Source organism: Oryzias latipes, chromosome 9 (assembly GCF_002234675.1).
Source record: "Oryzias latipes chromosome 9, ASM223467v1".
In the NCBI taxonomy this organism is placed as follows: domain Eukaryota; kingdom Metazoa; phylum Chordata; class Actinopteri; order Beloniformes; family Adrianichthyidae; genus Oryzias; species Oryzias latipes.
In genome coordinates, this window is record NC_019867.2 from 32274337 (window position 1) to 32346425 (window position 72089).

General features: G+C 43.7%; 2 protein-coding genes across 2 annotated transcripts; one reads left to right on the forward strand and one right to left on the reverse strand.

Annotated features, from left to right (window-relative positions):
- The first annotated feature begins 4242 nt into the window (after positions 1–4242).
- On the forward strand, positions 4243–43423 carry prkg2 (protein kinase, cGMP-dependent, type II). The gene is made up of 19 exons (XM_023958898.1): positions 4243–4414; positions 4804–5325; positions 19589–19755; positions 20292–20405; positions 23590–23695; positions 24060–24123; positions 27411–27488; positions 32259–32353; positions 32437–32505; positions 32597–32695; positions 35573–35723; positions 36883–37019; positions 38122–38211; positions 38321–38462; positions 40013–40176; positions 41062–41184; positions 41300–41362; positions 41633–41699; positions 41788–43423. Exons 2-19 carry the CDS (start codon positions 4841–4843, stop codon positions 41881–41883), a joined length of 2310 nt encoding a protein of 769 aa, XP_023814666.1. The 5' UTR covers positions 4243–4414; positions 4804–4840; the 3' UTR covers positions 41884–43423.
- A 3089-nt stretch (positions 43424–46512) lies between these two features.
- On the reverse strand, positions 46513–52697 carry bmp3 (bone morphogenetic protein 3). The gene is made up of 3 exons (XM_004073002.4): positions 51865–52697; positions 50052–50971; positions 46513–48359 (listed from the first exon to the last, which is right to left on the reverse strand). Exons 1-3 carry the CDS (start codon positions 52139–52141, stop codon positions 48168–48170), a joined length of 1389 nt encoding a protein of 462 aa, XP_004073050.1. The 5' UTR covers positions 52142–52697; the 3' UTR covers positions 46513–48167.
- Positions 52698–72089: the final 19392 nt, after the last annotated feature.

Consider the following 72089-nt stretch of genomic DNA (forward strand, 5'->3'; position numbering starts at 1 on the left):
GGGGTCATCTAAGATAGCACAAGGGTTAAGCTTATTTCAGGTTCAGTTCTTCGCTTTCTTCACGTTTTCTCTGGGTTTGGTTTGGTTTTCTGCTGCAGCCTCTCGTCTGAGAAGCTCCTTTTTACTGACCTCAGCAGGATGGACCAGAGAACCAGCATGTCATCTGGATTAAAACTGCAGATTTAGATCAGGCTTTACTCTTTACATAACTGGCTGTGTTCGCTCTGGCAGCTTCCACAAAAACCCAGTTTGGAGAAAAGCAGGAACAACCCTAAAGAAGGTTTGACTGGAAATGCTGAAATGTGACACAAAAAAGGTTTTGTAAGAGTGATAAGTGGAAAACAACATAAGAGTTACTGATGTTTTGATGGTTGGAGTTTCAAAGCAGAAAAACGTTGACATCTGGCGCCACCTATTGTCAAAATGTAGAAAGTGGAACTGCTGATGTGAGGAAATTGAAGCACATACTGTCAACGTTTCCATGGTTTCATGATGTAACATACACAGATGAGCCCCCCCCGGATGAGTCAGACAGTAGAAAGATGCGTCTGCAGACATGCAAACATGGAGAGCCGCTCTGCAAACCTGAATGCAGAGCTGCAGCATGTGAAGTACGTGGGATGCCTGCTGCCAGAGTACCCTTGAGCAACGCACGGCGATGTCCTGGTGAAGGGCTTCCCTGTCAGTGCGTTCCCCCACTGAGGTCCCTGTTGGGTTCTGGTTCAGTGACCTGGATTGGTGTTCAGCAGCTTCGGCCACCAGCTGCTGTCGATGGAATCTGCTGCAGGCCAGGCTGCTCATCACAGGAAAACCGATGAATCATTCCAGGGTGTTAAGAGTCCAGACATTAGCCTGCCCCAGAACCAAAGCGCATGACGGATGGATGCATCAGAAACCTCTCCCTGTGTTCGTCTCTAGTGTTTTCACACAGCCCAAATTTTGAGACAGTTTAGCGACATAAAAACGGAAAAGCATGATGGGGGACAGGGATATCCGGAAACCCAGCAGGACAACAGCCTCAGGACTGGAGGTCTACATCCATGATTACATTTTACTGTTTGGGCAAAAAAGCTAGTAAAAAAAATCAAAATCTTTGTTTTATTCATTTTGTTACATTACAGTGCAAAAGCTATGTTCAGCCAGTTAATCTGCATCAAGCTGAACGAGGATTACATTTCCTGACAAAACTCCATCTCTGCACCAATCATCTCCTCCCCCATGTGGAAGTTTCTCTCACAGATCAAATCTGATGATCTGGTTTTAAACTAAGATCCACAACCTGTAAGTAGAAAAAGGATCCACAAGCTGCTCATTTACAGGGATCTTCATCAGGGATCTTCATCAGTGTGCAGAGGTTTTTGACAAGAGAAAGAGATCAGCACATAAACATCATCTCCTAACAGAAAAAGTGTTTGTCAGTTTTCCCACACGTGGGGCCAGTTGTTCAAAGGTAAGCTGATCGGATTCTGGTGATCGGATTGGATCAAATCTAGAAAATGGGTTGTTCAAAAGGGAAAGAAGGAATCTGAAATCAGATTAGATCACAGAATCCAATCCTAGTTCTAATCTGGATCAGACCTTCAGTTTGTGTTGTTCAAAACTTGTCAGTAGGATTTGGATAACTTTGATCCAACAAAACTGGATTATCCTGATCCCAACAGGGGGTCGGATTTAAAGGTGGATTCCAGGAGGGAAATGTAGAAAAACTTTAAAATTGGTCAAATAATACAATTGTTTCATTTAGTGTTTATACTTTTATTTATATTTTGCACTTGACTTGTGTAACCGTTGTAACAGTGATAGTAGATACAGTAGACATAGGCTACCAGTTAAGCTATTCAGTAAAGTAAAAACAATGAAATAATCCCCGAAACAGATTTCAATAACAAACAAAAATAATATATTCAATTCATCACCGTATATTAATTTCAAAGAAACAATCATCAAAGATGAGCCTGTCAAAAATAATGTCTACCAATTGCATCCCTTCCTATACGTCCACTCAGTCCCTCCTGACAGAATGCCAGAGGCTGGTCTGGTTCTTCAAATGGCTCAGCTGCATCATGAACATCATCACACAGAGGGACATTGCGCCTGGTAGAGATGTTGTGCAGGATGATACATGCTAGTATTATGGTGCATGCTCCCTGTGGTTCCACTAAGTAGCTAAGGCATGCAGAGCGCCTCTGTAGAACTCCATTTAAACGCTCAATTGCACATCTTGTTTTGCAATGAGCAGTGTTGAAGCCTGCCTGCGCTGGTGTGGATGCTGCAAGAAAAGGAGTTATCAGCCATGGTAGGATGGGTACCTGTCTCCTAATGTTATGCCATCCGGTCGGTTGGTTTGGAGCTCTCTGTATAAAGCACTCTCTCTCAGGATACGTGCATCATGAACAGACCCAGGCCACAGTTTGTGATGATGAGGTCAGCATCGCCCACAAGTTTTGTGATTTGCTGTCCCATTTAGAGCACAGGTAATCTGGATTTGGTAATCTTGAAAACTGTGTATCTGGATCAGGGTGATCCAGTCCAATGTTGCTTTGAAAAACTGGCATAAAACTAAGACGGATTACCTGATCCTGCATAGGAGGAAATGTGATTTCCAAATCCGGATCATTTTGATCCAGATTAAACTTTTTGAACAACTGGCCCGTGGATTCTCGTTCAACAGCCAGAGCTCACTTAGAAGAAACATGAAATCAAAGAGTCCTGGAAGAAATCCAACAGGACCGAGGTGAAGATGACGGTCCAAGTGTGAAGGTTTGGTGTTGTTTGCAATGACAAACAGGTGTGTGAAAACCACAACTGACTCTAGTCAGTTTCTTACTGCAGACACCCAGACGATAACTGATGAGTGGAGAGATGAGGGAAAGAAGGCATAGACGATCTGATGGATGGATGGAGGGGAAGAGCATCCATGGAATAAGTGACAAGGACAGAGATTGGTGGGACAAAGAAGAGTTGGAGATGAAGAACCCTAATCTCACCTTTAGCACCTAGGGCCAGTTGTTCAAAAAGTGTAATCTGGATCAAAATGATCCGGATTTGGACATCACATTTCCTCCTATGCAGGATCAGGTAATCCGTCTTACTTTTATGCCAGTTTTTCAAAGCAACATTGGACTGGATCACCCTGATCCAGATACACGGTTTTCAAGATTACCAAATCCAGATTACCTGTGCTCTAAATGGGAGAACATATCACAACACGGGCTACCAGCTATGTGAAGAACAGGTAGAAGAGCCAACATGGGGTCACTGTGAGAGTTTGTTATTCTGAGACAAAACACAAAAATTACAAACATCCACTTCCATTCATAATTTCTTTTATGACCCCTCATCTGAGTCACAAAAAATAAAAACAAATATACATTAACAAATACATTGTGGATATTTTGAAAACGTCTTAGATAAAATGGCTAAATGTCCAATAGTTAACAAAATAAAGAATGTTCAGGGAGTTTTTTAATCTGAGGAGGAGAGAGCAGCATTTCCAGGCTCTGCTTTTAGGAGGATCTGCAGTTCTGCTTTGGTTGTTTTTACTTTACTGAATAGCTTAACTGGTAGCCTATGTCTACTGTGTCTACTTTATCACTGTTACAACGGTTACACAAGTCAAGTGCAAAATACGAATAAAAGTATAAACACTAAATGAAACAATTGTATTATTTGACCAATTTTAAAGTTTTTCTACATTTCCCTCCTGGAATCCACCTTTAAATCCGACCCCCTGTTGGGATCAGGATGATCCAGTTTTTTGGATTCTGTGATCTAATCTGATTTCAGATTCCTTCTTTCACTTTTGAACAATCCATTTTCTAGATTTGATCCAATCCGATCACCAAAATCCGATCAGCTTACCTTTGAACAACTGGCCCTTAAAGCTAGCCTAAATACTTTCAGCAAAGTCTTAGTAGGAACTTATCATTGTGGGCGTGGCCTGTGGTCAAGAAAAGGCAGTAAAACGCAATGATCAGGTTTGTGTTTGATCAGAAATCTAAACCAAAGAGGGTTACTCTAAAGTTGATCAAATAATAATATTGACTCCAGTAATGTAAGGAACTACAGTGTCAATTGTTCAAAGTCTGTTTTTCTAGTTGGTCTGACATGACAGGATGGAAAACATTTGAAAAGGATTTTAAAACTTTGGAGGTAAAAAGTTGACCAAACTGCGTTAGGTAAGAAACGCAGAGAATCTTGTTTCCCTGAAATTGTCTCAGAAAACGAAAAAACGAACAAGAGGTGGTTGTGACGTCACGTGCGCAGGAGGGTGCACCGAGCCGCATGTTGGTGAGCAGACAGCGCGAGCCCGGAGAGAGGATGCGACGTGGCGCGTGGCCCTGCTGAATCTCCCGCAAGCCAAAATTCCTTTCCAGCTGGATCCGTCCTCACCTGGAGGCCCTTGACTCCCAAGGTGAGGTTTGTTTTTTTTCATGAGCACGCGGAGCTGCGGGCGCGCGCTCATGACATGAGCATCGCAGAGTTCCTGGCTGGAGCCGCTGCAGTTGGAGTCTGCGCAGAAGACAATCTGGAGAACAGGAGGATGCCTGACTCTCTCTTAAAGAACAGAAAAGTTCCTCAGAGCTGCTGTGTGAGCGCGTGCGTGCGTGCATGTGTGTGTTGGTTGTTGTTGGACGTTTTTATCCGTCAGTTTGACTGTGAAGTGGAGAATAAACAGCTTTTAAAGGTTTTGATTCGGATTTCGTTCAGTCTGACTGTAACTGAATATTTCCTGCCTCCTGAATAATAAATGCAGATTGATGCTGCTTTTGCTCTGTGCTTCCATCTCCTCTTTGGCGGCAGAGCTCCAGTCTGATGCTGTTGTCCGTTCAGCAGAAGCATGGGGAACGCTTCCATCAGGTCCAAGTGCTGCAAGAGCACCGAAGGCTCTGTTTCCACGTCCACCAAGGACCAGCAGGCCAAACAGCCCACCCGGGATTCGCTCAGGGTCCGAGTGGAGGAGCTGGAGCGAGAGGTCAAGTTGAAGGACGAGGAGCTCGGGGCCAGAGAGCAGCACATCAAAGCTCTTCAGGAGCAGCTCGCCAAGCAGACGCAGGTTCTGTCTGAGCTGAGCGAGGAGCTTCACGCCAAGAGCATCACACTCAACATGCTGCAGGACGCCATGAGGAGCGAACCCTCCACCGGGCTGGCTTTTCGACCCGCCTCTGTGAGAGCCAGCGGGAAGAGCAGCCCCAACCTCAGCGTTCGCACCAAGGACACTCCCAACAGGAGAAAAGGGGCTAAATCCGGGGTGTCGGCCGAGCCCACGTCCAGCAGCCTGCAGAAGTTCTCCTTCGAGAAAGCCCGGGTCCCAAAGGATGCGAGGTGAGAGCTTTTTCAGGAAGCGGTTTGGGGCTCACAATGTCCTCCTGAGTCCACTGGGCTCAACAGAACCAGCTTCAAAAAGGCATTCAGATCAACATCTGCAGTACTGTAACTGTTCAGTACAGTACAGTGATGAGGATTACATCTGATGAGATAATACCAGCTTCATATCAAAGTCTTCAAGGAAATTCAGTTCCACTAAAACTGAAAACTATCATCCATCCATCCCTTCCTCCCTCCCTCCCTTTTTAAATGTCAAAGCATAGACGGAAGTATTGATAAATGATTTTGTTAGTGGATCTACTGCCCTCTTGTGGCTGTGATTTCACCATCCTTCATGAATGTAACTTTATGGTGTCTGTTTTGAGCAGACACATGTTACATGGTAAGAGCCCACTTAATGCTTGCCTGTAGTGTGGAGGGCATGTGTTGGGTTTGTGAGTGACCCATGAACTGCTTCAGCATCCAACAGAGCAGAGCTCTTCGTGAGCAGACATGCATCCAAATGACAGGGAAGCAGAGATTTTCAACAGGAAACAGGCCGTTTTCCAAAAACTTGCATTTTCTCTAGGCAGGTTTATTTGTGTAGCACAATTCCTACACAAAGTCATTCAAAGTGCTTCACAAAACAGGAAAATGCATTAAAATCATAAAACATAACAGTGCAAAGTTTTAAAACATACATAATCATTATAAAATTGACTTTAAAGAAGTAAAGAGAAAAGAACATGAACAGAGGTGAGGATGAGGACCCTTCAGGTATATAACGGCTAAACAGGAATGTTCTGAGTCTGGATTTGAACCTTAACACAGTAGAGGTCTGTCTCGCAGCCTCAGAGAGACTGTTCCAGCTTTTAGCTGCATGAAGGCCCGTACACACCGGGACGAATATTCGCCAGGCGTTATTCGCCACGTTTTTTGTGTTCACACCCAGGCGATTTTCACTGACGGTGAGCCGAGCGAACATGCAATTTCATTCCCTGACATTAGATGGCGCTTAATGTAAACAGAAATACTCCTGTACACAAGGTGGCGCTGCGCAACTTTACGCTTCTTAAAGTCGCTTTTCACTCAGAAGAAGAGAGCAAGTATTTACGCGCTTGTCAGAATAATACAAAGAAAACATGAATATTTCAAGCACCAGTAGCTCCAACTGGTGCTTGGTTCGGGATATTTTAGAATGTCCGTCATTATTTCTTTGCGGCAGCGTAGACGCTACTTGGCGTCTATCTTCTTCGCTGGTATGTGTGCTCAGCAAGGCAGTTTTGTGTTTGAGCGCCCCCAAGTTGTGTTTTACTGTAACTTCAGAAGCTCCAGACACGTGTGCAAAAGCGCCGTTCTCATTGGTCGAATAGATTTCGACGCAGTTCGTTTTCCAAAAAAACGAACCTGGGGCGTTTTTTAAAAAGTGACGCTTTGACGCGTGCCGTTTTTTCGCGTCAGTGTGCACACTCACATTGGTGCCTTTTGTTTAGTCACGAGGCGTTAAACGTCGGCGAAAATCGCCCCGGTGTGTACGGCCCTTAAGACTGAAACGCTGATTCCCCTTGTTCAGTCCTGACTCTGGGCCCCCGCAGGAGGCCGGTCCCTGAGGTCCTCAGAGTCCCAGATGGTTCATATGGCGCTAACATGTCAGAGATGTACTTTAAGGCCATGGAGAGACTTGGAAACAAGCAGAGCTGCTTAAAAGTCGTTACTTTGAGCGACAGGAAGCCAGAGCAGAGACCTGATGTGACGGTACTTCCTGGTTCTGGTCAGGACTCCAGCAGCAGCGTTCTGGATGTACTGAAGATGTTTTACAGCTGGTTTGGGGAGGCCAGTGAGCCGGCTGGTACAGTGATCTAACCTACTGGAGACAAATGCAGGAATAAGTAGCTCCAAGTCTGGCTTTGACACTATGGTTTTGATTTTTGGCAATGTTTTTTAGATCAGAATTAGAATCAGCTTTCTTGCCCAAGTACAGTGCATGTTTAAGGAATTTGGCTTTGGTGTCTTGTGCTCTCGTGCAAACTAAAAAGATATGAAAAAAGTTTAAAGGAGTAAGACAGGAGAGGATAAATAATAAGTACTATGGGGTACACGCGGGGCATACAACAAACAGGTAGAGAGGCGGGGCTTAGACTCCCCGCTTATGATTCCAGACCCGCGACAAACTATCAGCTGCTTCCTAATACTTAATAATAATTAATAACTAATGATAGTTGTCATCCGTAAAATCAATATCATTTATTGGGTTAACTGGATTTAAAGAAAAATAAATGGAGTTGGCAAAATAGAAAGGAGTCTGCATCAAAGTGAGTTTGTTTCCATCATTTAACTTAACTTAACTTAACTCTGGTGTTTGACAGACAGAAACGTCTATTCAAGGTTGTGGAAAATGGACAAAAGATCAAATGAAACATCACACTCATAAATAATAAAAAGAATTAGATTAAATAATTAAATAAATATTCTGTCTGGAACATTCTCATGTATAAAGTAAAATGTTTTGTTAAAAAAAACAATGCTGTTGCATAGTGAGGAAATAAAACACTTTATGTTCTTAATTTGTTATTTATTTATTTTTTTTCGTCCTCAAAAAGTACCGATAAGAGTACCGGATCGATAAGCAGCATCGATAAGAGTAGTAGTATCGTTAAAACCTTAACGATACCCATCCCTACCAATGACTGTGGTGTCGTCTGCAAACTTCAAGTAGTTTCACAGAGGGGGCTTCTGATCTGCAGTCATTGGTGTGGAGGGAAAAGAGCAGAGGGGACAGAACACACCCCTGGGGGGCACCAGTGTTAAGGATCCAGGTGCTGGATGTGAAGCGTCCCAGTTTCACCTGCTGCCTCCTGTCGGTGAGGAAACTGGTGATCCACTGGGGGGGGGGCACACGGTGAGCTGGGACAGCTTGTGATGGAGGAGCTTTGGAACGATGGTATTAAATGCAGAGCTATAGTCCACGAATAGGACCCGTGCGTAGGTGTCTGCAGAGTCCAGGTGGTGCAGGATGTAGTGGAGAGCCATGTTGACTGCGTCCTCCCCTGACCTGTTTGCTCTGTAGGCAAACTGCAGGGGGTCTAGCAGAGGGTCAGTGATGACCTTCAGGTGGTGCAGCACCAGTCGTTCAAAGGATTTCATGACTACCGAGGTCAGGGCGACTGGTCTGTAGTCATTTAGTCCTGTGACTGGGGACTTCTTGGGGACTGGGATGATGGTGGAGAGTTTGAGGCATGCAGGTACCACACACATCTTCAGGGAGCTGTTGAAGATCCTGGTGAAGATGGGAGCTAGCTGGTCAGCACAGACTTTCAGGCAGAAGGGAGAGACTCCATCGGGGCTGGAGCCTTCCTGATCTTCTGCTTCTGGAACTGTTGACGCACATCTCATTCACAGATCATCAGTGCGGATGAGGGGGCAGGTGTGGGGGAGGTTGGGATTGCAGGTAGGTCCTGTGTGATGGAAATGGTGGCTGAGGGAGAAGGGGAAGTTCTTTCAAACCTTGATTAGGAGTCGTTAAGCTCCTCAGCCAGGCGGTAACTTTCTGAGGGGCGTGGGGGGATGGTCTCCGGTAGTTGGTGAAGGTCTGCAGGCCTTTCCAAACTGCAGTAGAGTCGTTGGTAGAAAACTGGTCCGTCAGTTTTGCAGTGTAGGTCCTCTTTGCGGATTTGATCTTCTTTGTCAGCTTATTCCTGGCTTGCTTGTACCGGTCCCGATCTCCACTCCTGTAGGTGGTCTTCTTTGTCCTGACGTAGTTGCCTCAGCTTAGCAGTGAACCATGGTTTGTTGTTGTTGAATGTGCAGAAGGTTTTAGTCTGCACACACATGTCCTCACAAAAACTGATGAAGTTCCAGTCAGTGCAGTCAAAGCAGGCTTGCAGTTGCATCTGTGACTTATTTGTCCATCTCTTCACTGTCCTCACTATGGGCTTAGCTGATTTCAGCTTTTAGATGGTAAAATGCTGCTGATGTTACTGTTAAAGTTCAGGTCAGAGTCCATGATGACCCCTAGGTTTCTGACTTGATTTGAAGTTTTTAGAGACAGAGAGTGAAGGGAACTGCTGACACTTTCTCTCTGTTTCTCTGGACCAAAGAGGATGACTTCACTCTTGTTTGAGTTTAGCTGGAGAAAGTTGTTCTGCATCCACGCACTGATCTGTTGGATGCAACAACTGAGGGAATCCACCGGCCCATATTCACCTGCTGTCAGTGACACATAGATCTGAGTATCGTCTGCATAGGTGTGATAAGACATGTTATTACTGCGAATTAACTGACCTAGTGACAGCATGTAGAGTAGGGGTGCTCATTACGTCGATCACGATCGACCGGTGGATCGTTAAGGACATGACGGTAGATCGCGGGACAGAAAAGATTAAAAAAAAAAAAAGTACTTCTTAAAAATCCACCAGCCAATCAAAATCCTCACCGAGAAGTACAGGACTCGATTGACATGCAGAACGGCCAATCGGACATCCTCTGAAGCAGACATCGCTGCAGACGTGTATTTAAAAACACTGAGCGTGAACTCTCTGTCATAAGAGAGCTGCTCTCTGCCCCACGTCACGTCAAGTTCCCGGCAGAAGACCGATCCGCACAAGCGGAGTGTTTATTGAAGCCGCCCGGCGTGTCTCCTCCTGCTATCAGCTCTGCAGTTCTCGCCTGATAAATACGAGCTCATAAGGAAGCTGTTATGTCTGAGGCAGGCGCTTCGTACGGAGCCAGCAGCGCCTTTGAAACGCCATGATGCTCCCCCCATTGCACGGTTTACAGCAGAGCATGACATCCGATGGTTGCTGCTTTCTGTCTTTGTAATAAAACGCCTCATCTGTTAATACAAAAGTATCTTTGTGTAATCTGACTGTGTAGTTTTTAATCATCAGTACATAAACATTATAAAAAACATTTACTAATAGTACTTATATATACTTATATATATATATATATATATATATATATATATATATATATATATATATATATATATATATATATATATATATATATATACACACTGAACAAAAATATAAACACTTTTGTTATTGCTCCCATTTTTTATGGTATGAACTCAAAGATGTGAAACATTTTCCACATACACAAAATAACCAGTTCTCTGAAATATTGTTCACAAATCTGTCTAAATCTGTGATAGTGAGCACTTCTCCTTTGCCAAGACAATCCATCCCACCTCACAGGTGTGCCATATCAAGATGCTGATTAGACAGCATGATTATTGCACAGGTGTGCCTTAGACTGGCCACAAGAAAAGGCCACTCTGAAATCTTCAGGTTTGTTTTATTGAGGGGGTCAGGGGACCCAGACCACCAGTCAGTATCTGGCGTGACCACCATTTGCCTCATGAAGTGCGACACATCTCCTTCACATAGAGTTGATCAGGTTGGATGACCTGGAGGATTGATCCCTGGGGCACACCACAGTTCAAGGCCATGCAGTCTGAGACACAACTACCAGTTTCAACTAAATGCATGCAGGATTCATCAAAACACCACAACAGTTCACTGAACTTCCACCTCAGGGCAACACACACGTTCCAGGGTCTCCAGCTGTCTGTAGAGTTAAAGGCCAAAAATGAATTTTGTGTTGCTCTCTTTTGAGTTTTAAAAATAGCCCCCCCCCCAATAATATAAAATAAATTAAAATAGTATGAAAATTCAGAAAATGTTCAGTTCTTAACATTAAACATTGAGTCAAAAATGTGCTTGATCTCTAAATCTTCAACATTTCACCCTTAAAAACCTGCTTATCTTTTTAATATTTTTTATTTTTTAAGTGTCACAGCGGGACAATCTGCAGATGTGATTGGCTCACTGGTCTCAGAAGGACCTGCCTTGGATCAAACTGGATCTTTAAGGGCAGGACACTTTTCCAAATGTTAATACTAAATACAAGCAGTTGTTACCTTTTCTGTGTTTGTAAGAGCGTAGTGCTGACTGCACTGGCTCCGCCCACTGCAAACATCAGCCACAGCCTGCGTGAGCTCAGGAAGTCATGTTTTTTTTTAAATATAACTTTATTGAACAAATGCAAGTATACAACATGAAGTACAATCAATGCAGTATACAACATACAATCAATATACAACACAAACAATGTTAAACAGCCAGGGGAGTCGATTCATTAAGTATTTGCAGAGAATTACAAATTTCAATAGTTCTGAGAGCTTTTTTGTTGGAGGAAAAGGATATTGATTTTATGTAAAAAGTTACATCTTTAATGAATTGTGAGAAGTATGGTGTTTTATTATTAAATTTACATTTATGTATGTAGAATTTTGCCAGAAGAATTAATAAATTAATTATAAAAAACACCTTTTGTTTTTTGGGGGTCCTGAAAAAACAAAGTAATACATTTTCCCATTTCAAGGAGAAATCTTTGAAGACATGAATAATGATGAATCTACTGAACTCCTTCCAAAATCTCTGTGTGGACAAACAGTGCCAGAAAAGATGAGTTACTGTTTCTGGGTGATCTCCACAGAAACTACAATCAGTATTAATATCTTTTTTAAATTTTATCATATAATGTTTGGCAGGGTAAATTTTACGGAGAATTTTAAAGGATACTTCTTTTACCTTATTTATTATTAAATACTTATGAGGGATCGTCCAGACTGCTTTCCAGTTGATATCTGGAACAAATTGATTCCAATAATTTAAAATATACGGGGGAGAGGTATAAATCTTTTGAAATAATCTGCGTATTTTTATATTAGTAGTACGCTCATAAGAGAAGCATATTTTTCCTACCGGTGACTCATCCGCATTGGATATTGTATTTTGATTAGGTATCAAATTATCAGTGTTCTTAAATAACATTACTATTCCTGAGGGGATAGCCTTCTGCACCATTGAAAACTCTTGTAAAGTAATAGGTAAATTATACTGTGATAGGAATTCGTTATAGTTTAACAGCTGCCCCTCCTTATTAAATAGTTGAGCCACCAGTAGGATCCCATTCTGGATCCAGGTCTCTAAATAGAGCGACGTATTTTTGTATAAAATATCTCTGTTGTTCCAGATGATGTACTTGTGTGGAGAAAAATTATGTTTGTAGATAAGGTTCCATGCTAAGAGAACCTGCTTATGGAAGGAAGAGAGTTTTGTGGGGAGTTTCTCAACATTATAGTGACAATTTAAAATAAATTTAAAGCCTCCAAAACGGGAGAAAATCTGAAATGGTATGATGTTCCAGATAGAGGTGGGGTTCTTCAAAAAGTTTTTGGCCCAATTAATTTTAAAAGTATTATTGAGAGAGTTAAAGTCTAGAAAGTTAAGTCCACCTGATTCATAGTCATTCATAAAGACAGATTTTCTTATGTAATGTGTTCGATTTTTCCAGATAAAATTAAGAAGTGTGCGATCAATTTCTTTACAAATGTTGTTGTCAAGGTGTAAGCAGATGGCAACATAAGTTAGACGGGAGATTCCTTCTGCTTTGGTTAGCAGTACTCTACCTCTTAAGGATAAGTCCCTTTGTAGCCATTGATTAAGCTTCTTTTTGGTTTTCTGTATGATTGGAGTAAAGTTAGATGAACATCTTTGTTTTTGATTATTAATATGAATACCCAAGTACTTAATTTCTTGTTTAACAGGGATCGAGCAGATAACATCAACTGAGCAGTCTTTAATAGCTAGTAATTCACATTTGTTTAAGTTTAATGTTAAACCAGAAGTTTGAGAGAAAATATTAATTACGTCTAAGATTAGAGGAATCTGGCTTCAGTTTTTTAAAAAGAGTGTAGTGTCATCAGCCAATTGGCTAATGATAAGCTCTTTGCCAGCTATGGTAATGCCCTGCACATTACTAGAACAAATGTGGTTCGTTAGGATTTGAGTGCAGAGAAGAAACAGATGTGGTGAGATTGGGCAACCTTGGCGAATGCCTCGTTTTAGGTCAAATCTAGGGGTGGAGCCATGTCTCATTTTTATAGAGCTGTTACCATTCGAATATAAAGTTCTAACAGCATTACAGAAAAAATCTCCAAAGCCGAATAATTTTAATGAATTGAAAATAAATTGGTGTTCGATTGTGTCGAATGCTTTATAAAAGTCTAGGAAAAGAATAAAGCTGTCATCAGGCACCAAATCAGAGTAATCAAGTAGATCTAGCCCCAATCTGATATTATTAGAGATATGCCTATTTTTCATGAAACCTGACTGCGTTTCATCGATGATTAACTGTAATACTTTTTTGATTCTATTAGCAAATATTAAAGCCATAATTTTATAATCACAATTAAGCAAGCAGATGGGTCTCCAGTTTTCAATTAAGAGTATGTCTTTATTTGGTTTTGGAATGAGAGTTATTAGACCTTGAGAAAGTGTCGAAGGGAGAGCATTTCTTTCTATACTTTCTAGAAAAGTTTGTTGTAGGAACGGAGCTAAATTATTAGAGAATGCCTGGTAAAATTCTGCAGATAAACCATCTGTGCCGGGAGATTTGTTGGACTTCAGCGCGAGAATGGAATTAAGTACTTCCTCCAGAGTTAGAGGGCTGTCGCACTGACTCCTGTCCTCCTCGTCAATAGTACGGAGGTTTTGAATATTGTTAAAAAATAAGGAGGAAATGTCCTCATTGTATCTGGAGCTGTATAGATTAGAATAGAAATTAGCACAAAATTTTGAAAGATGTATCGGATTGTTGGAAATAGTGCCATTGATACTTAAGCGGTTAATAAAGTTGTTTGTTGATCTGTTTTTTTCCAGTCTAAAGAAGTAGGCAGAGTTTTGCTCTCCCTCCTCCAGCCATTTTTTCCTGGATCTAAAAAAGGCACCTTCAGCTTTGTGTTGATATATTTGGTCTAATTTGTTTTGAAGGTCAATTAAAGTTAATTTATCCTCCTCCTCAACCTCTTCTGGTCTTTTTTGATAATAAGACATCATTTTGCGTACCACTTCTTCCTCTTCAGCTTTTCTTAATTTGGCATTTTGACTTCCATATTTTCTTAAGAATTTACAAATTTCAAATTTAAAAAGTTCCCAATTGGTGCAAAAAGATTTTTCTTTATTGGCCTTATTCCAATAAAAATTAATCAATTTTGTAATTTCAATTTTGACTGCTTCATGCCTTAGTAAAGAATTATTTAGCTTCCAGTAATTGAATTTCCGAGTAGTACTGTCAGGAGTAATAATTTGGATATTAATGTAAATAGCTCTATGATCCGTCAGAGGGGTTGGCAAAATATTCACAGTGATGTTATCTTTATTTATACAGCTTGAAACAAGCCAGAAATCAATGCGAGATTGTTTGGAACCGGTTTTATTACTCCAGGTGAAACGTTTGTCATTGGGAAATTTCTCTCTCCAAACATCCACAATATCGAACTTATTCATAAATCTTTTGAGATTGGTGCTATATGAAGTTTCCCGTCTTGGAGGCCATCTATCAAGTGTATTATTGATAGCAATATTAAAATCCCCCCCAACAAAAAGTATGGAGTCTGGGTATCTGGATAACCAGAAGCTTATTTTTTCTTCTAAGGAGTTCAGTAGTTTGTCGTTGTCACTTTTATTGTTGTAACCATATATATTAACAATGATAAAATTGTAAATATCATTTTTAACTGCCATACAGATGTAGTGGCCAAGAGTGTCACAATCAGAGTCTAATATGTAACCAGAAAAGTTGTTCTTAAGTGTGGTGACACCAGATGAACGTTCAGAACCATGAGATAACCAAATATCGTTGCCCCATTGTGATTTCCAAAAATTTGCATCAGTAGATGTGGAATGACTCTCTTGCAAAAAACAGAAATTTGTTTTAAATTGTTTAAGAAATAAAAATAGAGCTTTGCGCTTGTATGTTTGCCTTAGTCCCCTGGCATTGAGAGAAACGAGTGAAAAAGACACGTTTAAAGAACTGATCTAACAAAGATAGAATAGATTTACAGAAGAGAAGGGGACCGAGCACTGCACGAATCATACAAAAATAGTGTAATAATCCTGACTAACTAAATAAAAATAGAATAACATCCAACCCGTTTTGGTTTAGAAAATAAAATAAAATAAAAAGTGCAGCCAAAATAAGAAGAGGGCTATAATTTTTTTTTTTCTCTTCTTCTTCTTCTAAGAAATGAAGGTTTAAAATAAGGTTATGGCCCCGGAAAATATGTTTTCAGAAAATGATATATGGACAGTAAACATCAACCAATTCGTAATTAAGAAAAAGTGTTAATAGTCTCACCGAAGCAGTCAGCTTTTAAATGTAGGATGAGCGTTTCTATGAAGGAGGGAGCACTTCTGATCCATTGATGAAGCCGCGGGCTCCAACCAAGTATGCCGACTTCCCCTCCTTGCGTGCTTTGTCTATTAATGGCCACAATTTGGCACGACAACTTCTGTCTTCCTGGGATAAATCTTCAGCGAATTTCAAGTGATTCTCTCGCAGGTAAGAGGATGTTTTGGCTGCTTTCCAGACAGCATCCCTGGAGACACGTGAGGTGAACTGTATGATGATGCCTCTCGGATTGGTGTTGCCTTGCTTCCTGGGTCCCAGTCGATGCACGGTATCGATGACGTCAGGTAGCTTCTGTTTCTGTTCAGGTAAAACCGATTGGCAAATTTCTATCACCTTTCTTCGTGTGTCTTCTTTCTCAGTTTCCATGGCACCGTGTAGTTTGAGGTTCCATCTTCTGGAGTATCTTTCCAGATCAGACAGTCTCAGCTGGTGGTTATCCAGTTGGTCTTTGCCTCTTTTTACTTTTCTTTCAAGGTCATTCACTTTTTCCTTTACATCTTTCATTTCAGCATGCATAAAGTCAATCGATTTTTTGAGACCTTCAATCTTCAGAGCATTTTCTTTCACCATACTTGAATTCTCTTTCACCATGATTTCCAGACTGTCCGATCTTCTGTTTATCAATGCTGAAAGATGGGATATGATCTCGTTTGAAGTGGGTGGATCGTTGCTGCCGGAGTCGTACATCACTTTTTTTGACGCTGGAGATTTGAGAGGTGTAGCAGGGAGGGATGGAAAGTCATCCATATCTTCAACATTTGGAGCAACCGATGACTGGGATGCAGCGTAGTTGTGGCAGTTGTCCACAAGTATGTTGCCTGAGGTAGCGGTAGCTTCGACAGCCTCTCCAGATGCTAGCTTGGATTTTGATACATCTAATCCTCTCTTTGCACCTTTTGAAGTCGGCATTCTGCTTCTTATCTCTTAGAGGTCAATGTATTCTTGTTTATAAAGAGATTTGTTGGTGTTTTAAAGAATAAAGTCAGGGTTTTACCGTATTTCAAGAACTTTTTGTGCAGAACTCGGTAAAGAGCGTCTACTCACTCCGCCATCTTGGTCGCCCCTCCATTCTCAAGTGATGGTGTAGATGAGGCCTCAAGAAGCAGTTTGGTACATGAACCAAACCGTATTGATAATGTGTCACTCAATACTGACTCCTGCTGGACCAAAAACGTCATTGCAGGCCACCAAGTTAGGAAACTCCACTGATATACTTATTAAATTTAATCTAAACACAATATTTGTTATTGTAGTTCCTCATTTCCAGGTCTCGCTCTATAATGCCCCAGAAGTGAGGAGGGGCTTTTAATTTTGACAGTTCTGCTGAACAAATGCCACATTTAACCTCCAAAACATAAAAGGATTAATTTTTAATAAGAGTCCGTTTGAAATGGAATTGCATTCTGCTAGATCAAGCAGAAACCGAGTGGAATGGGGGGACAGAAGACCAAAAACACTGTTAAAACTATTAAATAATCCCACAAACCTCATTAAAATACCACATTCAACAGCTTGAGTAAAGATTCAGTCAAATAAAACGTCAAACACAGGTGGGCGGGGAAAACGGGGGCGCACGAGCGCGAGAATCGTTCAACAGCTGGAAGCTGGGGGCACATCCGAGGCATCAGAAATGGTTTTTTCCTACTCTGTTAAACTGGAGTGATTTGGTGCCCAAGTGACAGAAATGTAACCGAGAAGATCTGGTAATTTTTCGACATAAAACATCTTTCAAAATAAAAGAAAGCTTAGACTCATAATAAAACTAGCTAACACCCGCCTAATTAACGCGAAATCCGCCCAAAGCAAAGTTTCTCCACAATATCAAAATCAAAACCACGGGCGGAAAAGTGCAGAATCTGACAAACACAGCTGGTAGACCGACGTGTTTCCCTGTTTGGCTGCTCTGTGACACACCGACACCGTGGCGTGGCGGTCACGTGACTTCTCCTGAAGTGAGACGCGGGGTTTCACTTTATGAGCTCGACACGTGAGCCGACGCGTCGGTGTTGCCAGACCACCTGTACTCCCAGGGTTTCCACCTGCTGCCAGGTGACAGACATTCTGGCAGAGGACCAGGTGCTCTCACCACGCTGCCCCATCTGCTGCATCTCCTGCTGCTGCTGACATCTGCTTTACATTAAAGAATCATCCATTTATTTCACAAATACAAATCTTTTTCTAAAGTATTAAAGGGAAATATTTACCGTAAATCATCCAAAAAGCCTACAAAAAACAGAGCATAAAACTGCACTTTTATCTCTGTAAAGCCTGTTCTGCACACCCACAAGTCCTTCTTCCTTCATTTATGGATGGCAGAGAAAGCAGCGAAAATTGTTCCTACTGCCACCTACTGGACCCTGGACTCCCAGCGGTCCAGGGTGGTTCTGCTGGGTTCTGGAAGACTGGGCTCAGTAACAAGATGACCTGAAAAGCTGAAAGCCAGAGACTAACATGCTGAGGACGATTCACACAAATGAAGGCGGCTGTGGATGATTGACAACCTAAAGCGGGTGTGACTGCCAGAAGGAAAACAGTAAACAGAAGCATTAACTATCACCAAAAAGTCCCGAGTGCACCATCCTCACATGAGCACAAGGTTTCTAAGCGGGTTTCTGAAAGTGTTGGGAACAGAACAGGACCATTTATTCTGTGGTGATGCAGCTTTGATTTGGTTTGAAACATCTGGAAGCAATAATCCCAAACTGGATTATGTAACGCAGACCAATGGTTTGCTGTGTGGTTTGGCTAAAGGCGCTGCAGGTGGTGGGGGGGTGATGGATTTGCTGTCTGTTTATGTAACCCTAAAGTGATGAGTTACTGCGCACGATGAGTCGGATAAACCGGCCACCCACCCCTCCGAGGAAGACCTCCACCAGGTGATCTTCAGCCAAACTGTGTCTCTTGACCTTTACTCAGTTTACGGCCCCCCAGAGGAAGTGATGTCTTCTTCTTGTGGCCCCTCGCTGCAGCTGCTCAGATGCACACCAGTGAACTCTGACAGCTGGGATGATTTTGTGCGTTTACTCTTTAAGAAGTGGGTTTGTGGGGCTGCAGGCTGGGCTGGAGGTGGGGGGGGTACTTCCATTCAGAATGGCTCCATCATCTCTGATATGTCAGCAGTGTCTGCATGTAACAGATGAGAATAGAACAGGTCTGTCTGTCTGTCTGTCAGTTTCTAACTGACTAAAGTTAACCAACATCAGTCTGATCACAGCACACCTTTCAGCGTCATGTTGCAGTTTTTCTAATATATCTCAAATCCGCACATATACACAAAAGTTTTTCTTTACTAAACAAAATGCCAAAGTGCATTTTGGAAGGTCATTATTACAAAAACAACTTTGTTTTTTGACCCTGTTTAGTTTTGAAACAGTCAATTGGAAGAGTCAGGACCCACAAACACCACAGTCCAGAGTCCCCAAGACTCCATGTGGGTCCCTGATGCACAATCGTCCCAGTGTCTCTGCATTTTCTGACGATGCTCTGCTCTAATTTGAAACATTTTATGTTGAGCCAAACTGTTTTTGAAATATTTCACCATGTTTTTACTCACCTCTGTGACAGATTTGGAACTGTCAATCTTTGCCCACATGCAGTCAGTCATGTTATAGAATGTGACTTCATCATGCTCCCCCAGCTAAACCTTTTTCTGTTGTTCATTTTTTCAGCTTTCTGCCCGTCAGCCGCATCACATTCTAAAAAGGTTTTTGTAGTCTTGAATAAACAAATGTGAGGAATTTTGCAATAAAACAATCTAGTCTGTGACGATTGAATACTGGTTCGTGTGATTTCAATGTTTTAGAAGTCATCTTTTTATCTTTTTAACTGAGCAGATTTATTGTTCGGGAAAAGAGACGAAGAAGGTTTAAAGAGAGACATAGATGCAAAAGACAGAAAAAATTTGGATTGTGCTTCAATTTAGAAAGAAGAGAAATGAAAGAGAGAGCTGTGATTGTGCTTCTGTGGGCATCATGTGAAGGTGTTGGATCAGCAGATGAAGCCTGTAACCTTCCTCCTGCAGTGTGAAGAAGCTGCTGACCGACGCCCTGAACAAGAACCAATACCTGAGGAGGCTGGAGCTGCAGCAGATCAAGGACATGGTGGAGTGCATGTACGAGCGCAACTACCAGCAGGGAGAGTGTGTCATCAAGCAGGGAGAGCCTGGAAACCATCTGTTCGTCCTGGCAGGTCGGCTCACTTCTGCTTCAATCTCCTCCCCAGAAATTAAATGATGTCGACAAAAACCTGGATTTCAACTTTATTTTTTGCCAGCAGGACTGATTTAATGTTAAGCTTCAGAGAGATACCTGGAATTTAACCAACGCATTGACACAAGGTCATAATGAACCAGCTGTGTGGTCCTTTCCATACCACTATGCTCCCACCGCCATACTTTACACAGCATAAGTCATCTTTCCAGAAGGTCTATGAAGGAGCGAAGAGCCGTTAAACTATTAAAGAAAAAGCAGAGAAAACTGGACAGAACTCCTTGGTGCAGAAGCTCGCTGGTTCGATACCCGGCTCTGGCATTTTTCACAAAAATATCTTTTTTTCACTTTGTTTATGGTCAACTTTGATCATTTCTTTCCTTCTTTCTTTTTTGGCCAATTATTCAGAATTCAACCTGCATTGTCTTCTGGAAAAGCAGCTCCTTAGTCGATGATGATACCTGAGTAAATGGCTGAAATGAGGAGTAAAGTGTGTATCTGTGTGTGATGTTGCAGAGGGCAAACTGGAGGTCTTTCAGCACAACAAGCTGCTGACATGGATCACGGTGTGGACCACCTTTGGCGAGCTCGCCATTCTGTACAACTGCACGCGGACCGCATCCGTGCGAGGTGAACCCCACGCCAGCCACACTGTTTGGATGAGAGCCAAACTAAGCTCTCTATTGTTTAGACGTAGTTAAACAAAGGAAAATGTGCCCTCACTGTCCACCTGTAGGCACACCTGTCCATCTGCCAATGTGCTGTATACTTATTTCCATCCACGCATGCACAGAACTCTCAGTATGTCTTAATGTTACTCAGCGTCACTACATAAACAAAACATTCTTTTTACCAAAGGAAACAAGGAAAAAATAAATTCAAGGTAAAAAAGGGACATATTCCAAGAGAAAGGTAACTAAATCCTGTGAATTTTTCCAGCTTTAGCCATTCCACCCTTCCTGACCCGGTCTAAATCTACGGACCTTTTTGATCCCTCTGACTGAAACGGAATCAGCCTCTGGGGAAATAGAGAGCAAGAACCTCTAAGGATTTTTATGCCAAACATTTTATTTTGATGCAGAAACTATAGTTCTGTGGTTGTGCAGTCTTCAGCATCATCTTCTGATCCATTTCCAAAGCGTTCCCAGTAGTCTTTTAATCATGATTACATATTCACCTCTGAGTTGTGGGCATGGCTGTTGGCAGGGAGTAATTCTGCCTCATTTCCCATCATCTTTGGTTTACCCTCTCTCCTGCTAGCTTACAGCCCCTCACATATCCAAACTAACATTAGCAGTGCATCAAAAATGGTGATCAACATCAGATCCATCCATCCGTCCGGTTCTGATCCAGATTCCAGCTCAGACCAGGAAAACAAAGACGTTCATGGATCTGTTGGTCTGCAGGTGGATGATCAGAATGGAGCAAAGAGACTACGCAACACTCTGTTCAATGGCATCTTTTCGTCTGCTCCTGATTCACAATGATTTGAATAAGGAAATCCTCAGAAATGTAGTTTTAATCGTAATTTTCAATATGTCCTTCACAATGAGAAAAATGCCATGAAACATGTAAAACACACAAAAAAACAAACATTTTCTTTGGAGTGGGTCTTTAACACGCAGAGGCGTGACTCAACTTCTAGATAAACGTCTGGATGAATGAGAACCTCCATCGGCATAAACCGCTGATGGTCTCCAAGCTTTGACCTGCTCCTGTGGGCGGGGCCCCACCCACCCCACCCCACTGATGGAAACCTGTCCACGTGGTCAGAATGGCTTCACCATTTCAACTTCTAATTTCAGAACTGAGCTTACTTCTTTACTTTGACTTGATTTGATTAACAATAGTTTTAACTCAGATTCATCCGACTACATTTGTCTGATTATCAGTTACAGTCCTGTTGCTGTATTCTTTATTCAGTCTGTTTTCATAGTTATCTTTTATTTGTCTGTTTCCATAAGTTCTGGACAGTAAATTGGATATATTTACTCAGTACTAGGTTGTTGTTTCAGCAATTACTTTTCACACTCTGGCAGTTATTTCAATGACTACTTTTTGGACCCCCTAAGTGAGGGGTGTCAGACTCATTTTCACTGAGGGCCACATCAGCATAGCGGCTGTCCCCAAAGGGCCAGATATAACTTATACATGTAACTAAATGTAATGAAAAACAAAAGTAACCACTCTTTAATGTTACATAACTCATTATTTATTTATTATAACTTTTTAAAGTGACAATTACAGTTGCGCAGAAAACACATGTTTGCTTGTTATTCTAGCACAGGGGTCGGGAACCTTTTTGGCCAAGAGAGCCATAAACGCCACATATTTTTAAATGTAATTTCCAAAGAGCCATACAATAATGTAGTGTCCCTTTCCCACACTGAGGCACTGATACTTAACCTCTTTTAAGGTTCTTTATTCTGGTGACTGCAGACCACAACAAACGCCGTACAATTAATTCAGCAACTCCTGAATCTCTCCAGCGAGATAAAAGCGCTTCTCCCAACTTTATATTCCCCCTCTCCCGCGTCAGCCCTCCCATTTCCCTTATTCGGCCCATAGCTGAAACCCATTGGTCCAAACTACCTAACAACAGGCTGAGCGACAGAACTGAGGGCCAATCAGATCTCTGCTTGATGCGTTCAAGAACTCCAGAACTTTTAACGCGACCCAACAGCCACCCAGTCCAAGTCAGTATGCTACGATATGTTTAAAACTAAATATACAAATGTCTGTATTTGATGTAATTTCAACATTTTTAAAGTACAATAAGTCTGTGGATTCTTTTTAATAATATTGTTATGCTGTTGCTGATAAATGAGGCGTTGAGACTTTAAACGTGATCTTAGGTTGGTCTGAATGTTCTGTAGATTTGAGAAAGACTGCTCACATGCAGACGCGGAGCCAAACACACACACCCACGCTGCAGTGAGTGACGGGAAGCGGGTTTTACGTTTTTACAATACCTGCGCGATTCACCTGCTGCCTGTCCCCACAACTCCCCCCCCCCACCCCCCCCCACCCTCTGCTTTCTTCCTCACACATCCCGTCCCCGCATCTGCGCGCTCTTTCTCAGAGACGGGAGCGCGCAGTTTTAGGCACGGCAATTCACAGGTTTCCGGCTGGTACAAACTCTGTGAAATAATAGATGATAGTAAACTGATAGTTTTCTCTCCAAGCACCATTACTACTGCGCGCCTCTGGCATCGCATCGCGCCCGAGAAGGACTGGTCTAATGATAAAAAAGTATAATTAAAGATTTGTCTGCGAGCCACATGTGACCATCAAAAGAGCCATATATGGCTCGCGAGCCATAGGTTCCCGACCCCTGGTCTACCATAAATCCTTTTACATTTGATTCTGTCAGGTTAGGTTATATGGACAGTGTTTAAGTCCTAATGTTTAGTTGCCCAATCCCATATTTAAGTCTGATTCCCCCTAGATATGAATAAATACACAACAGTTTTTATTTATTTATTTAAAGAAATTAAAAGCTTTTATGCTCTCGCGGGCCACATAAAATGACATGGGGGGCCACATTTGGCCCCCGGGCCTTGAGTTTGACACATGTGCAGTAGAGTAATATTGAAGCAGCGCTTCTCTGACTTTTTAGTAAGGTTAGTCTGGTTTGAACTAAATGTAGTAGAAAATATAAGGACGCAGTTTTGTCTAAAAGAGAAAAGACTGCATTTGTGGAAGTGCTACGTGTGCATGTGATGGTGCACGTGTTTCCTTGGAGAAAAGAGTTCTTTTGGACCGGTGAGTGTTACCTGTGCTGGGGTTGATGCTGTCTGTGCTGCATCCTCAGCTGTGAACAAAGTCAAGACGTGGGCTTTGGACCGGGAGGCTTTCCAAAACATCATGAGGAGGACAGCAGAGACCCGACACGAACAGTACCGCAACTTCCTGCGAAGGTCAGCCCATGTTTCGGAGCAGACGTCCGGCAGGACAGTGCCTCTGGGAATCAAACCCCGTTTTTAACCCCAACTGAGACAAACTCAACTGAAAAATGTTTTTTCCTGCTACTTTTTGCCTTGGGGGCTTAATATGCACAACCAATGTTCTTAAAAATATCTTTTCTAAGTGTTTTAGCTGAAGGGTTTTGAGGGACTGATCTGTGAGTTGCAGACTAAAGTGTGTGAATGGACTGGGATCTTCTCAGTTAGATATGAAGCTGTCAGTTAATTCAAGCTAAGACTATTAAAGAATATACACAAAGGAAGTTGCATGCATGTCATCTGAGTGAGAAAGTAACACGTGTCTCTTCTTCACTCCCAGTGTTTCCCTCTTGGCCAATCTGCCAGACGACAAACTAAGCAAAATAGTTGACTGCCTGGAGGTGGTGAGTTATTCTATCCAACTCCTGCAGGTTTGTGTTGTGCTGCTGCAGCACTGCTGCCCCCTCTGGCAGCTCCGTGAAGGCAGAGAGCTGCTGTCAAAACATGTTGTTTGACAGCATGTTGTTCCCAAGACAGCTCTGTGTTCAAACGACGTATGAGTGGCGTCTTAAGAATGTGAGAGTGACAGAGGCAGTACGTGTGTGCGCAGGAGGCTGCAGTTTCCTGCAGCAGCATTGGAAGTCAGCAAAGAATCGGACCGTTTTCCTGGAGGAGGCTGTCTGTAGCTTATCTGAGCTGCATTTAAAGCTCAGATGCCGCTCCTGTTTGATGTCTGTAAACTCAGTGTCCCATGCCAACTGGCCTCTGCTGAAGCCTAAACGATCCTGAACCCCGGATGACTGTGGATGACTCTGGAAGATTGTCTGATAGGTGTGAATCGTTGTTTCTGTGTGGCCCTGCAATAGACTGGGAACCTGTTCAGGGTGGACCGGTTGACAGTAAGTGAGAACTGGACTGAGCAACCCCCCCACGTTCCAAACAGGAAGTTTCTGCTAAACCCAAACAGCCAAAACCCCGTAGACTTCCATAGATAAATAAAAAGCAGTAACGTCCGTCATTCTATGGGTCAGAAGAACCGTTCTGGATCTGATAGCTACTAGTAACATCTTCTTGATAATCCTCATTTATTTAACGTTATATTATATATATTTTTGCTATAGCACAAGTTATTCAAGTTATAAACTGACCCAGTAAGTGTTTCTACTCTAAATTACTCCCCAGGCGACATTTTTGAACAGAAATGTGAATAAAAACAGGAATATTAATCCAGAATAAATCAAGGTAAACTGTACATAACGTCTAATATTTTGCTCTCCATAACATTTATTCTGTCAAAATTCTACAAATATGAAGATGCTACAGAACAAGACAAACAAAGCCTGGAGATATTAATAATTAGAAATAACAAATCAAATCATTCCGTTTTCTTTGCTCTTTTGTCATTTTTCACAGCTCATGTTCATTTCTTGTTGTGTGACGTCCTGTGTGTGTCTTTGTGCAACGGATCAGAGTGATTGGATTTTTTAAAAACCTGTTATTGTGAATATCATTTTTAGGTCTTATGAAACATTAAAAACTAAATCAAATAACTCATTACTGATTACTCCAAAATATTTGGTATTTTGTGTAACACAAACAGTAAAAATCTACTGTTTATCTCCAACAGTGCAGCTGTTTTACTGCATCACCTGCTGTTTTAATGTCAAATACTGACACCAACTAAACCACAGGCATACGTAAAAAATACATTTTATATAGAAAATAAAGACACGTCATAAAATGTCTAGAATAATTAATAATAATGACATAATAAGCATGAGCTGAGTCATCTAAAGGCCCGCAATGATCCAGGTATCGCGCAACCAAGGCTCCACCCCTTACCTTTTTCTTCATACATCAGTGGCTAATTCTCAAAGACAGGAGCTCGTGCATGTGCAGGGGGCGCCGATTCGCAGGTTTCAGACCGTTCCAAACTGTGGGATATAATAGATAATAGAAAACCAAGTGGGTCAGATTTTATATTATTTTTTTGTTTCCAAGCGCTGAGCTGCCGCCCCCCTTTAAATTTGTGCCCTGGGCTATTGCCCGCATGGCCCATGCCTAAAACTGCTACTGAACTGACCAATCAGATCCCTCAATCAAAGAATGTGGCCTCAAGCTAAACGCTCAAAGGATTTGATTGACAGATTCTCCCAAGCCTGCTTTCAGTGGAAGGGGTGTGGCTTCTAACATGCTCACTCCTGGTTGGAGAGAGTCGTTGGCAAAGAAATGTAGACTGGCCAATCACAGCTTTCTAAGGACGTCTGGTTCCAACATGACAACAGACAGATTGTGAAAAAATGGCAACTAAATTGACGTCATTTCATAAGGCATTTTATATGGGTGACATCACACTCTCTAAGTCCAGTTTCCTTATACAGTCAATGTGTCCGCTTATTCTTGATGCATGTATAGTCACTTGATCACATGTAGAAAATCCAATGTGTGTTTTTGTTTTCTTAAAGCGGCTGCTCCAACCACTAAAACCATCAAGCTAGCAAAGTTGACAAAAACAAAACTTTATGCTGAAAAGAGTCAATGAGGAAGCAGAAGAAGAGCCTTCCACTTCAAAATAAAAGACATCTGTATTTAACAGACAAAAACCAAGTCTTTGCTCCAAGTATGGATTTATTGGGACAGATGTTCCCACATCCCATAATAATAATGCTGAATATTCAGCAACCGGCTGTCTAATGTTACGAGGATGTTGCTAATAAATTGAAACGTTGAAATCACCATTATTATATGGAGAAAATACCAGGTCTAGTCACAGTTTTTTTTGTATTTATCCTTAAATGTTGGACGAGGCTGAAGTTGGCGTTGGATTTTTTTTAGCTTCCATATTGACAGTTATGGGTTAAGGGGAAAATCTGGATCACATTATAATGGTCCCTACACCAAACATAAAGTGTAAAGCAGCTGCAGATATTTTACAGAGGATGAAGATAAACTTTAATCTCAAAAGATAAAAGAAACTGGAGGCTAAAGAAAGAAAACCCACACGGTCACATCAGCCTGGAACAGGCCGGACCGTAAAAAGATTGTCTGTCATCAAACGGAGGTTCCCGTTGGGGACAGCTGATTCACGGCAAAAACTTCATAAAAGACTGACATGGTGGCCTGATCCTTTTTTACCAACTTAACATCTTTATCGGTAACTATGACAACCGCACACAGTTGGAGTGGATAACAAAACCTTTCCCTGATTTTCAAGAAGCTGTCTGCAAAATCCAGCAGAGACAGACGGACACGGCAGGCTGACAGGGCAGCAATATCTTTGCCTCGTAGTGATGAGCATCTAGTATGCAGGATGCTTCAGGCCTATGCTGAGCCTAACAAACAAATGGGATGTGGGCGGAGCTTACAGTCAGAAACCTCAGACGCGTAGGCTGTGAAGCAGCTCTTCTTTCTTAATGGGAAATTTGAAACTCCATTTAATGGACTTTTTAAAGTGAACCCAAGTGTCAAAAGCAAGCATCATCCATTGAAATTCCGCACATTAACGCCCCCACCCCACCCCCCGGATCAACTAGCTGCAGAGTTAAGGCTGCCAGAGCATCACTGGCAGCTGACCAGCAGCTCTGGTCCTGCGGGGACTGGCTACCAGGAATCAGACCGACTGGGTCAATCCTGAAATCAATGACTGTTCTTACTGTTCTCCTCCCCCACCTGCCCTCTTCTCCCCCCTTAGGAGTACTATGACAAGGGAGAGTACATCATCCGAGAAGGAGAAGAAGGCAGCACCTTCTACATCATCGCGCAGGGAAAGGTAACAAACCCAGATGCGATTCAACTTGGTTTTATTTCTACAGCCCAATACTACAACCCAGTTGTCTCAACGGGTTTCACTAATTGTACAAAACGTAAAATCTATCAAATACAAAAGCTGATTGCTAAACTAAACTGACTAAACTAAACTGGGCATCCCTGCCCTTAGACCAGGGGTGGGTAAACTGCGGCCCACTGTCTTGATCCGGCCCGCCTCCATGTTTGGTCCGGCCCACTGAACAATATCAGAGACCCATGTTTTTTATTTTTTTAGTCTGGCCACACGATCAAGACGGGACATTTTCTTCTGCAGTCTGAGCTCCAACCTGAAACCTCCTAACATCTCTGTCAAACAGAACAGAAGACAGTCTTCCTTTCTATGTCACAGTTCATTCGTCCCGGTTTAGATCATTCTTTTAGAGCGATTATGCTGCCTTTTTTAAAGAGCACTCTGTTCTGCGTCCTGATTGGCTGGAGACCCTGTCAATCAAGCTCTGTGTCTCCTGTACAGAAACGCGGAGCTCTTCAGATCAGAAATCTGTGATCAGATTTTTGTTTTCATTCTAAAATTCTGGACTTTATTTCTATGAAGGTTTGAGAATTTAAACCAGAGAAAAGGTGAAAATGTTCACGTCTGTGTGAGAAAAGTGTATTTATGCAGTGAGGAGTTTTACTGCCATAAACGTCTGGAATCAGACTCTGTGGATTTCAACGATCACGTTATTTTTAGAACTAAACTCCTGCAATAAACGAGGAACTCTGTTCTGGTGAAAAAGTAACGCAGAAATATGATTAGCTGCAGCAGAAGACATAGAAATGAGCTTTTTTCATGATTACTGGATGAGAAACAGACGCGGAGGACACAGCTGCTCCGTTTTAGTGCAAACTGTGAGATGAGAAGTCTTTATTAGGATTATGACGGCAGAGGATTTTCATTTTGTATTTGAAAATCACTGTTATTTTGTAATTCTTATTTCATAAATAGTGTAAATTATTTTATTAAAAGGATCATGAATTAATAAAATGTAATTATAGGGCTTTTCAATAAAAGAAAGATCAAAAGAAGTTTAAAGTTTTAAAGAAACAGAGTTATTGTGGCCCTCATAAGAAAATGTTTGGGGACCCGCTCTAGCATCCAAGTGGTGTTGGAAGATGTGTTGTTTTTCATCCTTCCATTATTCAAACAGACATGAATGAAGCATTTCTCCAAGTTTTAAACGAGGTACATTAAGCCGTTGGTGCAATCGGCTCTAAAATGTGAACAAAAGTTTAAAACTAAAAACTCTAAAATGTTCTGTTTTTAAATATAATTTTAAATCCAGCGAACCAGAGGGGGGGTCCACGGTCAGGTACAGGGGCACAGACGAGCCAGAGGGGGGGTCCACGGTCAGGTACAGGGGCACAGACGAGCCAGAGGGGGGGTCCACGGTCAGATACAGGGGCACAGACGAGCCAGAGGGGGGGTCCACGATCAGGTACAGGGGTCCAGCCAGAGACGACAGACAGATCTGTTTCACAGCAGGATCCTCAAACACCAAACAGACTCTGATGAACTCAGTCCGAGTTCCTGAAGTTCCGCCTTCTTCACATCAAGGACTTAAAGGTTCCAAACAGGGTTTTTAGAATAGCTGGATCTCAAATGGTTGTGCTGGTGCTAAAGAACCCAAAGAGACTCTTGGAAGCCCCAAACTGCAGATGATTGAATGAGAACTGTCTGAGTCTTGGGAGATTGTGTGGATTCAAAGGGATGCCGCTCTGGAGTGGTGGTGTCCCCCTCTCTGAGGTCAGTGGACGCAAGAGTCCGGTCAAGAGTGGAACCGCAGAATAATCCAATGATCCCGGTAGAGCTGCTAAGCTCTAGAACATCTTAGTCCCAGTTGTTTCAGTAGTCCCTGAGGTTCCTCTGCAGGGCGGCTGGTGGGGGCTCCCTGTAAGCTAGTGGGGAGCTCGGTCATCCACCAGGAGCTGCCCCCCTACAAGCCAGTTGAGGAAGCTCTTTTGGATGCCATGTTGATCCTATTCCAGGCATGTCTCACTGGGGGGATACGCTGGAAGCGCGGCCTGGGACTGCCTTGAACTTCAGTTTCTGTGGAAAGGGCAGTCTTGGCCCCCCATGGCTCCAGATAAGCGGGTAAAGAGGGGCTGGGTGGAGGGTTTTTCCTCAGCTTCTGTGATTCTTGTGTATGCACAAAACATCTGACACTCACACACTGAAGAGGATTCAAAGAAAATCAACCCTTATGAAATTCATTTCCCATCAGCGACGTTTTGGGACGACGTTTGCTGTCCGGCCTCTGTGATAACCTGACACCAGCGAGCAAAGGAGGGGGTGGGGGTCCACAAAGAGCAAGTGTGGGACTTCCACACTTGCTCTTACTCCCTCACACCTGGGGGGGCACATGTTGTTTTGGGAGGAAAGGGGTTAACGCAGGAAGTGCCCCCCTTGCTTCTCCCTAACAAACCCTGAGAGTGCCTGTCACTAAGGAAAAACAGTGGAAGTGGGGGCCACCAAGGTCAAACGGCACCCTGACTAACTCAGCTGTTACGACTATGATGTCATTGTGAGACACTTGACCTCTGCGGGTGTGGTGGGGGGCCGGAGAAGCTTTTAGAGCTGTAGAAATGACAGAAAGTTTTTGTCTCATCAACACAGCTGGACTGTAGCTTCAGGCTCACATGTGTGTGTATTTCACCCCCCCCCCCCCCCCCCCCCCCCCAGGTCTGACTGTTTTTAAAGGGTCTATATCATGCAAAAATCACCTTTTACAGCATTTAGGTGTATTATAATTTTAATTCCTAAGAAAAATTACCAAAAGGGAATATTTAAAATCAATTCTAGCATTTCTGGGCATTACTTTCTGAGCACCAGCCCCTCCCACCAAAACGTGTGATGACACCATGAAATGGGCGGCACCCACAAGGAGCGAAAGGCGGGGCCTCAAGGATCGAGTCGTCTTACTGCTGAGTAGGAAAAGGAGCTGCAGAAATATTTCATTGATAAATCCTTCTTTAGTGTGCCATAGGTAACAGATGATCCTTTACATGGAAATAGTTTATTCTGGAAGAGCGCTGCCACAGAGTTAACTCAAGACTTTAGCTTTTAGTTCTGAAGATTAAATCAGAAGACCCCAGCGACTCGCAGCACTTTAACTCAAATGTGCTGTTCTTGTATTCGTGCTAAACTCTGAAATGTAAAACGAAATGATTTGAAAAGTTGTACACGTTTTCCAGTTTAAAAAGAGGAGAATCAAGTTATATTATGGTAATTAACTTCACGTTGCTTCTTTTTTTGTTTACAGTGATCCCTCGCTATAACACGGTTTACTTTTCACGGTTTTGCTACTTCATGGATTTGCATTGGGCATTGTGTTCTGCATTCTGATTGGCTAAAAAGTCACTCCGCTTCTTCTCTGCCTGTGCGTCAATAACGTTGCAGTTTAATATGTTCACATACGTAAATCAGCTTGCCAAATTTACATCGTATGTGCAAATAATCTTGCAATTTGGAGTTTCTCTAAAACCCAGAGAAAAAAGAGCGACAACAACTGTCAATCACTGCGTTCTTCTCCTGAACAAACACAGCTGCACCGCGGGCTTCAGAAGAAGAAAACACTGCAGAGGGGAGTCAGGATGCAGTGGCTCAGTCTGAAGAGCAATGAAACACACCTGAGTCACTATTTGTCCCACTGTACTATTTTTTTCAGAATACATTTTTTTTTTTTTAACTTGTCCTGTCCAACAGCTGGGCAGGCAGATGAGAGCTGATGGCCTCTTGTGTTGGACATATTTTACTTTAACAAGAGGGGTTATGAATATTCAGACAAACCAAAGGTATGTCTGAATATTTCATAATCATTTTAAATTTTCTCCCGTTTAATCCAATTACTCGGGTCGCGGTGGGCGGGACTAATCTCCGCAATTTGAAGCCTTCTGTTAAAATCGATGATTAAAATTATTATTTGACAGTACAGTACAGAAGTTACTTGTTGAAAAAACTTCTCTAAAGTACTTTGATCTGTGAAACAAATGCTTGAGCCTGTAAAATGGTTTGTTCTTTCTTTTCAATGTATAATAGAGTATTTAATTGTATAATAATTGAAAAAAAATAAGGTTTCTACTTCACGGACTTTGCCTATCACGGGTTCTTTTTGGAACGTAACCCCCGCAAAAAACAAGGGATTTACTGCATATATATTTGTACATATAGTTTCTGGATTTATCAGGTGCAGACATAAAATATGAACACTGTTCTTCTGACTGCTCCCTGTCATTCATGAAGTTGTACGATTGTGTTGGGATCCATTCAGGATTTTGTGTTTCTGATGTTCCTGACAGAAAAAAGCATGATATAGGCCCTTTGAGAAGACATTCAGGCTTTAGATCTAGATCATTTAGGTTTTTTTCTGACTTGATACTGAATTTGCTGTGAAAGCACACAGCGTGTGACCATCAGACCGGACTTTCTTTCTGATATTTCCTACCAAACTCTTTCAAAAGCTCCAATCAGAAATCCTTCTCTTCCTTGCTGTCAGGAAACCTTCATCAGATTTTTGTTGTTCATTCTTTCTCTGCACACACAGAGGATCCACTCACATGTCAATTCAGTCGCATTTTAACTCTGAATTCAGCACAATTGTTTAGACATTGTGGGGGGTGATGGGGGCAGACATACATGAACTGTAACAGGTCATCCCGTATGGCAGCAGTGAACCGCCTTACAGCTGAGATGCTGACAGGAAAGGAGCTTTAACTCCTCAGGACTGTTGTTCAGGTGAAGGTGACTCAAACCACGGAGGCCCACAAGCTTCCACAGATCATCAACGCGCTGCAGAAGGGCGACTACTTTGGAGAGAAGGCCCTGGTCAGGTGAGGACTCTGCAGAGGATCCTCCTTCATCCCGATGGATGCAGGCTTCTGTAGGACTGTTCTCGTGTCCGTTTGCTTTGCAGCGACGATGTGAGGTCAGCCAACATCATCGCTGACGACAACGGGGTGGAGTGCCTCGTCATCGACAGAGAGTGAGTTCCTGAGGTGTTTGGCTTGTTTTCATTTGGAAAGTCTGGCATCTGTTGGGTTCTGTGAGGCTGAAATGACACCTTTCTTTTCCAGAACATTCGATCAGACTGTGGGAAACTTCAATGAGCTACAGAAGCACCTCCAAGGTTACGTGGCGTCCCTGGATCGAGACGACAAGAAGAGGCACCTCAAGTAGGTGCACACGCTCGAACTTAAGAGGATGAGCAAATTACACAGAGAATGCCATTTTAAGCTGTTATTCTGTATCAGGAGATGAAGAAAATTCATCCCATGATCAATTTACAATATTTGGATAAAGCAGGGCTCCAGACTAACTTTTTTCACTAGGAGCACAGTGGCCCCTAACTGAAGATTTTAGGGGCACAACCAGAAAATTTAGGGGCGCATACCGTAAATCAACATTCTAACCAAATCTACTAATTTCCACTGTATTACTAATAAATACTTTAATAATAGATGCAGAAATTACAATGTGCTGTTTCAAATTCAGTGTCACATTTTATTCTGCACTTTTGAAGATGCAACAACAGGTAAACTGACAGCACCATCGCTGTCATGACAGTACAGATAAGTAAAGAAAACGGATGGAAATTTATCTTTGTGACACCAAATAGGTGCAGCCAAGATGCACAATAAGCGTGTTTGAGATCACCCAGGTGAACTCAACGCTGCGCAGATCACCTGGTGTGTGACATATATTTTTGTTTTTGCTCCAACATCACCTGTCAATCATCACAAAAATATCGCGAGAAAGGGGTGGGAGCAAGGGGCAAACCTACCCGGACACAGCTGGAAACTGAACTGACTGAAAGCTGCCCTACAGACTACAAAACAATGCATTATGGGACATGTGTCCTGATGGTTTTTGTAGTGGATGGATTAATTAAAATAATTTAAAATACCAATTCATTAAAAAAGGCTACATACATCAAAAAACATTAAAATAATCATAAAATATATAATAACACAGATCATACTAAGGGGGAGAAGAATATTAAAACTAAACTGAATGTTACGGACAACTCCAACTTCCTGTTCTCCTTCAGTCTCGCTGCAGATTCGCTTTCATCTCACAACCCCCCCCAACGACCCAGGCGAGCCGCCGGTTCATCTCAAACACGTCTATCGTTGCATTTTCCCCACGTATTTTCAGTGAGTCTAAAACTAATGTTGTTTTTGCTCGAGCGTGTTTAATTCTCCTCAGCTGACCCGACTCCCGCGGGACGGGAGCGGTGAGCTGCCGTAATGGCCGTGCATAAACCGTTTGATGCGCCGCCGTAACCGTAACCAAAACCTAAACCTACCTCCGTTCTGTGCGGCCCAGAGAAAAGTTCAGCACGGACTGCATGTATGTAGAAAATTACGAGCGAATAAAGACGTTCTAAAGAAAAGTAAGGAACTCCTTAATGTGGTCCGGGGAGGGAGGGGGCTGTCAGGTTTCCTTCTTTCAAGTCCTGTCATTGCCACGCCCCCAAGAGTCATATACCCCACTGTGATTGGTTGCTTTGTCAGCTCCGCCCACGACAATGAAAAAGTGTCATTCATACAAACTGGCGGGCTGCAGTAACATTAAACCTTCATATTAAGGCGGGGACCGCAAAATATCATCTTGGGGCCGCAAATAGCCCGCGGGCCGCGAGTTTGAGACCCCTGCTGAACACTCTGGCACTGGTACACTAGCCGCAGGTCGGAAGAACGAATCAATAGTTCGCTTGCTCATAGGTCAGACGCACATATCAGGTTGTGATGATATTTGTCTCTGTTTCCTTCCCACAGATGTTTACGCGCGCTCGATTATCTCTAGGCCCCTCCCCCTACACGCATTTTAGCCACTCACAGTGGCTTTCCCTATTCTTCTCACACGCAGTGGCCGCCTCACAGACAGGTATCACGCGAGTGTGTGCTCGCGTTTCATGAGTATGTGCGCGAGTGTGTGTGTCTGCCTGCGTGCGTGTGCGCTCGCGTCTCATTGATCATTTCATTGATCATTGACGTGCCCCTTCCACGTTTGATGTATAAAAAAATACGGAGGGTGGGGGAGGCAAATTTACTGGTCGCACATGTGCGACTGGATGTAAAATTCAGTCGCACACTCTCATATTTTGGTCGCAAAATGCGTCCAATTGGTCGCAGTCTGGAGCCCTGTAAAGATTTCAATGAAGGTAGAATGAATGCAAATAGAAGGATTGAAAGGGAGGTTTGGAGGATGACAGCATTGCATTTCCTTCCCTCATCTTCAGGATGCAGAAACTAATACATGACATTAAAGGACTGTTACAGACGAAGACCAATACATAAAGGGAGGTGCAGGTGGGGTAAAGAGAACAGCCAATCAGGACCATTAAAGGTGATCAGAAAAAAGAAGCTGTACAGTAGAGAGACAGGCACTGATCTTAAGGTCGCGTCACACAGTCGCGACATACATTTTCCACGTATGAAATGTCGGTCTTTCATGATCCATGTGTGATCTACGTCATTCATGTTTCCTGCGTTCATTATTCATAAATGTGCTCAGATATCTGTCGAGGGTTTCAGTCGTCGGGTCTTTACGTGAATTCAGTTTTGAGCTGTTCAGAACGTTTGGTTAGTGGAGAATTACTCAGTTTACGTGCATTTTACATAGTTTATATACAATTATTACGTAATTCTTAAGCAATTGTGTGTGGTTTTTGTGAGATGCAAACACTAATGTGTGTCTTTCCACAACCGTTCCACGTTTGTCCAACAGACTTTTCATGCATGAACCACTGATGCAGAGGATTCAAACCAAAATGCACAACTCTATATTTGGGTTAAATGAGCACAGCAAAGGAACAGAAACACACATCTTTGTTGTGCTTTTTGAGTCAAATAAACGGATAATCATAATAAAAATAATAATAATACATTTTATTTAGAATGTGCTTTACATGTTGGGTAAAAATCTCAAAGCGCTAATGGAGTGTGTTTATGAAATCGTCAGACCTATTATTTATTCTCAGGTGTTTGAATTGACATCTTTCCTCAAACAAAGGCGCTCGTTCTGACTCACGTTCTGTTTGCATCCAGGAAGTCGGTGTCACGCCACCAGAGTCAGTCGCTGTCTCCGGGCTTCATGCAGCTGAAAGACATGGTCTCGCTCTTTACCTCGTCCAGGCCCTTCCATCATCTGGAAGTTATTGCCACTCTTGGTGTTGGGGGGTTTGGCCGAGTAGAACTGGTGAGTCCAGCTGATCCCACTTTTTCTTCCCGTAGTTAGGCTGTTCAGCAGCATCTGCTGGGGTCGTATTCCAATGATTCAGGTCTGAGTGGTACAGCTAGCTTCATGGTTCTGTGGAAATCTACCCGATTGACTGAGAACGTTGTCTCAAACAGAGACCAGAGTCTTCTCTCAGGAGACAAGCTGGAGTTCCTTTAAGTTCCCTTAAGTCTCAAGCAGCACTTTGAAAATGGAGGGTACCATTGTTGTACGTCACCCGTACCATCTAGTTTGGTTGAGGATGTGGTGTGTTGCCTTTACGCCACACTCTAGTCATTTAGGTGCATGTCCTGACCCAACGCTGCCGGAACAGGGTGTGCACGTGATATGTAAGGTCCTGTAGGACGCCATGGGATGTCTAAACAACCGGTTGTCTATTTTTCCTAAACTCTAAGTCAAGCTGCACAAGGGGTGCGAAAGGGGGGTACATTTATCACTTGAACATCCCTAAGGGGCTCCTTAAGGAGTGTGTAGGATTTAGGGGGGGTTTAAAAAGTCCAAAATGCGTACTCCACCCTTACCTGACCTTACATGTAGTGTAAGTGTTTGCTATGGCCCTGTCGTCTACTGCATGCCTACAGAAATAGACATGAACCTTTTCTCTCTGAGCGGTCTACAAATTGAAAATGATCCTGGGCGAGTTTGCCCGTCTTCACCTGCAGAAAGAAGCCCGTTTCCCGGAGGGACAGTTGGGATGAAGGCTTTAAACAAAAACATCTGCTGTCATTCTGCATCAGGTCCTCTTTTAAAAGACAAAAAGAGGATTTAAAAACTTTTAATTACATTAAAAAATCACAGAAGCACCAAAATAACACTGGAAGTTACATTATGACAAGAGAATCAGGATTTCTAGACATCTCTGGTTGACCCCCCCCCCCCCCCTTTAACATTTCTAAAGGTTCCCAGAGCTTTATTTATAACACGTTTTTAATGCTCTCAAGTTCATACAGCACATTTGTAAAAAACAGCTGTTTGTCTGCTGATGAATGTTGAGGTTCCTCCAGCGAGTGTCCTGGTCCCGTTCAGCATCATCCACCAAACAGAAGGAGAAAGCTGGAAGGTCAGCAAGAAACTCTTCCAGCTGCCAGGCTTCACCTCTATGATGTCCATGCGCCTGCAGGTGAAGGTGAAGGGCGAGGACGTCACCTTTGCCCTGAAGGCCATCAAGAAGAAACACGTGGTGGAGAACAAGCAGGAGGAGCACATCCACTCAGAGAGGAGGATCCTGGCAGAGGCGCGCTCGCCCTTCATTGTGAGGTTAGCTTCCCCCAACGCTGAAGGTCCCACGGGGAAAAAAAACACGGCGAGGCCTCGTCTGTGGGACAGCCTGCCTGAGGATGGGAGGCCCTCATCCACTGTCCAGGTTTTTAAAAAGAAAAGACACTAACATTAAATGAGCTTTTAATTAGATTTTGTATGTGGGATCTAGAATTTTACTTTTATTTCCTACATGACATTTTATCACATATTTATTTGTTTAATGCTTTTTAATCAAATTGCACTTTTTACTGCTTAACTTTTTCTAATTTATATTCTAGATGTTTTAGACTTTTGATGCACTATGTTATGCATTAACTTATTTTAATTAACATGATGATATTTTAGCTGTTTTTATATTTTAACTCTTCTATTTCATACTTCTACATTTTAGACTGTTTACGAGGCTCTTCTCACCCTTGGCGGGGGTGTTTGTGTTGTTTTGGCCCTGCTTGTTCTCTGCCGTCTCTTGTTCCGGGTCCTCCCTGCTGCCCGGCCCGGTGTGTCCACGACGGGCACACTGGACCCGGGGGTTGGGGTAGTGCGGGGCGGGAGGTGCTGGGATGAGTTGTTTGTGCTGCTCAGACCCTGACACCCCGGCCAACAGGAGGACAGGGCGGTCCTTCTGGGTTCTCTCTTCCTTATCTTTTTAGAATCATTTCTCTTTCATTTGTGTTTGTTTTCGTGTATTTTATTATGAGGGGCTCATTCTATTCTTCTATTGCATGTGTGGGAATTGGTGTTCTTGTTTGTCTTTACGTACAGCAGCTTGAGCTGTTCTTTCTTTTCATTAAAGGTGCTTTAGAAATGGTATGAATTTTAATTTAACACATTTTCTGGGAGAGGCAAAAGGACAACAGGATGTCCCTGAAATGGACTCAATGAAATGTCAAAAACAGCAGATTTTTTGATTCTGAGATCAATAATGTGTTTCAGGAAAATCTGCTTTGCATGTATCCGTCCTGATGATGATAAATGATTTCAGGCTTCTGTGCAGCATAGACCAACACCTCTGTCCACGCTGCCTTGATGGTGAATTAAACATGTTTAACCATGCAGGTTTGGTTTTGAAGCCTGACCAAACTCTGCTTCCTCTCATCAGACTGTATCGCACCTTCAAAGACAGCAAATATGTCTACATGCTGCTGGAGGCGTGCCTGGGTGGGGAGGTGTGGAGTCTTCTCAGAGACAGGTCAGAGACCCCCCCTCAGCAAGGCCTTGTGAAGCCAACCGAGTCGGAGCTCTGATGAACGGATCCGTCAAAGATCTGAAGCTGTCGCTCTCTTCCCCCCCGTCTTCAGGGGGAGCTTTGATGACCCCACTGCCAAGTTCTGCATCGGCTGCGTCACAGAGGCCTTCGAGTACCTCCATCGCAAAGGAGTCCTGTACCGAGACCTGAAGCCTGAAAACCTCCTGCTGGACATGGAGGGATACGTCAAACTGGTGAGCAGCACTCAGGTCTGCCTGCTTGGGGGTGTCTCTTTACTTGCAGGTTGCCTACATTACAATTTAGGAGTTTAATGATGCATTTCATTATCGCGCTGGATTACGGGGATGAGGTTTAGAGACCGGCACGCGAGTTCTCTTTATAAAAACTCTTCCACAAAACCACAGCTCAGATTTTCTCTACATTTTAGTCTGTTTGAGTTTTACTAAAAAAAACGTTGAAATGATAAATTCCATGTTGCTCTGTCTTCCTTTGTGTAGTTGTTGCCTTTTTGCTTTGGCCTTGTCATATTTAGACGAGTTACTGTTCTCTCTACTTAAGCTTTCATTTGTTTCTCAGCTCTGAACGTTTCCTTAACCCTTGTGCTATCCTAGGCACTTTAACATTGGGAGTGGGGTCATCTAGACCCACTAGACAGTGCTCTGAACCTTTTTTCTTCAATGATTTGTGATCTTCACTGGTGTCCATGGATTACATGAAATCTTTCCACCTTTATCCACCTTTGTCATGGTAGGGAGAACACCTCAATGGAAGGGGGGGTCATCTAAGATAGCACGAGGGTTAAAGAAGAAAAGCCATCAACAGCATAAAAAAACAGAGAAATGAAACCAGCATTTCTCTTCTAAGGCCACGTTCACACTGCAGGCTGAAATGACCCAATTCCGCTTTTTTGCCCCCATGCGACCTGTATCTGATCTTTTCATGACAGTCTGAACGACACAGATCCGATCTGTTCAAATGCGACCCAGGCCACTTGGGTATGTGGTCCTGAATCCGATATGTATCCCATCTTTTGAAATGCGACCTCCATCTAAACAGCCAGGCCACATGAACCAGTTTGTCATTGATACGCTACAAACGTCATCATTCTGCGTTGACGTAGGCGGGAACATAAACATCAACCATGGTGGACGATGCTGCTGAGACCAGTCAGTGAAAGGGAAGCCAGGTCACCGATTGGATTCATATTTGGGGTGACAGCTCTACTCAGGCCAAACTCCAGGGCTCTTATTGCAACCGGGCGGTTTTTGAAAACATTTCCAGCTAAATGGCCGAGCGGGGTGTTGAACCTTTCCCACGATTACTTTTTTCCCTTTCCGACCGTGGTCAGAAGCGCGGGGGACAGAAGGCGGATCCTCTTTCGGGGTTCACTTCCCCGTTCGGACCCTCAGATTCTCCAGAGCGGGTTAATAAAGAGTCAATAGCAGTTCTGCTGGGGGGAGCCTTCTTTTATTATCGTTCTCCTTCCTCCTTAAAACACAACATGACTGGGCGCCCCCACTGCCCTCCTCACTCCGTATCTCGCTGCACGCGCTCTCTCTTACACACACACACACACGCAGCCCCAGCACATACACATCCCCATTCCACAACAGTGGGTACAGACGATCCTCCTTTGTGAAAATAAATGTAAGAGCAGATTTTTTCAAAAAGTCGGAATTGAGTATTAAGCCCTGCAGTGTGAACGTAGCCTAAGATATCCTTGAGTTGCATCTTTGGATGATTATCTCTAACTGTAGACTGACCAGTGAATGTCCTTTCCCAGGTGGACTTTGGTTTTGCCAAGAAGATCAGATCTGGCCAAAAGACATGGACCTTCTGTGGCACACCAGAGTACGTGGCTCCAGAGATCATCCTCAATAAAGGCCACAACTTCAGTGTAGACTTCTGGGCTCTGGGAATCCTGGTCTTTGAGCTTCTAACGGGCAGGTGAGGGGATGGGGGCTTCGTACGCTCACCGGCCACTTCATTAGGAACACCTATCTAACTGCTTGTTAATACAAATTTCCAATAAGCCAATCACGTGACAGCATCTCAGTGCATTTAGTCATAAGGACATGGTCCAGACAATCTGCTGCAGTTCAAACTGAGCTTCAGAACGGGGAAGAAAGGTGATTGAAGTGACTTTGAACATAGTTGTTGGTGCAAGACGGGCTGAGGATTTCAGAAACTGCTGATCTTCTGGGATTTTCACCCACAACCATCTCTAGGGTTTACAGAGAATGGTCCAAAAAGAGAAAATATCCAATGAGCAGCAGTTCTGTGGTCAGAAATGGCTTGCTGATGCCAGAGGTCAGAGGTCAGACTGGTTACAGCTGAGAGAAAGACAACAGGAACTCAAAGAACCACTGGTTCCAACCGAGGATCTCTGAACGAGGCTGGTGGTGGTGGTGTCAAGGTGTGGGGGATATTTTCTTGGGACACTTTGGGCCCTTTAGTACCAGTTGAGCATGGTTTCAACACCACAGCCTGCCTGAGTATTGTTGCTGACCAACTGTATGATGCTGTCATGTCAACGTGGACCAAACTCTCTGAGGAATGTTTCCAGAAGCTTGTTGAATCGATGCCACCAAAGATTAAAGCGGTTCTGAAGGTAAAAGGGGGTCCAACCAGGTACCAGCAAGGTGGACCTGACAAAATGGCCGGTGGGTGTCCATTCAATTGGAGTTAGACTAAGTTATTGAGTTAATGACTCATTGAATAGTAACACCAATACAATAATATTTAAAAGTAATCCTTTTCAAACAATTTTAGTAAAGCCAATAAAAAGGAACTTAGAATAGTAATAAAAAATTAAAGGTATTTGCTTTACAGCCCCCCATTTTCTGGCAGTGACCAGATGACAATCTACACATTCATCCTGAAAGGCATTGAGAAGATGGACTTCCCAAAAATGATTTCCAAAAGACCAGAGGACCTTATACGGAAACTATGCAGGTACAGTTCTTCACATGTTTCTAGAATAAACCAGCGAGATCTGTTAAAGAGGTGCTGATGCAGACGTCTGAGGAATGAAGTACACAGATTTTCCCTCGTCTGACCTCTGTTACAGGCGGAATCCATCAGAGCGACTAGGGAACCTGAAAAATGGAATAACTGACATCAAGAAACACAGGTAGGTGGGGGCTGACAGAACAGTGAGAGTAAAGCAAAATGGGACCACCCACCTGCCGACCAAAGAAGCGTCCCTCCAGTTATACTTACATTTGAGCTGGAATAACAGCCAGTTAAAGTCCCTTGTCTAAATCCAGCTTCCAGTGGTCAGTAGAGAAATTTGGGTTTGCAACCTTTGCTGCTCCCCGCCTCTTCAGGGTCTGACGTGGAGAAGGGTTTTCATACACTCAGCTGGGAGACAACTGACACCTTATTCCCCAATGCTCCACAGGTGGTTTACCGGCTTCAACTGGGAGGGGCTGAAGGCCAGGACGTTGGCCTCCCCACTGAAAAGAGAAGTAAGGATTGTTTGAAACTCTGCACGTCAGCTGAAGAAAGACAAACAAGGTGTCACGTTTCCCTTCTACCTTGTCTTCTCTTCTTAAGCTCAAGGGGCCGATGGATCACAGTTACTTTGACAGCTACCCTCCAGATGAAGATAGCCCCCCAGATGAGCTGTCTGGCTGGGACGAGGACTTCTGACAGCATCTGCTTCATCTCTTCTCTATTTTCCTCCCAGTTTAGACTCTGAAGAGGAAATCTTGATGCGGCTGTTTTTTTTGCCAACCTCACCACAAGTTCTAGATTTATTCTTTTCTGCATTGAAAGTGAATTCTCTTTTTTTTTTATTTTGAAAAACTCTGGTCTCAGATATATATGTAGCTACTAAGTAACTCCGCTGGAGCCGTTTGGATTAAGTGCCTTGCTAAAGGGCTCTACAGTGCAACAAGGGTGGAGCATCTGTGACCTCCAGGTTTGATCCTGCTGTCAGCAGGTCCTCAAGCATGTTCACAGGTTCCTTTGTTGTTTGCTTGGTTAGGTGCAGCTGTGCCTTGGCTGCTGGACCATGAAGGGGGTAGTTTATACTCCAACTCTAGAGTGGACCACCCCAACGCCATTTATGCTGCCATTAACAAGTCCCTCCTTTCTCCATCTCGGTTTCTGACCTCATCTGAAAGTATCTCTGGGATCTTGCATCTACTGTTGGTCCATGTTGTTCTGGTATTAATTTTGTTCTATTGGCATTACCTGTCATGGTTTGTGCCTTGGGTCTTTGTCTTTGGTTTGTGCAGGTTGGCGGCTCCCTTCTTTGGTCACCTTGGATCCCACCTGACAGCATCTAGTCCTGCATGTCTGCATTTGAGGAGCTGTGTCTAAGTTTTTAGAGTTGGTGCATGTTATTTGGGTGTTTCTTAGCTCTATTTCCAGCTTAGTAACTTCCTGAGGATATTCTGTATGATGCTCATTGTTTTGTGTATCTGGAGTTGTCCGCCAGAGCGTGAGAGTGACAGACAGATGTCTGCTGATCTGTGGTCCGTTGTGGTGAAGGGAGAGCTGAGTCAGGAAGCAAAGCTAGCTCGATCTTTGTTCTGATACTCATCTATGGTCATGAGCTCCGGGTCATGACCCAAAGAACGTGCTCCCAGATTCAAGCTTCCTGTGCAGGGTGGCTACATTCACATCAGGAATGTCCAGCACCTACAGTCGGAAGAGGCTTGGTGTGAAATGTCAAAGTGGTGCAAATCTGACAAATCTTGCTCTAGATTTTTCCTTTCACTGCTCTATTCCGATATATGAAAGACTTGGTGTGACATAACTCTGGCTGGGCACAAACTACAATTATTATATTTCCCAAATGAGCAGAAGATGGATGGATGGAGTTGTCCACACCTTTTGATGTCAAGTCCGTACCTTCTGGCCTTTGTTGGGTTCTGGCCTGCCCCCATCACTGCTGGTTTATGCTCTGATGTATTTCACTACCTCTTGTATTGCCAACTTATCTGTGCAGCACCTTGGTCAGGGCTGGCCCACCCTGGTCCTCAACCTCCACAACTCTGCTGGTTTTTCAGTTCAACCTGACCAGCTTGCTGCTGATTGGCTGACTCAAGTGAGCCTGATTGACTAATATCACCCGATTTAGGTTGTAAGCATGAAGCATTCCGGGGAGAGCTGGAAAACAGGCATGGTGTGGCTCTAGAAGATTTCTAAGTATTAACTAAAACATTAAAAACTAAATGATGTATCACCTGATCCCAAGTTCCCAGTTTTACGCAACACCAAAAGTAAAAATCCTCCCAAAAATGAGTGCATTCATAAAACAAATGATTGGTTTTATATTAATATCAGTCCCATTCACACACTTAAGGCGGCTCCACATCAGAACACTGGCGCCAAGCCATAAGCACCAGGAGCAATGTGGCGTTCAGCGTCTTGCCCAAAGAAACTTTGACACATGGGCAGACAGACTGGAAATTGAACCTGCGAACCACTGATAAGGGTCGACCACTCATTCATTCATTCATTCGTTCATCCATTCATTTATCCATTCATTCATTTATTCATTCATTCATCCATTCATTCATTCATTCATTCATTCATTCATTCATTCATTCATTCATTCATTCATTCATTCATTCATTCATTCATTCATTCATTTATTCATTCATCCATTCATTCATTCATTCATTCATTCATTTATCCATTCATTCATTCATTCATTCATTCATTCATTCATTCATTCATTCATTTATTCATTCATCCATTCATTCATTCATTCATTCATTCATTCATTCATTCATTCATTCATTCATTCATTCATTCATTCATTCATTCATTCATTCATTCATTTATTCATTCATCCATTCATTCATTCATTCATTCATTCATTCATTCATTCATTCATTCATTCATCCATTCATTCATTCATTCATTCATTAATGAAGGAATTAAGACCCTTCAGTTAATTAAAACAATTAACTCAAGACATCCATCGTCGTCAGGAAGGGCATCCGGCGTAAAACATTGCCAAGTTTACCATGCGACTCGTTCGCTGTGGCGACCCCTGATGGGAAAAGCCGAAAGAGAAACAACAACTCAAGACATCCATCGTACATACCAAGCCTAAACAGAACCATCATAAACAGCATGAGGGCAGTTAGGAGCAGTGTCAGTGATTACAGCTGGATCTGCCTTTAAATTAAACAAAATTATTCTTGAGCTCCAGGTTTTAGTGAACATACATTTTAGCAGTTCCTGAATGCTGGTAAAGGCAAAAGTCCATTCGTGGTAGATCCGTGGAGCATTGAGTTTTGGGGCCATTGCAGTGAATGCTGCTGAAGTGTGTCCATGTAAATAAGAAACTCATATTCAGCCAGAGATGGAAACAGTTGAAATGAAATGGGTCTTGTCCCTATTGAATAGTGGAGGAAACACTGAACCTTTTCCAGGAACAGTTTGGCTTTGGGTGGAACTTTATCATCAATAAAGACATTTAAAACAGCCGGCCTTCAGTTATGTGTCAAGTGGAGCCATCCACTGAAATTCTCAGAGCTTCAAAAAAGGTCAAAGGTCATGACTGAAAAGGACCCAGAGTGTTAGGGTTAAAACACCAAATGGTTCCAGACGGATCAAAGAACCCGTCATACACCTAGAAGCAAGACAGATAAAGGGGCTTTAACTTTAAAATTGAATTTTAAATACAACAACAAAAAGCAGCCTTGGACACACTTACAATACGTGCAGCATTGCGAATCTTTGCTGCACGTATCATGTGTGACCAACATGAATTCCCATTATTTTTTGTGTTGGTCTTACGGGAACACGCGCGAAAATTTTTCCTTTAACGTCAAAGTGGAAGCTAACAACTGGACGCTGACTTTAGCTGCAACTGACTTTTAAGCTGTGACGGATAAATAAAGCAAAATAAAACGTCATAAAACTGGTATTTTCTAAATATAATATAAACGTGAATCCATTGTGTCTGCATCTTTATTATTGTCAGATTGTGTGAATCATTTGAGTCAATCGCCGCAGAGCGACTTGTTATGTGGAAACAACTGTCTCCATAAATGCGTCCATCGAGGAAGACTCCTGGTTTTGTCTGTAGACAGCAGCGCTATGTTTCTGTGAAGTTGAAGCCTCTTCTTCAGTTTCCTCTCTGACTCTTTTCTCACCAATGAAACTTTCCAAACACGTCTTTTTGTTTGGCTCTTGTTAACTTTTAGCTTTGGGCTTATAACCTAGCTAGCGCCGTGAGCGAGCAGCCTCTTTATGTCACGCGATGCGGCAAGACAGGCGGATGTGGTGAGTCTGGTAGTTTTCCAAAATAAAACTTCCTTCTGAGTCAGAAAATAAAAAAACAGGACAGAATCAAAGTTAGCGTCTGCATTAATTTTCTGTCTGCGGCCCGGTACCAAGCCGCCCTCAGACCACGGGCTGGGGACCCCTGATTTAACAGGCAGCATGTCGAAAAACAACGTGTTGAATATACCCAAAATGCCAAAAGGTGATGCCCAAAAACACGTCCGTATATGACGATTTGAGAGTGAGAATGTTTTTGGTTGTCACAACAAAGCTGCACCATCTAACCCTTGTGCTATCCTAGGCACTTTACCATTGGGAGTTGGGTCATCTAGACCCACTAGACCAGGGGTCAGCAACCTTTACCTCTCAAAGAGCCATTTGGATCAGTTTCCCACTGAGATGAAAGCACAAATTTAATGAATTTTATGCAGAAAAGGGTGGTCTTAGTCTAGACAGTGCTCTGAACCTTTTTCTTCAATGATTTGTGATCTTCACTGGTGTCCATGGATTACATGAAATCTTTCCACCTTTATCCACCTTTGTCACCTTTGTTCTGTGTCAGGTTCGGATCTGGGTCCGCATGGCCCAGTGTCTTGGTCCGGATCCGAACCGCGGTGTGCTAGTTGGTGACCCCTGCCTCAGACCCTCCTTCTCAGTAAAAGAAACATCAACAGTCATGTTTTCAAGTAGGTGAACTTTGTTGCCCAACTTAAGCGTCCTTCAAAACATACCCATCTTGAAGTTTGAAACTGCTCCAGGCAGCCACCCACCCGGCTGCCTCTATATTAACCCTTGTGCTATCCTATGGGGTCCAGATGACCCCACCCTTCCATTGATGTGTTCTTCCTACCATGACAAAGGTGGATAAAGGTGGAAAGATTTCATGTAATCCATGGACACCAGTGAAGATCACAAATCATTGAAGAAAAAAGGTTCAGAGCACTGTCTAGTGGGTCTAGATGACCCAACTCCCAACGTTAAAGTGCCTAGGATAGCACAAGGGTTAAGAACAAAAACCTCAAAAGAATGTCCTTGTTTTGCATAATTTTATTCGTTTGTTTGAATGCTTTCAAAGGAGGCTTGAAACTCAGATCAAATGAATCTTCTTTGTCCCTTGGACTCATGTCCATCACAAATGAAAAGCTTTTTCAGAGTTCACCTCAACAAGATAATAAATAAATGCACATTAAAGGTCTTTCCATATACAAATATATACTTTGTAAAGCTTATGGTACAAGCGTCTGTCCTTTACCTCCAGAATAACATTTACAGGGAAGATGGAGCTACAATGCAGACGTGAAAAAGCAGAAGTGCATTCTGCAGCACATCCAAATCTCAGTTGAATCTAACTGAAAACACATCAGTACAAAAATACAAAAGCTAAAAAAATCTGCTGCTTTTCTTTCTAATTAAGGCACATTTATGACTGGAATATCAAGAGTAATGAACCTGGAAGACATTTTCCTAAATATCTTGACATTGGACAGAATTAGCTCCACAGGAAGACGTGAAGACGTTTCATTTTGTACCGTCCAAACCTCCTCAGACGCTGGTTTCCCTGTGGAGTCAGCTCAGGCAGAGCAAACGTCGGCCCTTCAGAGGAACTGCAACATTGTACTATGTACAAGTCAATAAACACGTGGAGAGAAAAGGTCAAGGTGGTTGCATATTGAGGATTTTTTAAAACAAGGTAAGCATATTTGTTCTAAATAAATAGATGACGGTGTTATGAATGACAACAGAAGAGGAGGCACTTTGGTGCTGAGCTGTTCTCCTGTGAAGGTGTGCTCCCACTGAGCCCCTGCTTCATGCCAATGACTGTTAGAAGACACGCACACGTGGACACACGTGCACCTTGGCACAGTCTTTTCCACAGGACTCCCCTTACTGCGACTCAGGGTTGTGGTTCAACATTCAGACTTACAGAGCTTAGGAGGATGGGAGGATGGGGGGGCAGCTGGCCGCAAAGTCAATGCTGAAGCCGTGAACGTGTTGGCAGCTTCTGTCCTGGCTTCTCTAAAAACACAGCCTTGTGTTACTTTCCTTTTGGGACTTTTTTGTTGTTTTTAAGCATGTCTTTTTAGATGTGAAATAATTAAACACAGTAAGATGGAAAACTAAAAAATGAGCGATTCTTGCTTTTACATGTGGCCTTAAAAGCCTTTTCTATAGTCTCTTAAACTCCTGTCCAGCTTTTCTGGACTCAGCTCAGATATTCTGGTTCCTGTCGGCTTGAAGATGGCTGTGATGGAGGAAACTCGGTCTGCCCACAGTCTCTGCTGGGAGTCCTGAACACAGCTTCCTAAGAAATGTGTGGAGCACAGATGTGCCTGGTCACCTGCTGCCCCCTCCTTCATTTGTATTCAGTGATGGTACACAGACAATCTGACAGGTGAAAAAAGACATGCATGAGCAGACCGAGGTGACTTTGCGATAAAAACTGCAACTATGAAGCCCCCCCCTCAGTGCACGTTCTGGTCTCCTTCAGGCTTTTGTTGGTTCAGTGGAGGGGAGGTCATGACAGCATGAAGAACCTGGGTCTGACAGCAGGATCGCTCGCACCGTCCTTCAGTTCCTCTTTACAAAGACTGCTCTCCTGTGATTGGTCGCATGGGAGGGAGAGCCGCTGAAGGGGGCGCTGCTTTCCACTCAGTACAATGTGAGGTGCATGATGGGAGAGAGGACTACCGGCAGGCACAGGAATCCACCGTCATGTTGGGATAGACTTTGAGCACCACTTTCTGGTCCTCGTCAAAGAACAGGATGCTGAGGGACGACATCTTCTCCGGGACACAGCACGGCTCTGGAACGCCAGGAACGACACCCACCGCCCGCACGATGCTCTGGATGGATGCGTGGTTGGAGGGCTTCAAGGCCTGCGGCGCAGAAACAGAGCAGATGACAGCCAACGTCACAACCAGTCATGCCCAAAAGGTGTCTCGTCGCCAGACATTCTTGGTCACATATTTTAGAAAATTAGGTATTTTATAGCTACTAAAAACCAAAACTCAAATACGAATACATTTGAAGGACTTGATAAGGTTTTTTTTTTGGACTTCATAGCAGACAGACCCTGTGTGAGTGAGATGCTACAGATTCAGGAGTGTCCTCTCGGTCTTTGAATCAGAATGGTCCATGTGGGGCGAAAACATGATGACTGCTCTGGAGCTGAGCTAAATAGATATGCTGGACATTAATTTATTAGATTATAAACTTGTTGCTGATCAATAGGAACGGCACCAACTGGAGTAGAAAACTGACTGTTTAAAACAGCGAGGACTCAAACCCTTGTCTTGTTTTTGGCACACCGCCTGTGGGTTGGTCCTCAGGCTCTTCAGGTATGAGTCCAATCAGCTGCTGCTGGTGTGTTTTCTGTGATTTCATATGTAAGCTGTCCAGTTTAGTTAGAAAACTTCTTCCTGTTGATATTTTAGTTTTTATTTTACTAAATGTTATTTTACTTTAGCAATGGAAGGGAACGTGTAGGGATGTTCCCATGTGACCTAGTGAAAATCAAGGGGTGTCCGAATCCCTTCACAGCATAGTGCACTATAAAGGGCGTTTGTCATTTTGAAGCTCTTTCTAAATCTACAATTCCAAAATCGAGCCACCTAGAACCTTCCCAGAGGTCTTTGCGAAAAACCAGTGTGCATCGATGCTCACTAGATTTGTATTGGTAAAGGTTTGTGAAATCGGCGACATATTTGACATTTGAAAAACAAAAGTATTAGGTATTTGTTTTGGTCTAGCTGTCAAGAAGAGTCTGTGATATTTAGGAGGATAACTAGAGACGACTCTTGTTTTTTAAAGCTGCGTGTCCAACGTGAGCCGGGAAGAGGATCCTGACTCTACGTCCTTAACACACCTGGTCAGCGGCTTGGCGCCTCGGCGGGATCTGACGCCAAAATTGATTTTTGCAGAGCAGCTTCTCATGGCTTTAAAAACCCTAATGAAACAAAGAGAAGCAACATGGCAGGCTGAGCAGGAGAGGGAGGAGGTACCCGAAGGGCCCGGGGCTCTGCTTCTGGGACTAATTAATGCTAGCACAAGGAGAGGGGCCACCGAGATAATGAATTAACTGCTGCATACCAGCCATACCTGTGATGTTATCTTCAAGAACAGGTCCTGGTTGTTAGCATGAGTGTCTAAATCACTGTTGGGGAGAACCTTTATGGTTTCACCACAGCGTTAAAGATTAAGCACAATGATAGTGTTTTCAAGGGTTTTGTTGTACAAACGGAACATTTTTTTGAAGTAATCCATGTGAACGACCCCCCCCCCCCCCCCCCCAACCTGGATGGTAACAGGTTTGGCTGCATCTCCTGTGAGTTTGACGGCTTTAACTAAAACTCTGGGGACCGTCTGGAACTGCACGCTTGGACTAAAGGAAGCCTGGCTGAGAAAAGACGGCACACTTGAGGTTTTCCTGATGCTGACCATGTGCTGGAAGCTGTTAGTTCAAATGAAATATTTTTCACGTAAAAAAAAAAAATATAGACAGACTGGCTGACTACAACCTTTTTGTTCCCGGGTGTAGAGTGTGAACAGTCTGCAGAGATGATTCTCACCTTTGGCATGGGGAACTGGCAGGAGCCTGAGCAGTAGTAGGCATCAAATGACTTTGGTGAAATAATCCAATCATTCCATCCAATGTCAGCAAAGTCCACTTTCAGGTACCTCCGAGCGCAGGTCCTGGGCTCGTTCCACTGCTTCTTTCGTGCCTTTTTAATCGTCTGCTCATCAAACTGCAGCAGGGGCATCTTCTGCTGCTGGTTCTTGCGTGTCTTTTTCCGCGGCCGACGGCTCTGTTTTTTCTTAAAAGGCTCATGTGGACTCGTCTCGTCCCACCCGGTGGTTTCGTAGGGATACTCAGACCCAGGAAGCTCATTGTTTTGCAAAGGCAGCAGAACGTTCACAGAGCGCCTGTGTCTGGGCTGCAGATGCTCAGTGTTGTTCCGCTCTTGCGCCCCCACTTTCTGGGGTCTGTGTGGCATCTGCCCCTTGTTGGGCCCTGAGCCGTGCCTCTGCAGAGTGGCTACCACGCTCTCTGGCTCTGAGATGGCAGAGTCGTTGGCATAGACCAGGATGTAGGGTGAACGGTCCGACAGAAGCTTCTTCCATGGTTGGGGCCCTTGTGAAGCGACATCAATTCCAATAAGCAGCTCTTCGTGGTGTTTGGCCTGGTTGACCACACGAGTTATGTCCTTCCACTGCCAAGAAATGAAGTCCCTGTAGAGGGTGGACACATTGATCCGCAAGTGTCCAAGGCTCCTCATCTTATTATCTATGGAGGCAAAACTCCAGATGACCATGTGGATGTGGTTGTGTCTGAGGAGAGCATGGCGGCCACAGCTTTTGGACCTGGAGCAGCCCCAGGTGCTGTTCTGAAGGTCTCCAATGTAGTAATGAAGAGTGGCAGACAGAACATCTTCTGACTTGGTGAGGGAAGTCAGGTTAAAAATCTGCAGGTGTTTCTCATTTATAGTACCTGTAGTAAGAAAGAAAACTGTTATTTCCCCAGAACAGTTTTTTAGTCTTTCAGTAACTTTCATCACCTGAGACAATATTTGATTGATTATTTCATATCCGATCCTCTAAGATCCATCGTTCTTTCAATACACTACTTGAAGCCTCTAAGCATTCATCTCCACTTATTTCTGCTGAATTATTAAGTTTTTCAGGAAATTGATTTTTTTATGTGAAACAAAATGTTCTTTTGAAAAGGTTTGGGAAATGGGCCAGCTTCTTCTCATCTCCATGGCAACAACGCACAATCTGTACACTAAAAACAGATGTTTGATCGTTAAGGTGACATTGTCCTTTTTAAGCACCATGCAGCTGTCAGGCGGTAGGAGGCAGCAGGCTACAGTCAAAAGAGGAAGCCAGGGAGTGTAGGCTGCGTCCTCTGCGTCCGCGTCTAAACACTGCCTTCATACACATCATGGACTTCTCTGTAGGCTAAAGTGGAAAAGAGTCTATTAGTTTAAGCGCAGGAAGCGCACAGACAAACCCGCAGCACAGATCCCGACTGACCCGCAGAAGATTCTTTTCTACAGTTTTGCTGTGCTGAGCTGCCGTTTCTGGCAGCTGAACATGTAACAGGTTGTTTGCTCTCAGACTGGATTAACAGGTGTACTCCTGCCAGAACAAGTAAACACAGCCGCACGCCCTGAATGCGCCTTTGTTCTTCCATTTCAAATCACTCTCAGATTTTTTTTTCCTTATCAAAAAAGGTCACAATTTTTGAAAGAAGCTATGTGTGCACGCACAATGCGCACAGGAACGTGAACGTGGCTGTGGAGGATTCAAATACACCAAAACCAACTGATCTGCCTAGAATCGGTTTATGAGTATTTCGTGCGTAAAAGTCTGGATACGAACCCCAATGCGCCTTGAAGCTGCGGACAGTGTTGCCGTCTCTGAAGGGAAATCCCGCTCGGTTGTACTTCGCATACAACATCTGCATGTGCTTCGTCATTGTATCCTGCAAGAGCAGGTCCCGTTCTCCCTTCACTGTGTCCCTTTTATCCACCGAATGTGTAAAATCCACCTTCCGTCTCTGCGGGGAACTGTTCGCCTTCAGCATCGTGCAATATCCAAGACACAGAAAGCTCCATCCGTAAAGCAGCACGACCACAGACTGGGAGTAGAAGGCCATTCTTGAGATGAGACAAATTTCACGCAGCGATGGGAAGAAAAGCAGCGGTGGCCAACCTGACAAGTCTCCAAAGTGTCTCCTAGTTCCAAAAAGACAGCATCACCTCAGGAGTCCTCATCACTTCTGACAGCAATCCCAAACAAACCAGCAACCCCGCGAACGCCCCGCGTTAATGCCGTCTGATTGAACAGCTGCAGGCGGCTCACGCAAAAGGATCCGGCGCTCAGACGCAGCCAGCTTTCATTGAAGGTAGAGCACGTCGTGCGTGGTATTATAGGGCGCGAGGGACCAACTGGTGTCTCCACGAGCTCGCGCACGAGATAGAAAGAGAGAGAGAGAGTGAATGAGAGAGAGAGAGAGTGAGAGAGAAAGAGAGTGAGTAAGAGAAAGAGAGAGAGAGAGAGAAGAGCGTACTTTCCTGTTTGGATCTTTTTAAGCACATTCAGCCTGGGGACAAATTATCTCGTTATCGCGCGCACGCAGGCTCAGATAGCCCAGAATGAAAACACTTTATTAAGTGCCGGGTATTCATGGAACTATTTTCAACACCTAAGCCGGGGCCCAAAACAGCCCCCCCCCCCGTGCGCCATGCAGCTGAATGGAGCCGCTTTCTGTCGGAATTAAAGGCTTTCGTTCCTATTTAGTTTAGTTCAATGGAGTTAAGCACACACATCCTGTACTGTCACGGTCCGGTCCGGATGCTGTACTGCTCCCCACCGCCCCACAACGGCCAACCAGGCGGGGTTGCAACACCCCACCCGTCCGCCCCCCGCCACTGGTCTTCTTTCAGAGGCACTCGGGAGGAAATGATTAGGGCATTTCCCCGCCCTTGGACATCTGATGGCAAAAAACATTAACACGCCGCGCACGCTGTGCACGCGCTTAACCCCTCAGATGAAGGGACACACAGTGACGTCAGCTTGATGGACCTGAGACCAGTCCGTCCCACCCATCAGAGAAATAAGGTGTTTGACATGCTAAACGAGTTTATAGATTCTAAAAGGTTGATGTTCCGCCTCATAAAGTTGAACAAAAGAATGACGTCATATTTATTCTCCTTATCAGCAGCTTATCGTTGGAATGAATGGCCATTTTAAACGTGCCTGCTATTTCTAGGGTCAGGCAGGATGGATGAATGTGTCAAAGCTCCTCCCTGTTCTGGTGGGGAGCCCACATCAGTTTTTAAGAGAGAGTGGGACTGTTTACCACATTCATAACTTATTATGGTCATGGTGTGAGATGTAGTGACTTCTCTTTAGGAAACACACATATAAACCATAAAATAAAAATTCTAAATATATTAAAATAGCTTTTGCATTTATTTTCTATGTGGAGTTAGCATTTCCTGTCTATGTATGCAGCTCCAAATGATGCATGTCCGTAGGCTGCCTAATGACTCCACATTGCCCAAATTGAGGTGTGAGAGTTTATGGTTGTCTGTGTTGCTCAGCGATGAACTGGTGACCCTCTGGGCTGTACTCTGCCCAACGGTGGTGGAATAGACCACCACACATGGAGTCCAGCAACCCCATGACCCTGAAAGGGATTAAACAGGCTGTCACGTGATGTATGACAACTTTACATTCAGGGGACTGTGCCTTATTAACGCTTGTGCCATCCTATGACCCCCCCTTACATTGAGGTGTTCTCCCTACCATGACAAAGGTGGATAAAGGTGGAAAGATTTCATGTAACCCATGGACACCAGTGACTTCCATGTGGGAAGGAAAAAGCAAAGCTGAAAACGGAAAAAGTGCCACAAACTAGAGCATCTCCTTCATCGATCCAGAACCCAGATGAATAACTGGAAACACGATCAAATGACGTTTATTTGTCACAGCAGATGGTAAAATAGTCCAACAATGTCTGCAACCAACTGAAGTCTGCTTTCCACACCTTTGATGTGTTTGATGTGCTGCAGAAACCCCAAACTATCATTTCATGAAGACACTCAGCTAAAGGTTTTCCTTAGAAACTGTTCTGCATTGGGGACATTCATGGAAGACTAAATCCTGCATGATGTGCTTTGCCTCTGGAAACACATGACCCAAACTGCCAGTTCAATTGGAGCAGGGGCCTGGGAGAGGACATGATGGCAGCTCTCATCCTCTTTCAGAGCTCTTACATCTTTGATTTGCTAGAACAAACTGTCCCAAACATCCGGATGAGCCTGGGCTGTCTGAGCAGGGTTCTGTGACAGCAGGATGTGGAATGGACGGAAAAACTCAACCAAGGTGGGTCTTTGACAGAATCCAGCAACCCTTCATAGTCCGGTTGATTTGCAGCGAAAGCTCCCTCCTGCTTCACCAGTTTAGCCACCTCTTCTTCCTGAGGGAAACCGTAGTTTACAAGTTTCTTCACGGCAGCCCCTCCACCCAGATGGCATGCATGATATGGAGGACGCTTGCTCACATCAGGGGTGCTTTCCAACATGTGCTGCATGTGAGGTTCAGATGGTTCTGACGTTTGGTCAGAGGAGGACAGCACTGAGTGCAGGGGCATCAACCCAGAGCTATCATCAGAACCAGAACCATGTCGGCTCAGAGCCAAAGGCATCTTCAAACAGGAGCATAACTTACATCCTGCATCACCACTGCGAGTCTTTCTATCTGATTTACATCTGCGTTAATCTGAAAGAGGGAAAAACAGAAGAGAAAGCAAAGCTTTTCAGTTTTTTCTGCCTTATCTGAAGTGTGCCTTCCCACAGGCATGAGTCAAAAGATACTAAAAGAAACACGGAACCACAGAACTGGCGTTCGCTCTCAGCGGGTTTCAAACTGCAAATTAAAGCATTCCTATATGACTGGCTCACCAGATTAAGTTTGAAAAACTATCAACGGAACAGCTGTGGGTGAAAGGATGCTGCAGGTATCACAGGGCAGGCCGGGCGCGTCTCCCCAACCAAGTAGAGACGCCCCCAGCCACTGGGAGCATTCGTGCAGGGCCCAGTCCGTCAGACGCTGGTGATGGGATGCAGCCATTCCACCCAGTTTACACACACAAACACACCAATGGCCGTGTCTTTGTCATTTTGTGAATTCACAGGTACAAACTGACAGCTCATCATCACTTAGTTCTCCAGGGTGAGAAATTCTGGTCAACGATCCGTTTTCTTGAGCTTTTTTCAGCCCAACAATAGAATAGAAAGCTGAAGTTCATGTACTCAAATTGTTCTGGTTAAATGCAGATCTGTGGCAGACGAAGGGTTAAAAGCTGCCGTGTGATCCGTGCCAAACCGGGCCGAGCTGAGCTGCCTTTCAGCGAGCATGGGTGGTTTGCTGTGTCTGGCTAACTGTGTTTTTAATATACAGGCTGGCTGGGGCGGTGCTCGACCACAGCTAGAACAGTGCGCTACCAATTTAGTGCTTGGCCTCAAACACGCCGTCCCCACCGCTCAGTCTGCACTTTTAAAATAGCCCAGCTCCATCGGCATCCACAGCCAGCCAGGACCAAAGGGAGAAAAGCTCCTCTGATGCCGGGTATTCCTCTAGAGCCGCCGCCTGAGGGTCATCGACGCCCTTCACCCCCCCCACATCGTTATCTCCCTCAGTGACACCTCCCACTCAGGAGAAAGACAGGCATGAAAGGTTGCACGCTCCCCTGCAGAAAACACAGGCGGCTGCAGCCCTGGTCTTTCCTTCCTTCACTTCCACAGTTTCACGGCAGTTCAACAGGTGAGCGATGGAAGCAGCAGCCTCTGTGTGGAACCACAGTGGAAGTTCATGGAGAGACCCTCATTCAGAGTCACAAAGAGGAGCTGCTGCTTGACAGAAGTCCCTGGAAGTTCAGGTCCGTGTACTCGCATACCTCCGCTTTGTGCTCACAGCAGCAGGCAAATTGAAAAAAGGTTGCGGCACTCAGTGAAAGACACCCTCCACTTGATGCTCGCGCCACCACAAAGAGCCTTTGAGGTGCAGCTGCCTTCGTGTTTAAACCCCAAACTGCAGAGGTGCTGGCAGCGGTTTCAGCTGGCCTGGAAGCCCCTCACTGATGCTGGTTCACAGCCGCTGGGTTGAAGTTTAGTCTCTCTGGGCCCACACAGTACAAACGTCTGCCATGGCACAGCGTCCTGCACAAATTGTCTGTAAGCTTCCCCGTCCTTGCACAGTTTTTCTTAAATATTACTTCCTCTCATTTCTTATCTTCAACAAAAAAAGCTCAGTTTTAAAGGCCCAGAAAACGATGACTAAAGAATTCCAGTTTACACTGCCATAAAATGACGTGCTGCTGTTGACCAGTTTATTTCTTTTTTTCTTCTTTCCCATCATTTTCTGACTCACGTTTCATTCTAACATGTCACCTCCAGCAACCCAGGTGTGAAATGATGTGTTGTCATTTCTAAAGAGACACTTTTGACGTAAAGAACCGGAAGGAGAAGCCCGCTCCCACGTGTGCAAACAGAGTTTTATGCTGTTTGCAGTAAAGAAAAGTCATTTTCACTGGAGCAACTCAAATTTTTTTTATCTGAGAGGAGAGGAGTTTAAATAAAACAAAAATGCATTTTCATTCAATTCAATTAGTTCAACACGAACGATTGTTTGGCAAAAACAATGACATCATTAAAATAATCTTTTCTGTAGGAAGTTCTTCTAGATCTCAGTTTGCATTCAAGCAAACCCTCCTCTCACAGACGAGTTCTTGTCTGGTTTTTGTGCAACTGATGCACCAAAATGAAAGAGTCCGCAGCATCCAGGCTGTGAGGATCACACTCTCACATCCAGTCTGAGGAGGAACGTGTTGCTTTACATTCTAGTTTTTGTATTAAAACAATGAAAACGCTGGAAGATCACAGGTCGCATGTGTCTATAAGCTACACATTTTTTCACCAAAACTGTGACATTTTGCTCTTTCATGAGCTCAAACAGCAGGAGGCTGAAAATAACAGAAGTGCTGCTTTGAGAACTCTGCACAGACATCTACATCAATATTCAACTACAGGCTGTTAAAAGAACTCTGCTGTGCAGAAAAGCAAGGAAAACCACCTGCAGAGACCAACGAGTGTGTTTCAAAGGAGGGGGAGAGCTTACAAGCCTGTTTGTAATTCGACCTTCAGGCCGCTGTGATGGCGTCTGACACCAGGGAAAAGCTGTTCCCAAAAATGAGTGAAACCAAAGAATGGTTTGAATTGTAAAAGAAATGACTGATTAATTTACAGCATCCGAGTGGAACCTGCTCTGCCGTGTGGCTTCCTGCTGTCTGTCAGGCAGGAGAGTGGGAAGAAGTAACTGCAGTACATTAGAAAAACATATTTTATTTATGTTTCTGTGGCCAACAATCCGTTCATAAAATGTAGCTTTAAAATATTTACAATAATTGAAGTATAACTTTTAAAAATATTTTTTCTATGCATAACTAATTTAACTTCTTTTACTTCAACAGAAGCACATACCAGTTCCTTTCAAAATAAAATACACCCCATTAACCCTTGTGCTATCTTAGATGACCCCCCCCCCCTTCCATTGATGTGTTCTCCCTACCATGACAAAGGTGGATAAAGGTGGAAAGATTTCATGTAATCCATGGACACCAGTGAAGATCACAAATCATTGAATGAAGAAGGTTCAGAGCACTGTCTAGTGGGTCTAGATGACCCAACTCCCAACGTTAAAGTGCCTAGGATACCACAAGGGGTACGTGTGTCAAAGAAGATCCTCCTGCTGCTGCAGACGGACTTAAAATACAACTGCTAGAAAAGCCAAACAGGTTTCCATCATGGGATTTTAGAGTGCCGTCATCCTTTTTCTCCATTACTATCAAATGTAAACATGACAACATGGGTGTAGAATCCCTAATCTGTACATGTAAATGCATTTCTGTACTTTAAGAACAGCAACTAGACTCTGTTGTGCAGTAAAAAAAGAACTATAATTCTAATAATAATCCACTCTGACAACAGATAGAACTTTTTTCCATCATTTTGTTCAAATATATGACAAGTTAAAAATCTGAACAGAACTATAGATGTTGAACTGTTGTGATGCAAGTTTCTGATTGTTTAACAGTTACACCATGGTCCGGGTGAATACTCAATTCTGATTGGCTGCTGGGTGTGTATTAAAAAATGATAACAGCACGCCTAAAAAAGTAGTTCCGGTCACATTGCTTAAATGTTCTGTATCACTGCGCCGGTTTCTTTAAAACAACCTTTAGCTTCATTTTCTGGACAAAAACTAGCGGTGAGAGGTGAACTTTCTCTCTGAACTGATTCTTTATCTAAAGATCATTAGCATATTTATCACTGTCCATTGCCGCTGAAGTCGAGGTCGGTGTCGGCTCAGCTGCTATCATGACAAAGCACCACAATACATCTCAAATAGTCCGCTTGTTGTGAAAAAGCTATTATAAACTGAAAAAGCAACCAGAATAAAGTTCTAAAAAGTGATTAAATATTTATTCCTTTTGTAAGTGACCATGGTATAAGCGGGATAGTAGCCGACAAAGTGTGCACTATCGGCATTAACACACTTTGCGGATGCAACGTCGGATGGTCTCCATGACATCCATTCATTTCTGATAACAGACACTTCAGTCATTATCCCTTAATAATAATAATAGAGTTTCCTGAGATGTCCAGTAGACATCTACAATAGATGTATATTAGGGATCTAACCAATGTCCAAAAAAATCGTTGTAACTTTAGGAAAGTAAACCGGTAAACTGGCTCCATCTGACTCCACACTGAGTTGCTGAAGAGACTTGCTGGCATTTGTTTCCTAAAAAAGAAGCTCAGGTTAACCTTGTTCTCTTTGTTTGGAAACATAACCTTCCCTGAGGTTTGGGGAGTTTCAATTTTAGCGGAACTTTCAGCGTTTTTGTCATTTCCAGCCGTGCCTTTGTGTAAATCTGTCAGCCCATGTGCAGCAGTGCTGCAGCCCTCTGCGGGTTATGTTTGCTGATCTGCATGCCGCAACAATAAACATCATTTAGACAAATGCAGAAGGAGTTTTCTCTGAGGTTAAACCGGTTTAAGACAACAAACCCCTCCACACCTTCACCCACCACGATGTTTTTGTGAAAGAGCTCCGTCTCGCTCTTTGTGTTTTTCAAATTAAATATCATGCTTTGATGTAATGTGGATGGATAAAAGCCAAAATGTGGGTTTGTACTATCTCTGATGTGTTGATTGTGCCCCCCTACCCCACCTCAACATTACCTCATTTTTATTTGACCTTTTGAATTTCACTAAATGACGTTCTGATCTCCTGATATCCAGAAATCCTTGACTGAGAAAATCCTTTCAGGTCTTAGAGGGCAGCACAGCAGGTTGTCTCAGTGTCCTTCTGCAAAAGAAAAGAAAGAGGAAACACTTTAGTTTCCAGGACTTGTCAGGCTAAAGATGTGTTTTTGTCTGTGAAGGACAGCACAAAGTCATCCCCAAAGAATATTTGCACCCGTCAATGCCCCTTATCCAAAAAAAGCACTGCAGCATGAATTTGCCCAAAGTGCTGTAGTGAGACAAAAAAATAAAAGATAAAAAGCAAATGTACTTTGACAAAGAAGTGTGGACTCGAGTCACATGACTTGGGCTCAAGTCGGGAATTTGATAACTTTAGACTGGACTTGGACTTTATCAGTAACTCATGACTTGACTCTGACTTAAACCTTTTGACTCGAAGCGACTTGCTATTTTCCCCAACACCCAAAGATTAAATAAGTCCGTCCGCACAGACGTGGTCTCTCCGTCTCTGTGTGCGGTCGGCGCACCACACAACCAAATTAGGTCCATGTTGGTTTGATCCAACTCCATTAAAACCAATCAAATTCCTTGTCGATGATCTGTCAAAGCTTTAGTCTTGTTCGCCAGCGTTTTTACTTACTCGTATGAAAGTTATGAGGATGTCAGGAAAAAACGGATTCAGTTTGCAGAACATGCGGTTTGAAGATAACCAACAGAAACTCAGCAAGCAACTTCAATCAACTCAGTTCCTTTTTTCTTTTCTTATTTAAGGTTCTAACAATTTGTAGGTAGATGTGATGTTTGTATTCAGGGTTGGGGAAATAAGCTTTGGCTTCACCCAACACCTTTTTCGGTTAATGTTGTTTAATGTTTATGGTTTTTTTGTCAATGTTTATGTTGATGTTTTTTTTTTCTAAGTTTGTTTGTTTAACATAACCGAAATAAATATCTCTCTATTAAGTTGCACAAAGTTGCAACAGTAGCCTCAAAATAAAATGAATGAAAGTTTCTGATTAAAAATAAACGATAAAAAGAAAATCGTTCAATGTGATTTTCAGAATTCTTTGGATGATGTCTCTCCCAGCGGACATGCACCTATGATGAAAATGTCCAACCCCTCCTTGATTTCTAAGTGGGAGAACAAAACCACAGGGAGCTCAAATAATCATTTGTCATACTGTAATAGAAATAACAAATCAAAGAAACAAGCAAATTAAAATTTAAATTCCATTCCGTCAGGAACTGGTACTGCAGGACCAGTAGACCAGGCTTGATGACAGAAACAAAAACATTTCATAAATAACTTTCATAAATAGCGAAAGGGTAAACAAAACCACAGAACCCTTACACAGGCAATTTTAAAAAGATAGTGTTAAAACTATCACAAGTGTGGAGCTGAGGGGGGAGTAAAAGCTAGACTATAGGGGTGGGTTTTAGTGGTAGACGAGTAGCAGCTTGGATGTGCAGAGGGCGACATCCCATATTTTAGGAGTAACTTCTGAAAAACCTTGGTTGCCCCTAGATTTAGGACTGGTGTTTCTCAGAAGAAGACAATCTTACATTTCCTAAAAGTCTTGAATTGGTTTCTAAAATAAAAATGAATGCAGTTGGGGAGGCATGATGTCCTTCCATACACAGCAGTGAACACGCCAGCAGTGGAGATGATACAAAAGACCCGAAAAAACACACAAAACATGACAGAACCACAAAAAAATACACAACTGAAGATTAAACAAAAAGACACATCAATCTTTAATTATATAGCAATTCCTACATTGCCACACAATGTGCTGTACACAATAAATAAACAAACAAACAAACAAACAAATAAATAAATAAATAAATAAATAAATAAATAAATAAATAAATAAATAAATAAATAAATAAATAAATAAATAAATAAATTTAAAAGATAGACCTCAACCCCCTCCCTCCAACACTTTAACCTTCCTTTGGAGATAAACAGCATCCGGGGGTAGAGAGACCCACCTCACCACTGCAGGTCCTTAGCTAGAGCTACAGCATCCGACCCAGAGGGAGAGCATCCATCTGATGAAGCTCCGGAAATGAAAATGGTCATGACAAGTATAAGGTATTTATTAAAACAATCCATCCCATCAGAGACCCACTTCAGCCTCGTGCAGGCCTGTCTTGGAAAAGCTGTCGGACATTAGACCGGTCTGTGGCCTGAAAAGGGTTTTCAGGGCAATCTGGATGCTCTTGTTGGTTACCTCGTCAATCAATCTCCTCCATACTGTGTTTCCTGTACAGGACGCGCTCAGTTTGCCGGAGTCACATAAATCTTGGATCGCGATCTGATCCTTGCTTTCATTCTATAATTCTGGACTTGTTTTTCCAGGAAGGTTTGAAATTTAGAGTTTAAGCAAGAAATAAAAGTCTGAAAATGTTCATGTCTGTCTGAGAAAAGAGTATGAAGTGTGTAGTGAGAAGCAGGAATGGACTTACAATTAGACGAGAGCAGGTAACTACCTTGGGCCCCCAGCACTCTGTCTAAATATATATATTACCCCCATCATTGTTGTAAATGACCGCCTGCGTCTCACCTACGTCATCCTTACGTGTTGTATAAGTGTTAGCTAAAGCATGTCACCTGCAGCATGGCCGTAGAAAAAGATGTGCCAATACCTTTTCACTCGACAAGCTCACTGATTGGTCTGAGACCTTGTTTTGTGCGGTCAGTTGCGTGACCCGCACAGGTTTGACCATTTTTCCCCCGCAGACAGCCCGGATCCACCCATAAGCACAGTTGGGACCGAGGCATACGAGAATGTTACACATTGCCAACCTCTTGGAATTAGCATGGGCCGCATTTGTGTTAGTCCCCTGCACAGGCTTCTTAGATATTTTTCATCATTTTCATCATTTAGGCACAATATTAAGCACGGTTTTGTACCGGCACCGAGCAGCAAATTTGACACATGTCAAAAGAGAGGCGTCCAATGCAAATCTGACGCACCAATCCTGTTCATGCAGCACAACACTTGCAACAATCACACTTTTTATGGATATACCACTTTTATGTCATTTTATGTACAACAAATGTCGAGAAAAAGATCTCTAGTCAGACTCAGACCCCCCCCCCCACACACACACACACACACTGACTCCCCCCCCACACCCATACTCATGGGCCGTCTCAGGCATCACAACCTTCATTTCTTGGAAACAATGATGGAGCTTTAAGCACCACTTTGTGCTTCATGATGTGTTTCACATGAATGACACGTGCACTGTGTCCTTTCACTTTCCATAGTTAGCGTGCACAGTGTTACTGTCATTTTCCAGAGGAAGGTCAACATTCCCATTATGGGGCTCAGAGGAGCTGGACTCCGGATGACATGCATCATAAAAGAGCATGTGCACGACACTCCTTCAGCTGGTCTTCTTATCTGCAGAAAACAGTCTCCACGCAGTTTGGAAGGTAATGTTTTCAGTGTTAATCAAGTGTTGAGAGGCTGACATTATTGAAATTCCTGTAGGGGGTCCTTTTTTAGTTAATATGAAAACAAATCTGAGGGTTGAGACTTTTCGGGGGGGGGGGGGGGGGGGGGGGGCATCATGGGCTTGTCGGAATATTAGTGTGTATTCAGACGTGACCCATTTGGTCCACTTAAAATGAACCAGAGTTCAGAAACCGTAAACAAATTTTTAGTCTGAATACAGCCAAGCGGACCCTGGTCCGGGACCAGTAACCGCTCTCGGACCCATCTTTGGAGGTGGTCCTGGGGAGTGGCGTGCCTCTCATCTGGGCACCGGCGTAGGTCTGGTGTGGTCAGGGCACAGAGTCTGGGCCTGGAGCGCCTTGTGTGTAGCTGTTTGTGTGTGAGTTCATTTCAGCCGGTGTGTCCTGTGAGATACGTCTTCTATCATTCATGTATGAATGTACTTATAGACTATTCCTTGGTGAGAAAACTAAGCCATGCAATTTGATTTATTGATTTATTTCAAGCATTGTAGTCAAAGCAATAAAAAAAATTACACATATTTATCAAACTCATCAAATATACTTATGACACTCCTATGTTATGACTCTGTATCATTGACTGCCCCCCCCCCCCCCCATTTCCCCCATCTCCAACATCCCAGTCTCTCTCTCTCTCTTATTTTTTTCCATCTGGTCCAACAAGGAATACATATTTACATGATTATTACAAAAAGCTTAGCTTCCAATACAAAAGGGGTTTATACAAATATACACTTTGTTTGTCTGAAGATCCAGAAACCCCCACTGTAACAGTAAAATCTGTCCAACACAAGAGGCCTTCAGCTCTGATCTGTTTGCTCAGCTGTTGGACTGGACAAGTAAAAAAAAAAAAAATTAAGAGGTACACAAGAGACAATGAAGCCAGACGGATAAACAGGCTGTTCGCAACTCAGCCTGCAAAACCCGCTCAGTGGGAGGGTCAAAACAGCTGAGCAGACCCATCAAGGCGGGAAACTGAACAGTACTGGACAAGTATCTGGGAGAAAGAGACAGCACATAACAGCAATGCCCAATGGCTGGTCTCTCTAAGAAAAGAACATAGCAACCTCCCTGAACAGAATCCAGTAACCATCACAGTGGCTGACATCCAAGAAAGAGTCTCAGGTATGAAGAACTGGACAGCACCGGGCCCTGACATGATACATGCCTACTGGCTAAAGAAGCTTACCGCACTCCACGAGCGCCTGGCAGCACAAATGAACCAGCTGCTAAGAGATGGGACTCACCCCGAATGGCTAACAGAAGGGCGAATGATCCTGATCCAGAAGGATCCCTCAAAGGGTGCAATCCCATCCAACTACCGGCCAATAACCTGTCTGTCCACAACATAGAAGCTCATATCAGGCATCATTGCAACCAAGATAAATAGGCACATGGATCAATTCATGAGCAACACACAGAAGAGCCTTGGCAGAGACTCCAGAGGAGCCAAACACCAACTCCTGGTCGACAGAACAGTCACTCAAGACTGCAGGTCACGACACACCAACCTGTGCACAGCCTGGATTGATTACAAGAAACAGAAATGGCTCCATTAAAGCTCAGTTACTCATAACACTTTCTCTTTTGTGCTGAATGTTTGCCTAACAGAACAGAGGCACGAACGTTTCAGAGCAGAAATGGAGCTTGGTGCACAGGTGCACAGCAGAGTCTGAGCCTGGAGGCGGTTTTGGAGGAGACACGAGGGAGCTGATCTTTCACATTCACTGCTGCTGTCTGTCGCACACAACGTTGGCTGACAGCACAGGAAATATCAGTGTTCTACACATCTTCCACGGCCTGCTAGATTCTAGAATAAAAGACACGATATTGACGTGAAAGCAAAACAAGAATCAGCAGAGCTGAAGACATTCTTTCAAAAGAAGAAGAATTCTATGGGCAATGCTTCCTGAAAATGTGGACTAAGGACAATAAGAGGGGCAGAGTGCACCAACAGATGGTCACTGCTGTGGTGAGGGTTAAACAGACTGTAGACCTGCTGCTGCACATCTGTGTGGCAGGAAGCTCCTGCACATGTGTGCTTTAATTAGAGGAGGGTCATGACTTTAGTGAGTCTGCAAACCCTTCAAACGTACCTTCCTCTCAGCAGCTGTTTGAGAGCCATGTTTTCATCCAGAGTCACATCAGAGCAGCTGCAGCAGAGAGGTTTGAGTCGGCATTTCATGCTGGAGGTTCAGTCAAAGTTCTAGAGTTTCATATCATTTGTGCCCAGCTGAGCCCAGCGTGGCATGGTTCCACTTTCTCTAGGAATTTGTGTCTATCAGGAGAAAAGAGAAGGGGAGATTTCTTGCGTACTTCTCTGGAAGAAGAAACATGAGAAGTGCAAACTGTTAAGAAGGTGTTGATCATTTTTGAACATGTCGATGACTTTTTTTTTACCTCGGTGCACTGTTTTACATTTAAACCATTTAGCGCCATTTGTTTTTGAGCAGGATGTCCCTCCTGATGGATCGACCACAGAACCTGCAGGTTGTGTCCACAGCCAGAGAGCAGGGCTTTCACCCCAGTAAAGGCTGAGGCCTACAAATCCTCTAAAAACATTGAAAGAACATGAAGGACCTTTCTTCCATCTGGATATTGCTTTGTGCTCAGCTGATTCCACAGCAGCTTGTCAGATTGCTCTGAGGACCATCAGTGTTTTTAAAATAAACGAAAATTCAGAGGCTTGTATGCATTTAGACCTGCTCAGTAGCAGGATCCGACCCAAACTCCCACTATCGGTCACTGCACAACTTTAACCTGTTAACTGCCTGCTCAACCTAATGAGAACATTTAAAGAACGTAGACTGTGTGCATTACTCACCTAGGGCAATAAATAATAGAAAAAACATAGATTTTTTTCCTCGGTGGGGTTGTTAAAGGGTAAAAGCAGAGAAGCACATTCTTCTGTACAGATAACCAAACTACAGGCTGGAGTATGTGAACCTATCCACCCTTCCTCGCTGGCGGCGGGAGGTGCGGGCCAGTTTTGGCCGGGTGTCGCTACTCTGTGCTCTTTGTGGCTGGAGAGGAGGAGGAGGAGGAGGAACGGGATTCAGAATCCTGCGGTGGGAGGTTTAGTGCACTGAGTGGGCAGCAACTCCGGCATCTGCTCCCTCTTAGCGGCAACCACACTGGGTGTTATTGTTCCTGATCGAGACGGGGAAAAAGACGGGAGAAGGAGAGAAAGAAGACATGAAGGAAAAGAGGGCTGAATCTGATGACGGGCCGTTGAAGCTGAGAGAAAATGAGGAATGGATCAGAGTTTTGGGTGGAGTTAGGAGGGGGCTGATCCCCTTCATCGCCCACTGACTTACAGTCATTCAAATCTTCAAACGACCAAAAAGGAGGTGAGTTTAGGCGAGGAGCAGGACTGTGTCAACCCATGTGGTGGGGAAGGAATCCATGCAAGAACACCTGCAGAAGAGCTGCATCCATTTCTGTTACACCCCCCCACAAGATTCAGCCAAGGCTGCAGCTCTCAGGTGATCCACCTGTGTTCACTCTTCAGAGTCTTAACCCTGGAGAAAATGTAGATCCACAGACAAGTAAAAATATGGAAGAGTGAAAGGCAGAAAAACGATGGGCCCATCACTGACGATACTGACAGCAGGGGCAGTCAGCTGTGTCTAACCCACACCGTTTGTCTGCAAAGGAAGGTCCTGCAGACCAACCACTGTCCCCACTCAGCAAAACCATGAAATGTGGACCAGCTTGACAAAGTGAAAAATTGGTTGGAGGAAAAGATCCTGCAGAAGTTGTCCCTCAGATGTATTTTTAAAGTGTTCCCAGTGGACTTTGAGAAATGATGATGCTGTTTTAGACAAAATCCTAAAACCTTTGTCAATTTCTAGGACATAGTTTCTGCAGAGCAGCAGGAGTTCATTAGAAATGTGCAATTAAGTTGTGGGCGGGACTGTTGGCACAGAGTAAGCCTGCTCTGAGTTCCCATCATCCAACAACTCTGTTTTAGTTGTTAGTAGGCTGCTAGAAGTTAAAATCTGGGGAAAGTACGGTGCTCTGGGGTTCTGTCCTCTACTCTCATCTACGCTGACCAAAAATATAAACGCAACACTTTTGTTATTGCTCCCATTTTTTATGGTATGAACTCAAAGATGTGAAACATTTTCCACAAACACAAATTAACCAGTTCTCTGAAATATTGTTCACAAATCTGTCTAAATCTGTGATAGTGAGCACTTCTCCTTTGCCAAGACAATCCATCCCACCTCACAGGTGTGCCATATCAAGATGCTGATTAGACAGCATGATTATTGCACAGGTGTGCCTTAGACTGGCCACAAGAAAAGGCCACTCTGAAATCTTCAGTTGTATCACACAGCACAATGCCACAGATGTCACAAGTTTTGAGGGAGCGTGGAATTGGCATGCTGATAGCAGGAATGTCCACCAGAGCTGTTGCTAGGGAATTGAATGTCCATTTCTCCACCATAAGCCGTCTCCAAAGGCATTTCCGAGAATTTGCCAGCACATCCGACCGGCCTCACAACCGCAGACCACGTGTAACCACACCAGCCCAAGACCTCCACATCCAGCATGTCCACCTCCAAGATCGTCTGAGACCAGCCACTCGGACAGATGCTGAAACAATCGGTTTGCATAACCACAGAATTTCTGCACAAACTGTCAGGAACGTCTCAGGGAAGCTCATCTGCATGCTCGTCGTCCTCATCGAGGTCTCCACCTCACTCCAGTTCGTCGTCGTAACCGACTTGAGTGGGCAAATGCTCACATGCGATGGCGTCTGGCACGTTGGAGAGGTGTTCTCTTCACGGATGAGTCCCGGTTTACACTGTTCAGGGCAAATGGCAGACAGCGTGTGTGGCGTCGTGTGGGTGAGCGGTTTTCTGATGTCAATGTTGTGGATCGAGTAACCCATGGTGGTGGTGGGGTCATGGTATGGGCAGGCATATGTTATGGGCGAAGAACACAGGTGCATTTCATTGATGGGATTTTGAATGCACAGAGATACCGTGACGAGATCCTGGGGCCCATTGTTGTGCCGTACATCCAACAACATCACCTCATGTTGCAGCATGATAATGCACGGCCCCATGTTGCAAGGATCTGTACACAATTCTTGGAAGCTGAAAACATCCCAGTTCTTGCATGGCCAGCATACTCACCGGACATGTCACCCCTTGAGCATGGATCGGCGTATACGACAGCGTGTTCCAGTTCCTGCCAATATCCAGCAACTTCGCACAGCCATTGAAGAAGAGTGGACCAACATTCCACAGGCCACAATAGACAACCTGATCAACTCTATGCGAAGGAGATGTATCGCACTTCATGAGGCAAATGGTGGTCACACCAGAGACTGACTGGTTGTCTGAGTCCCCTGACCCCCTCAATAAAACAAAACTGAAGATTTCAGAGTGGCCTTTTCTTGAGGCCAGTCTAAGGCACACCTGTGCAATATTCATGCTGTCTAATCAGCATCTTGATATGGCACACCTGTGAGGTGGGATGGATTGTTTTGGCAAAGGAGAAGTGCTCACTATCACAGATTTAGACAGATTTGTGAACAATATTTCAGAGGACTGGTTATTTTGTGTATGTGGAAAATGTTTCACATCTTTGAGTTCATACCATAAAAAATGGGAACAATAACAAAAGTGTTGCGTTTATATTTTTGGTCAGTGTACTTCTCCTCTATTCTTGATCATTTATTTATCATTTACTTCTCCATGCCTCTGGTTGGTGCAGTGCGGTTCATGTGTTGTCCCTCTCTCTAAGGGCAGGGATGAGTTTAGCGATCAGCTGTTTGGAACTGATTTTATTAGTGAAGCCCTTTTCTTTGGATTTTGGGATCAAACCATATGGTTCCAGAACAAGGTCAGGCTTAAAAATACGTATTTTTTACTTCCTGCTAATTGTCTTGGCTTTGAAATAAGTGTCTAAAAGCTGAAGCGTCTTCAGGGTTTCAGGTTTTTCTCTGATCATCAACGGCAGCTAAACCGGAGTCATGAGATCCCAGTCCTTCGGATAGTTGCATATTTAACACAGAAGGGCCTGCGTATTCTGTCTCTGAGATTATGAAGGCCGTCTGCCGTTTGGCTGAACTCTGGACAACAGCTGTCTTACCTTTTGGGATTTCTCGCAAGTACCTGAAATATTGGTAACATGTTCCTGTGCATGAGTGTGCGGAATGTGGGGATGGTTTTGGGGATTTGCTGACAGTCCTGGATGTTTGCAGGTCTCCTGATCGGTTGAGAATTATGAAAATACAAAGATGCCAAGGCTTGAAATACAAGCTGGATTTTAGCTTACACCTGTAAGGTCACAAGTTGAAATGTGGCTTTGCAGCAAGCAAATGTCCTGAGAACAGTGTAAGCACACATTTAACAGTTCTTAGAATAGATACCTCAAACTAAAATGAGAAAGAAACCTTGCATCTTAAGCTCACAACACAACCCAAAATGATTTTTTCTTAGTTCAAAATGCAGAGAAAGGCTCTTTAGGCTTGATTTTTATGGTGGATTTTCTGAAAGTCACATCAAGCCAGCAGCCTTCAGCAGTCTTCACCCAATGCTTATCAGTCCCCTTCGAAGCACACGGAGCGTCACGCAGCGCAGACCTGCGACCACCACGCAGAGCCGTGTTTGCAGAGCAGCCTCACATCCAAAAGCTGATCAAATATGAGCCAAAGCCGTTAAAAGGAAAGCAGTTTGTGTGAAGATCCACCCATCCATCAGGCTGGCACATCAAACCTTGTAGTCTGAGCTCCTGTAAACCAACACACCAACACCTGTAGGACGTTTGGCACAGCCCTGACTGACTCCATGCTCTTTCTATTCAGGTCAGCACGCCTCCCACAGTACATAACAATATATGTTCCTTTACCTTTCAAATCATTTTGAATTTTTCCAGACTCGTGACCCCTCTGACACACAGTAACAATGGAAAGGACATCACCATAAGAGACTTTGCTGTCAAAAACGGCACAAATCTTTCTTCCTAAGTCTGTGGGCGAACTGCACAGCCAGCCATATCGGCTGTTCAAGGGTATCACGATCCCTTATTAAAACGACTGATCAAAGAAGAAGGCAGAGAACGAAACCCTCTGTGTAAAGAATCATGGTCATTAAGCCCGGACGGCCACTGTCACTTAGGGAAGCGGACACACGGATGAAATCTGGTCAAAATCCTCCCCCGTTAAAATGCAGAGGCTGGTGTTATAGTTTGAACTGGGTTCAAGACAGAAACGACAGTAACTGATGCCCCAGTGGAGGCTGGGGGCTCCGTGAGGACACGTGCGTGGGGCCGAATCCCTCCATTCCCACTATATGGTTCCACTTCCGTTCCAACACTCCCACAGTTGGAGCGAGAACGCTCTTAGAAAGGACATGAAAGGAAGAGTTTTCACTTAAAGCTTATTATAAAACCTTCTGGAGCAAAGAGGAGGTGTTTCGCGGAGGGCACCCGGACACTCCTGCCAGTCATTCCAAATGACGAGTGTGAAAAAAAAGAGCAGCAGGAGCAGCTTTTTACAGGAGTCCACTTTAAGATCTGCTAAATAAGTCCTATTGGTTTTTTTAGGTCCAAAATCTGTCCAACACAAGAGGCCTTCAGCTCTCATCTGTTTGCTCAGCTGTTGGGCAGGACAAGAAAAAAAAAACATATATATACATATTCTGTTTTTATTGTTATCATGCTGTATATTTACAGTACATGTGTGTGCGTGTCTCTTCAGTAAAAATAGTAGTTCAGTTAAAAATATGAAAAAATAGAAAATGGTTGGTGTGTGCCTGAGCAAATATGGATTTCATGAATCACAGCTCAGAACACTGTTGGCGTATTTTTGATTTGAGGCTAAACTTTATTCATTTTAACTATGTTTGGATACATACATACAAGGAGACCTTGGGATGTTAGAGATGGAGGACAAGGGTGAAGAAGAAAGGGGAGAAAAAGGGGATGAAATGAGTTGGAGGATGAATCCAAAAGTAGGGAAGGGTAAAATCATTAAGCAACAAGGTACTGGAGGATTATCATCGTTATTGTCGGGTGTAGAAGTTAGTGGAAAGGGTTAGATAGAGGTTACAAACATCCCTGGCTCCAAAGATCTTCACAGACAAACATGTCAACATGTACACAATACAACTACAGCTCACACACGCATCCTCATGCACACAACCAAGCGTATCATTTCATCATGCACACTATTAGTGCAAAGGTGAGCTGACACCTGTGATCAGGTGAGTGTTTGCTCTACTGTGGGGGATTATGGAATGGAAAAGAGCGGGAGCCCTGTCACACCCTCCCCCCTTCCCCCACGCCGCCCAAGGGAAGCGGTGGTCCCCAAGCGTGGTAAAAATGGGCCGACCCGGCTTTTATTTATGATCCTAACGGCACCGTCAGTGAGTGTGAGCGGATCAGACCCGCTCTTGTTAATGGACTTCTGGAACTGAGGCGTTTCCTCATCTCTTCTGGCATCAGGGTTATCTGACCAAGAATGTTTGCTCAGCTGCCTTTGCATTCTCTAAAAAGGGAGCCCCCCCCCCCACATTTCAGGCTGTTCTTCTGAGTGAAAGGGGCTGACAATAGCGAGAGCAAACGGTTTGTGCAGAGATTAATACTCACCATTTATGTCCATAGGAGAGTGAAGAAATTCCACGGAACCCTGACATGATATTGACAGAAGGACCTGTAGAAATCCAAACGTTGAAACACATTTCTTGGTGCTTCAATTTATGAAATCCAACAGCTTATCTAAAAAAATTTTAAAATCAATTTAATGAAACAAAGTTATAATGTTTAAACAAGCATGATGGCTCAGTGTTGCAAAGCAAATAAAGGAATGTGTCAGATCACCTGTGCAGGTTTAATTTCATGTTCACATGACCTCATGAGATCAGAACCTCCTGCAGTGTCTGATGCTATGTTCAGAACCGCGTGTTCAAGCAACCGCGTCCATTGAAAGGTCCATGCGTTCAAAACTCTAACCTTCACGCGTCCCCACGTTTTTAAGACCACTTCTAGCACCATGTACAAAATGCGCCGCCATGGAAGGCACCCTGAAAGGTGAACTTCAACCAGTCAGGGACATGCTGATTGTTTCTAGGACACCAAATTTGTCATCTATTGGACTAGAGCTGTGAGACAAAAGGCCTGGAGTGAGATTCACCAGATTTGCACCGCTTCAACATTGCACACCAAGCATTTTCAACTGTGAGTACATGCAGTAGAACCGGAGAGTGACTCACCGGTGTGAACTCCATGTGCTAAAAGCATGTTCAAAAACCCATGTTAAGTGTGTTCCT

Coding starts and splice junctions, on each gene's coding strand:
- prkg2 (XM_023958898.1), top strand. CDS start 4,841: ATGGGGAACGCTTCCATCAGGTCCAAGTGCTGCAAGAGCACCGAAGGC. Junction 23,696..24,059: donor TACCGCAACTTCCTGCGAAG/GTCAGCCCATGT, acceptor CTTCACTCCCAG/TGTTTCCCTCTTGGCCAATC. Junction 32,506..32,596: donor TGCCTCGTCATCGACAGAGA/GTGAGTTCCTGA, acceptor TTTCTTTTCCAG/AACATTCGATCAGACTGTGG.
- bmp3 (XM_004073002.4), bottom strand. CDS start 52,141: ATGGCCTTCTACTCCCAGTCTGTGGTCGTGCTGCTTTACGGATGGAGC. Junction 50,972..51,864: donor CAGCTTCAAGGCGCATTGGG/GTTCGTATCCAG, acceptor TTCTTACTACAG/GTACTATAAATGAGAAACAC. Junction 48,360..50,051: donor GCCAGTTCCCCATGCCAAAG/GTGAGAATCATC, acceptor TCTGCGCCGCAG/GCCTTGAAGCCCTCCAACCA.